The sequence below is a fragment of the Rattus norvegicus genome, chromosome 14 (genome assembly GCF_021556685.1).
Source record: "Rattus norvegicus strain SHRSP/BbbUtx chromosome 14, alternate assembly SHRSP_T2T, whole genome shotgun sequence".
Classification (NCBI taxonomy): Eukaryota; Metazoa; Chordata; class Mammalia; order Rodentia; family Muridae; genus Rattus; species Rattus norvegicus.
The window spans coordinates 83925988-83997209 of record NC_141547.1 but is presented as its reverse complement, the minus strand read 5'-3'; the positions used below and the strand labels follow the sequence as shown (position 1 = coordinate 83997209).

At 47.8% G+C, this 71222-nt stretch overlaps 1 protein-coding gene and 1 non-coding gene across 3 annotated transcripts; one reads left to right on the top strand and one right to left on the bottom strand.

The window, feature by feature from the left end:
• Positions 1 to 11244: 11244 nt before the first annotated feature.
• Trnat-agu19 (transfer RNA threonine (anticodon AGU) 19) lies at positions 11245 to 11317 on the top strand. Its single transcript has one exon. It is a non-coding gene; the product is annotated as a tRNA-Thr (tRNA).
• Positions 11318 to 15690: 4373 nt separating this feature from the next.
• On the bottom strand, positions 15691 to 59970 carry Ascc2 (activating signal cointegrator 1 complex subunit 2). Of its 2 annotated transcripts, NM_001109091.1 has the most exons (20): positions 59910 to 59962; positions 56612 to 56709; positions 50592 to 50750; positions 50058 to 50228; positions 47118 to 47247; positions 42108 to 42175; positions 39721 to 39831; positions 38565 to 38677; positions 33577 to 33651; positions 32217 to 32324; positions 31829 to 31897; positions 31542 to 31616; positions 30048 to 30234; positions 28522 to 28736; positions 27468 to 27587; positions 21714 to 21807; positions 21507 to 21628; positions 20937 to 21036; positions 19674 to 19753; positions 17998 to 18475 (listed from the first exon to the last, which is right to left on the bottom strand). In NM_001109091.1, the coding sequence occupies exons 2-20, from the start codon at positions 56690 to 56692 to the stop codon at positions 18304 to 18306; spliced, it is 2250 nt and encodes a 749-aa protein (NP_001102561.1). In that variant the 5' UTR covers positions 56693 to 56709; positions 59910 to 59962; the 3' UTR covers positions 17998 to 18303. The 2 variants fall into 2 exon arrangements, with proteins under 2 accessions (XP_087440228.1, NP_001102561.1); XM_087584102.1 differs by lacking the exon at positions 56612 to 56709 and having other exon boundaries at positions 15691 to 18475; positions 59910 to 59970.
• Positions 59971 to 71222: the final 11252 nt, after the last annotated feature.

Here is a 71222-nt window from a genome sequence, read left to right as displayed (position 1 = left end):
CAACAAAAAAAAAACAAAACAAAAACAAAACAAAAAAAAGAGCCACCCTCAATGCACCCCTTTGCAATCAAGCTCTTCCTCTTAAACCCATATAAGGAAGCCTCAGTCTGGGCTCTTACGTACTTGTTCACGTAGCCTCTGTCATTCCGTAGCTCCCCCTGTTCGTTCTATGGCCTTACTTTTGCATTGTCTCCTGGCTACTTTGCAACATCTGTGAACCCTTATTTCAATTTCTAGAACAAAAGAACCTGGAGCCCCTGGCCCAGTCCTTACAGATCTTACAGATGAGTAATAGCCACTACAACTACCACCACTACCACCACACCACACACACACACACACACACACACACACACACACACACACGCACATCATTGGAACATTGAGATTAAAAGAAGAAAAAGTAGATCACTCAATGACTAACTGTACTCACCTCGCTTTTCCTTTCGCTTGTTTCCCTACAATTCGGAGGCCTTGGACCTGCTAGAAGGACTCTACCACTGAACGACATCACTGGCCCTCAAGAATGGTTAATTAAGGGGTTGGGGATTTAGCTCAGTGGTAGAGCGCTTGCCTAGGAAGTGCAAGGCCCTGGGTTCGGTCCCCAGCTCCGAAAAAAAAAAATTATATAAAGAATGGTTAATTAAAGAAAATTCAGGGATGGGATACAGCTGGGCCTTAGAACGAATGCTTAGCAGTTCATGTGCAAGGCCCTATGTGCCATTCTTAAGCACTGAATAAAAGAGGAGAAATCAGTGTAGACCTGTAGACATTACAAAGATTGGGGTGTGTTTTAGTTACTCTTCTGTTGCTGTGTTAAAACGTTCTTGGAGTTTAGAGAGTTGACCCAACTGTTAAGAGGTTTGGCTGCCCTTCCAGGGGAACCCTGGTTCAATTTCCATCATCCATATTGTTACTGTGTAATTCCAGTTCTACTGGATCTGAGCCCTCCTGTGCCCTGTGTGGGTACTGCACACACATAGTGCACAGACACACACGTGGGAACACCACCAGTACACATATAATAAAAATCAATAAAGCTAAAAAAAAGTAAACATTGACCAAAAGCAGCCTGGAGAGGAACAGATGTATTTGGCTTATACTTCTAAGTCACAGCCCATGACTGCAAGAAGTAAGGCAGGAGCGCAAGCAGAAACTATAGAAGAACACGGCTAGCGTTCAGACTTATGCTCAGCTAACTTTCTTTTTCTTGAGACAGGATCTCTCTCTGTAGCCTTAGCAGGCCTGGAGCTCTCTCTGAACACCTGGCTAGTCTTGAATTCACAGAGCTCCACCTGCCTTTGCCTCCCATGTGCCACCACTGCCTGGCACAGCGAGTTTTCTTATACAGCCTTCGTAGGGATGATATTACCCACGGTGGGCAATACAGCCTGCATAGGGATGATACTACCCAAGGTGGGCAATACGGCCTGCATAGGGATGATACTACCCAAAGTGGGCAGTACAGCCTACATAGGGATGATACTGCCTACAGTGGGCATACAGCCTGCATAAGGATGATACTACCCACGGTGGGCAATACAGCCTGCATAGGGATGATACTGCCTACAGTGGGCATACAGCCTACATAAGGATGATACTACCCACGGTGGGCAATACAGCCTGCATAGGGATGATACTACCCATGGTGGACAATTAATTCCTCATAGACTTGGCTGCAGGCCAAGATAATTGAGACAATTCTTAAATTGTTCCTTCTTCCCTGGTGACTCAAGGTTGTGACACGTTAAAAATGAAGACTAACCAGCAAATGGTGTGTGCCGATGAAGGAAGGTTAAATGGGGGAGGGGAAGTAGGCTACAATAGTTCAGTTTGACTCCTATATCTTAAAGCTATACATCAATGCAAGCAGATATGGCACAGTGGGATATTCAAACAAGCGGTAAGCTCTGAGTGGGACTTTTGGGTCACATCACAGATTCCTTTACCACTACAAGGGGACAAAAGACAAACCCTGTGTTCTTTACCACTTACCTGTTCAAAAGCAAACTCTCAACAGCTGTGTCATCAAGCATCAGAGGCTGGAATGTTCCCAGACCTGGAGCCCCTTAGGAACACACCAGGTAAAATTAGTGGGGTTTGAGATGGCTACGTTTACGGCAAGGACAGGAGGAGCTGTTGCCAAACAAAAGCCTTATGCAATAGGACTCCCCCGCAGAATCCCAGATGCCAGGCAATCTGCCAGAGCAAAGCCCAGCATTCATTCTTAGTTGACTTCAAAATCATTAATTTTGGAGGTCACCCAGCGAGCAAGCAGGACACTATTAGCTGTCCAGGGACTTCCCTGCAGATCACACCTCTGATGTTTGGGTTATACAGTTGCCTGCATTACACCACAGAAGCTTGTAGGCTGCCCCTGCTAAAAAGTCGACACTCCACTGGAGCCTACAGACATCTGATGCATGGCTGGAGCAGGATAAGAGGCTGGGCAGCTTGGCCTTCAGATGTCGTTATCCTTTGCCGTCTCGATCTTTGGTCAGATTCTGCTTCGAGTTATGTGGAGACAGGCTTGGTGTAGCGGCATACATCTGTGATCCCAACTCTGAGAAGACTGACTGGAGGATCCCTGGAGCTTGCTGGTCCCCAAGGCCAGCCAAATCAGTGACTGCTGGGTACAGTGTCAGACTCTGTCTCAAAATGAAAAGTGGAGAATGACTGAAGAAAGACACCCATCTACATGGGACCTACACACACACACACACACACACACACACACACACACACACACACAATACACACACACAATACACACACACAATACACACACACAATACACACACAATACACACACATGCACAATACACACACACAATACACACATGCACAATACACACACACAATACACACACACAATACACACACTCACACACAATACACACACACAATACACACACACTCACACACACACAATACACACACTCACACACAATACACACACACAATACACACACACTCACACACAATACACACAATACACACACAACACACACACAACACACACACAATATACACACACACAATACACACACACAATACACACACCATATATGCACACATACCACACACATACTGTACACAAACACATATACTACACATACACCACACATACTGCACACACACCACACATGCACAACACATTATACACACATGCACCACACACATCATATACACATACCACAGACACTACACACTTACAATACACACACACCATATATGCACACATACCACACACGTACTGTACACAAACACATATACTACACATACACCACACACACACCACACATGCACAACACATTATACACACACACCACACACACACCACACACATCATATACACATACCACAGACACTACACACCAGACTGCACACAAACTACACACATGTACCACACTACACTATACACATACACACACCACACACACATACTACAAACACACTACAAACATACTATGCAGACATTACATACACTATACCACATATCATACATAACACACATACATACACACACACACACACACACAGCAGGGGGAATATGGGAATAGTGCATACTTGTAATTTTAGTTCTTAGGAGGCTGAGGCAGTAACATTCCAATCAAACTTACCTGCATACTAAGACCCTGGACATAGTAGAGAAAGAGAGAGAGAGAGAGAGAGAGAGAGAGAGAGAGAGAGAGAGAGAGAGAGAGCGCACTATGCTATCTGGGAAGCTGAGGCAGGAGGATTGCTGGAACCCAGCTAGGTATCAGAAAGCTACATACATGAAATTCTAGAAGGTCTCTGTGAAAAAACAGCTTCGGGCAAGCAGACACTCCTCCCTGGTTCCCAGTGTCCTATGCAGACACACCTCCTACCTGGGGCTTGTGGTGCACCTAAAGTCTTAGCTACTAGGGAGTCTGTGGCAGGAGAATCGGTTGAGTCCGGAAGTTCAAGGGCAGCCTAGGCAGCTAGAGATCCCATCTCAAAAAACAAACATAGAGATCCCATCTCAAAAAACAAACACAAAGCAAAAAAAAAAAAAGTCCATTAAATAACCAATAAGCCAGACACACACACACACACACACACACACACACACACACACACACACAAATCCTGATGGGCTGAAAATGTAGCACACTTGTGTAACACACATGAGACTTTGGGTTTCATCTTCAGCACAACAGACTAACAGACTTAATGAGCATCCATTCAACCATCTTTTCAGTTAGGACATACTGCTGTGTGTGTGTGTGTGTGTGTGTGTGTGTGTGTGTGTGTACATGCACCTGTGTGTATGTGTACACATGCACATATGTATGAGTGGGTGTACACATGCACATGTTTTCTGTGTGCATGGAGGTCAGAGGTCACCTCAAGTGTCTTTAATTACTCTTCGCTTATTTTTTTTTTCTTTTTTTCGGAGCTGGGGACTGAACCCAGGGTCTTGCGCTCGCTAGGCACGTGCTCTACCACTGAGCTAAATCCCCACACCCCCCCTTTTTTTTTTAATTCTTAAAGTTTTTGTTTGTTTTCTTTTGACACGTCTTTCTGTGTAGCCTTGGGTGGCTGGAACTGATTATGTAGACCAGGCTGGCCTCAAACTTATAAAGGTCTGCCTCCTCGATGCTGGGATTAAAGTGCAGGCATACATTTTTTGCAACCTTTTTGTAAGGCTTCAACCTCTCCTCTAGCCCACCACCCAGCAGAGGTATCGGAAGAGAAACGTTAGTAGGATAAGGGGGAGTGGTCTGTTCAGTAATAGTTCTTAGGGGGCGAGCTCGATCTTCCTGGGCAGCAGTTCAGTCCCGTAGCAAACACCAAACAGCAAACTCAGCAGCCGCAGCCCAGTCCTCTAGGCAGGCAGACCCCAGGCACGAACCTGCAGCTGTGGTTCAATCCTGAAGGAACTGTTAGGCTCGCTGCCAACCACCTGAAGCGAGGCCTCAGAAGAGGCAAGCGGCTGCAGGAACCTCACAGGCAGCTCTTGGTCGAGTTTCTTCTCTCAGTGGTGGCATCATCACAACGTGAGCTCAACAACGTAAGCTCAACGTAAGAATGTAAGGCGAACCGATACATTCGCGTCTCAGTGAAGAAGAGCGAGGTGGAGCAAACCAAACCAGTGCTCAGTGCTCGTCTCCCACTGTCTGTGGGGTCACATTGTACTCCTTCATCAAGGGTCCTCTCCTGTGTTTGCTCTATCAAACCATCCTTTCACCTGTGTGCCCCAGCGAAGCATCATTTGACATAACCAACTTTCCAAAGAAACCAGAAGTCCCCACTTCATTAAAGGGGTTCTTGCTTTTTACAGAGTAGTGGGGATCTAAACTCAGGTCCTCGTCATGCACAGCAAACACTACTGACCATCTTCCAAGGCCTGCGCGTCTTCCCGAATGAATGCCCTTTTCTGTCTGCCACCATCCTAGATCCTCAGCACACAGTAGGGACAAGACACGCCCCTGCTCTCTTGAAGTAGGGAGGAATTTAGGTAAGAGGTTTTATTTTATTTTTTAATGCTTTGTTTGTGGGGATTTATTTATTTATTTATTTATTTATTTATTTATTTATTTATTTATTTAGAGAAAGGGCCTCGTTACATGGCCCTGGCTCTCCTGAAATTCATTATATAGAGCAGGCCGGCCTGGAACTCACAGAGCTCCACCTGCTTCTGCCTCCTGAGCGCTGGGATTAAAGGCGTGTGCCACCATGGCCAGCATTAGGTATGAAGAAAATACAGTTGAGCCACAGTGTTTTCACATTGTCTTCAAGAGGCAAGGTGGATCTCTGAGAGCTTGAGGCCAACATAGCCTCCATAGTAAGACCCTGTTTCAACAAATGGTTAACTAGACAAATAAACGCAATAAAACAGGTCCTGTCAGGGTGATGGGGGTTTGAAAACCGCACTGTGATCAGGGAAGGTCATAGGAATGATGTCATAGCTGAGATATGGGGGAAATCTTGGCCAAGAAAAGATAGAAAACACCAGAACTTCAGGAATAAGGAGGGCACTTGCAAGGCCCCGTGGTGGGCACAAGCTTGGCCCAGTGTCCAAGTCAAAGAAAGGAGTTTAGAACTCATTTTTAAAAGAAAAGGAGGGGCTGGGGATTTAGCTCAGTGGTAGAGCACTTACCTAGGAAGCGCAAGGCCCTGGGTTCGGTCCCCAGCTCCGAAAAAAAAGAACCAAAAAAAAAAAAAGAAAAGAAAAAAAAGGAAGGGCTGGAGAGATGGCTCAGCGGTTAAGAGCACCGACTGCTCTTCCAGAGGTCCTGAGTTCAATTCCCAGCAACCACATGGTGGCTCACAACCATCTGTAATGAGATCTGATGCCCTCTTCTGGTGTGTCTGAAGACTGCAGTGTACTCATATATAATAAATAAATAAATCTTTAAAAAAAAAAAAGAAGCCTGAAGGGTTTTGCCTCCTTCTTTCCCTCCCTCCCTTCTTCCTTCTTCCCTCCCTCTTCCTTCCCACTCTCTCTTCCTTCCTCCCTCCTTTCTTCCTTCCTATCCCTTTTCCTTTTTGAAACAAGGTGTTACTGTGTACCAGCCCAGACTGGCTTGGACCTCACTATGTTACCCTGAGTTGCTTTACTTGTGGCAATCCTTCTGTCTCAGCCTACCAAACACTGGATTACAGGTGTGAGCCATTGCCTTGTCAGTGAGGCTCCAGGAAGGGACCTGATTAGGGCAGTGAGGGACTGAAGAAAAGAAGAGAAAGTTAGGATGGGGGTCTGAGCTCTCAGCAGGAGTGCAGGGCACAAGAGTGCAGCCCGTTTATTATATAGTTATATATATATGTATATATGTATATATGTGTGTATATATAAATGCATATATGCATATATATGTGTGTGTATATATAACTGTATATATGCATACATGTGTGTATATATGTATATATATTATATATGTGTGTGTATATATATGTATGTATTTTTTTTCTTTTCTATTTTTCGGAGCTGGGGACCGAACCCAGGGCCTTGCGCTTGCTAGGCAAGCGCTCTACCACTGAGCTAAATCCCCAACCTGTATGTATGTTTATATTCGACAGAGAGGCGGGGTTACAGCTGAACAAGGAGGGAGTTATCACATGTAGATAAACAAAGAGGCAGGGTTTATGGTGTACAGCTGACCAAGGAGACAGGTTCAGCTGACCTTGGTAGGTGCAGTCTCTGTAGGGGAGTGGTCTTCAGGCTACTGGCGATGTTTCTGCGTGCACTGTCAACATTCACACTTGGACCTGAGGAAGACTCTGCCCTCTCCTAAGCCAAGCCTGGGAAGACCTCCATGGCTTCCTCCATGGCTGAGACTCTGGGGTCGTTGACATGGCTGCACGCATGTCAACAACACGCTCACCCGGGGCTTCACATATTCAGGGCTGTCTCTGTTCTACACAAGCCACCTCACCTGGCCCTGAGGGTTCCTGTTTAGGAATTCTTTATGGACCATTTCCTCTGAGCCAGATATTCACATGAGAGCTTTACAATGTCACTGGCATTTAATGTGTTCCAGTGCCCTGAGCAGCTCTAAAGCATAACGAATACGGATGGTTCTGAGTTAACCTTCTAACTGACTTCCTGCTGGCTGTGTGGCCATCAGCCAGTTGCTTACCTTCTCTGAGCGGCTTTCCATATCTGTGAAACGGCACAATGATACGGTTCCATGGACTATGATCCCGGCTATGTGGGCAAGATAGCTGTATACAGCTCAGCTTCCTCAGCAGACTGATGCAGTCAGGCAGGTGGGGGCTGCCCAGGAGCAGGCCAGTTGTCAGCATCTTAGGCCTGCAGACCTAGTGCATCTTGAATTCACTACTGGGAGACAAGCACAGGGTGCTCCCTACTCATTGTCTGAGTCCAGGAGGGTCCAGGAAACGGGATCTGTGCTGGGGCCTTGGTGCAGTTTTATTAAGCAGTGTCCCTGGGAAGGGAGCCCAGCAGTGGAAAGGAAGAATTACAGGCAGAAGTCAGGCCAAAACATGGATGGAGAACTGGGCCTACAGGCACATGCTTTTGATCTCAGCTACTCCAGGGGTTAAAGCAAATAGTTCAAATTAGAGGCCAGCCTAAGGTATACAGAAGTTCAAGGCTGGTCTGGGCAATTTAAGAAGAGCATCTCAAGGTTAAAAGCTAGAAGTCACGGTAGGATGTAGCAATGTACGCCTTAGATCCCAGCACTTGGGTGTCAGAGGCAGGCAGAGTTCAGGTCCAGGCTGCTCTACATAGTGAATTCCAGAACAACCAGAGCTACATAGTGAAACCCTGTCTAAAAAACAAAATACAAAAAGGAAAAAGAAAACAACAACAACCAAAAAAACAAAACAAAGATGCCAGGGGTGCAGCTCTGTGCTTGCCTAACATATGACGCCCCTGGGTTTGATCACCTGAACCACATAAAACCCTTTGAGCACGAAGTTGGATGACACTCGACCCTGTCTTGGAAAATAAAAAAGCAAAGGCTGGGGGTTGGGGATTTAGCTCAGCGGTAGAGCGCTTGCCTAGCGAGCGCAAGGCCCTGGGTTCGGTCCCCAGCTCCGAAAAAAAAATAAAAAATAAAAAAAAAAATAAAAAAAAAAAAGCAAAAGCTGGAGCCGGCAGGACAGAGTGGTGCACACCCATGAGTTAACATGGGAGGCAGAGGCAGGCAGATCTCTGTGTTTTCAGACAGCCTGGTCTACAGAGTGAGTTCCGGGACAGCCAGGTCTACACAGAGAAACCCTGTCTTAATAAACAAACTTACAAATGCTAGAGAACACGCTACTCTTGCAAAAGACTGGATTTCCTTCCCAGGACTACATCAGGTGGCTCATAATTTACTTCCAGCGCTAGAGAATCCAACACCCGTGACACCTACACTCATGCTCACACACACCCTCACTATACACATAAGCTAAAAAAAAATAAGTCTTTTTAAGAGGCTTAGGGGGCTGGAGAAATGGCTCAGTGGTTTAGAATTCTGACTCCTCTTCCAGAGGTCCTGAGTTCAATTCCCAGCAACCACATGGTGACTCACAACCATCTGTAATGGGATCTGATGCCCTCTTCCGGTGTGTCTGAAGACAGCGACAGTGTATTCGCATATATAAAATAAATAAATAAATCTATAAAAAAATTAGGACTAACCCAAGTGTACATTGTAGCAGGCAGCCAGACTGAGGCAGCCTGCGGTGGGGTGAGCGGCCACTGCACTCCAAGTGAGAAGGGAAAGTGTTCGCAGACAGAAGAGACGGTTTTAACTGTGTGTTCACTGTGATCCTATTTTTGTAGAACACCAAGGCATATATTCCTCATTTTAAACTAAAAACTGCTCCAAGAACTCCAGAGCCAACGGCTATTCTTTCCACATGGGAGGATTCTCTCTGCTGAGTTGTGGGAATCATACTGAGCATGTCATTGCCATTGTAGTAAGCGTGGGAAGCCATAGAAGTCATTTAAAAGAAATAGAGTCCATCCCTGGCATGAAGCCAGCCCTTCCCAAAACAAGGAACAAGGGTTGCCCTACAAATGAGCTTCCAGTCTTCTGAGGACGGTCGGAAATCAATGCGTGGTAAGTGTCTGAGTGATGGGCAAAGTTGGGTTGGAATACAAATTCCACGGATGAGTTGCAGTCGGAGGAAGCTGCTTGACTGATGAACATGCTGTATGGGGGGCAACTACTAGGATAATTTCACACACACACACAGACAGACACACACTCAGATACACACACAGACACACACAGACAGACACAGACAGACACACATGAAGACACACACACACACAGAAACACACAGACACACACACAGACACACAGACACACAGACACACAGACATGTGTGCGCACACATGCACAGAAACGCTGGCTTCTTTGGTCTCACCATGGCCAGGCTTTGGGCAGCTATTGGAAATCACGTTTGGAGAAAGACAGCGCTAAGTCAGTGAAGCTCAGAGAGGCTCTCTGTCAGAGTGACATGGTTAGCAGAGGTGAGAGGCAGGCAGTTGGCTGCAGAGGGGAAGTTCATGTTTATCATTCTTTCTTCCCTTCCTTCGTTCCTTCCTCCCTTCCTCTCTCCCTTCATTCCTTCCTTCCTTTTCTTCCTGACAGGGTTTCTGGCTGTCCTGGAACTTGCTCTGTAGACTCAGAGATCTGCCTGCCTTTGCTTCTCCAGTGTTGTGACTAAAGGCATGCGCCGCCACTGCCCAGCTTCATAGCTACTATTCTAAGCCCTGGAAAACTCATTTTTCTCTTTTCATTGGGGCCTTGGCCTGCTACGGTTGAATTTATATACGGATTGAATGCCAAGGGCAGATGCCAGCTGGCTCCAAGGGCAAAGCAATGATGGTGAGTAGACAGTGCTGGCTAGGAGCCGCTCAGTTGGTAGCCCGCGCTGTCAGCCTTCCTGCTGTTTCCTGTCCTCGAGTTGTTTCCAGACTCTTGCAAAGAATCTTCTCAGACTGTTCTGGACCCTTACATCCTTGTGATTGATATTCCCTGGTCAACTCTTGAGCTCAAATACTTTCCAAGGCTGCCCACTGCCTGCAAGATTTTAGCGTGTGTAGATCCAGGCTTCCTCGAACCTGTCTTGGGAACCTGTAAACCCTTGCTGAGCTGTGCAGCCTGGGCCTGGTCATAGGTTATGGGAACAGGGAGTGGCTGAATTAAGATCCCTGAAGACCAGAGAATTGGCTCAGCAGGTAAGAGCGCTGGCCACACAAACCTGTGATTCAAATTCAATCTCAGAAGTCACGTAAAAAGCTAGACGTAGGGGACTAGAGGAGATATAGCTCAGCCATTGGAAGCACTGGCTATTCTTCTCCAGAAGACCCAAGTTCAAGTCCCAGCATCCAGATGGCAGCTCATAACCATCTATCACTCCAATACCAGGGGACTCGATGCTCTCTTCTGGTCTCTTTGGGGACCAGGCATGTATGATGTGGTGCATGGACATACATACAGCCAAAAATTCACATACATAAAAGTAAAGAAAAAAGACGGATGTGGTGAACCCCGAGTGTGGTAACAGCACTCGTACAGGAAGATGGAAGAAGGGACAGGAGAGGCAGCCTGAAGCCAGCCAGCCTGGAGAACTCTCCAGGCAGAGGCAAGAAGAAAGACCCCACCTCAGAAGGGAAGAAAACCAACCTGTAGGCATAATGTGCGTTCATTGTAAGGTTATCCTTGTGCTATTCAAATGCTGACTTCTGTACCCTCAAATCTTGTTTCAATCCAGACACAGCACTGTAATACGTATATCAAGAATCTCCAGGGGTTGGGGATTTAGCTCAGTGGTAGAGCGTTTGCCTAGTAAGCGCAAGGCCCTGGGTTCGGTCCCCAGCTCCAAAAAAAAGAAAAGAAAAAAAAAAACCCAGAATCTCCAGTCTCAGGTTTATGTAAACAATTCTTATCATTTATTCTCTGCCTTGACGGTAAATGCTGATCACCCAATGGCTGGGCAGAAGAGAGAATAGGGTGGGATATCTGCCGGCCAGGGAGAGAGGGGAGAGAGAGAGAGAGGGGGGGGGGGGGGGGGGGGAGGGGAGGTGAGGGAGGGAGGTTCGGATGTGATGAATCTGAGGGTGAGAGGGTCCAGGAAGACACCATGAGAATAAACACCTGAAGGCCGGAGAGTCTGATCAATAATACCAAGTCTCATGATTCACGGCTGGGAGGCAGCCAGATTAGCAAAGGGTGGTTTCAGATCATTTAGCTGCTCAGCTATTGAGGTGTTAGCTTGAAAGAAATCTTGGTTTCTCTGTGTGGTTATTGGGGACTAGCATGAGAAATATAGCTGCTGAATTAATTCACTGCTTACACTTATATTAAAAATAATTCATTTTATACCTACTCTTGAAAGTTGTCCTCTGATCTTCACATAAGCATGTTCGTATGTGTATACAAGTGCGCGCACACACACACACACACACACACACACACACACACACACACACACATTCCAAAAAACAAAAACCAAACCCTAGCCTTTCTAGTCTCCATCTGGGAGACCTGGCAGACGGCTTCCCTTTTGAGGCCTGTTTCCTCTCACGTGGGAGGTAGAACCTTAAGGACTGCATTGCCCCTCCCACAGTGGTAGGGCAGCGATGCCACAGTGTTTATGGTGTGCCTAGCCCAGGCCTACCAGGTTGGCCTCTTCGCTATATTGTAGTAGCCAAGAAATTAACAGACACAGGATGGAGAGACGGCTTAGCCATTAAGAACTCTTACTGCTCTTGCCGAGGACGCAGCCACACGGTGCGTCACAAACATCTGTAACTCCAGTTCCAAGGGATGCAACGTCCTCTCTTGGCCTCTGTGGGTACCAGGTATATGTGGGGTGGACAGACACACATGCAAGCAGAAATACTTATAAAAAAGTCTAAACAGATTTTAAAAAAATTAAACGGGGGCTCCTTGCCAAGTCTCCAGGGAGCAGCATGAATTAGCATATTCGATCCACTGGGTGAGGGCTGAGAGCTGTGAGGACTATGCAGCTGAATCCTCTAAGTGTCTCCTGTGTGCTGTGACCTCGGAGGCCTGATCATGGTCTCTTGATTGTCACCTGTGTTCCCTGGCAATCTTGCATCTCCAACACTAGTTAAATCTCAGGCATTCCTGGGCAGGCCTCATCTTACCCTGAGCAACTGAATCCCCTTCACTTCCCTGTCCTTGGTGTCTGCACAGATCCGGATCCTTCTTGGGCAGGCCTCCAGCGGCAGTGGCCGAGACCAGCCAGCCTCTGACAGCGATTCCATGTGATGTCTGATTGCTTAATGAAACCTTCCTTTCCAACTGGGCCTTCCTAGGAGACCCCCTCCCTCCAGGCTGTGGTAAAGTGGAAACTGTAAAACTGTATCCTGCCCAGCTTCCCGTTTTCCCCTTCCTCTGGCTCTCTGTTCACAGAATGATTTTGATTATAAATTGAATCAGCATTAGAACAGTGTTTAGAATCAAGGAGGTAACGAACCCCCCTAACCCATGTTAAGCAAATACTTTTGATTTCCCATCTCAGGTGCCAACTAGAGAGAAACAGGAAGCTCAGGGGTTGCGGGTATAGACTTTGGAGGTTGGCTCACCCCTCTGAATTCTGCCTTGGCCACTTTGCATCCTTAAGGAGAGGATTGGGCTGCTGCTGTGGCTACTTGAATTTGCTGTGTAAATGAGGCTGGCCTCGAACTCACAGAGATCTAACAGTCTGTCTCCTAAGTGCTGGGACTAAGGGTGTGTGCCATCACCCCTGGCCTATTGCTTTTACTTGGACGGTGGGGACCAGAACTCAGGTTTTATGTTTAGGCGGCATCCACTTTACCAGCCAGTCCACCTCTCCACCTCTTGGCTCCTGGCCTTCAGTCCACTGCTCTTTTGACACCCCCCCCCCCATCCTCCTTTGTAGACGCATTAGCATCTACAGGTATGAGCAGGCCTGAGAATCCGAGTGAAAGAACCAGAAGCAAGTGAACCAGAATGTGAGAGGGGAACAGGACTGAGTCTGTGTGTAAACGTTAAAAAGACCATACTGGAGTCGTCAGGAATCAGGGTTCAGCAACCAGGAGGCTACTTTTGTGTTTGGCTCTTGTTATGGAGTAGTGGGGGTGGGGAGCCATAATTACCTCCTTGGAATGGCAGAACACTTTAACGGACGTGTCACAGTGATGGGTGATGAATGTCTTGCAGTTGGGAAAAATTGGTGTCAAAACGTCCTTTTTTGGAAAACCAGAACTTAGTGCCTGTCACTTTAGTCATTCTGACCACAGCAAGTAAACGGATGGAAACTGTCTGGGAGAGCCCCACAGAAATTCAACTCAAATCCTCACAACTTGTGAGGGGTACAGGGGAAGACACGGGGTCTGCCGGGGGTTTAATAAGCTGAGGGCTTACCTGGGTAAAACCCTCTCACTCGGTGGTGGTAGAGAATTTTTTCTGTGTGATACGAAGGCAAAACTCTCCTGGCTGTTTTGGGGACTTATCGCTCCCTCACATCCTGCTCATAACACAGGTAAGCAGAAGGTCCTGTCACCTGCACCAATCTTTTTTTTTCTTTTTTTTTTTTCGGAGCTGGGGACCGAACCCAGGGCCTTTCGCTTGCTAGGCAAGCGCCCTACCACTGAACTAAATCCCCAACCCCTGCACCAATCTTTAAAAAAAACACCGTGTAGGTATTTTGCCTGCATGTATGTCTGTGCACATGCACCCCACATACGCAGTGCACATCAGAGGTCAGAGAGGGCTTCTGAGCCTCGAGACTGGAGTTGCAGAGCCCCACCTCAGGGGTGTCAGAGATTGAACCAGGGTCCTTTAGAACAGCCAGCGCTTTTGACTGTCGAGCTATTGCTCCGGTCCCAGAATCAACTTTTCAACCTTGGTCAGGGCTGCAGAGCTGCAGCAACCACCATTGGCTTCTGCCAGGACCCTCTTGTTGCTATATATCCAAGAGTCTTGGTAAGAGGGGAGGCCAGGGCTGGCTTAGCAGCTGGTTACGGATCCCAGCCCACCCTTCCTCCCATGGGTCCCTGGAATCCTGGCTCCTTCTAGAAAGTTAAAGGTGGGGTTGTTCCAGCCTACCTTGTTTACCTGAGCCTCTTCTTCCTCTTCAGTGCTCTCCTGCAGCCTGACTCCTCTCTGTATCCCCCACTACTGTGAGCCAAGCTATGCTGAACCCCATGGTCTCAGGTGACCTCCTGCTGCTGCGCAAGACATAGCCTTGGCTTCTCCAGTCCTTCTGCTCTTAGCTCTTTCTGCTTCTCCAACATATTTCACTTAATGTCCAATGTGCCCTTTGTACTGTGACGTCCAGGAGGGCAGAGGTGGGCCTTATGCACACATGCTGACACTAAGAGGGGCATGCTCTAATAGAGGTGCTTGTCTCCACTCTTGGCTTCTCCGTAGTGGATGGATGTTGGCTATTTGGGGCTGGTCCCTGGGACAGGCTGAGCTTGTGGTCAGAGCTCTCCCAGGCTTCAGTGCCATTCAGACTCTGATCAGGACACAACAACCTTTTCTCCTTCTCTCTAAGGAGAGGTTTCATGCCTACAATCCTAGAATGCAGGAGGCTGAGGCAGGAGGATCTTAAATTTGATCCTGTCTCCCAAGACAACATAAGGACCTGGAGAGATGGTCGGAGGTTAGGAATGCGCACTGCTCTTGCAGATGACCCAGGTCCATCTGCCAGCACCCACGTCAGGGAGCTCATAATGGCATTTAATTCCAGTCCAGGGGATCCAGCTTCCTCGGGTCTGCACAGGCACCTGCACACATGTGGTACATATAAACTCACACACACACACAACTAAAGAAAGGTTTTAAAAAGTTCTTGAAAGCATTTTCAGTAGGCTGAACAGTAGACTAGACAAACGTCTTGGAAGTGGAGACAGAGCAGAGAGGGAGGGGGAAGGGATGAGGAGAGGGGGAAGGGGAAAGGAAGAGGGTAACCCAGTTCTAGCTCTGTGGGACCGTATCCCATGTTCTTGGGAATTCCAGCAGCCTAGTGTGTCCAAGCACCCTGTGATGTAAGTACTAGCCTGTCTTCCTTGATTGCAGTGGGGAGAGATAGTATGGCACGTGGCTTCAAGAGTCAGGCTTCAGGAGCCATCCCTGGGACTGATCCTAATTGTGGTCCCGCACTATATGACCTTGGGCCTCTCTACCTCAGTCTTCTCACCTGGTTTGACACTGCAAGATTACAGCAAGGACTGCAGGGAAACACACAGGAAACTGGCGCGAGTGAGACTCCAGAAACCTGTTTATTGCCAACAGCAGGGATCATGGTCCTCCCACTACCATCACGCATACAGTTCCTGCCACACTTGGTCTGTGTGCAAAAAGGAGCCTTAACGTTCTCACAAACAAGGCCTTACACTACGTTCACGCATTCTGCCTCTAGGTTTGTTCTTCAGAGAGATTTGGTTTCTCTTTATTTACAGACAGGGTCTCATACAGCTTGGGCTATCCTTGAAATGTCTTTACCTCCCAAGAAATAAGTGTGTGCCACCACGTCTAACTCTGATTTTATTTCTCGGCACTGTTACTGAATCTGACCTCCTGGTAGGGCAGTGACATGCAGGCTTGGGCCAACTGTTTCCTCCTGCAGCCTCAGCTGGGGCAGCATGACAAGGACATGCATCCACTACTAAGACACCATGGGCAGACTGCCTGCTCTGCCCTTCTCCACAGGCTCTTAGGTCTCTTATAATCCATTTCTGGTTCTGTCTCACTGGAGCACAAAAGCTCTGGTGGCTGACCATTCATAGACGTGGTATGATGACACTTGGGTCTGGTATCCTTTTAGAGGTACAAGATTTTAAAAGTTTCCTCAGGGCCAAGAGTGGTGGTGCATGCCTTTAATCCCAGCAGAGGCAGGTGGATCTCTGTGAGTTGGAGGCTAAGTTAGTCTACAAAGTCCAGGACAGCCAGGGCTATGACACAGAGAAACCCTTCTCAAAAAAATAAATAAATAAAAAAGTTTCTCCAGAAACATCTATGATGGTTACATTTTCTGTAGGGCACAGAAAAGGCACTTGGAAAATACCCGCATAGGCCGGCAGGGGTGTGGGTCTAGGGACCAAATGGTTCACCCATCCAAAACTCTTGGGCTGCTAATCTTAAATTTGGAATCCCCTGGGGACTTCCTTTATGTAAATAGTCCGGGGACAAACCTAAGCCTTGTGCATATCAGGCAAGTGTTCTCCTACTGAGCAACAGCCTCAGAATTCATCCTTCAGGACTTCACCAACGCTGAGGCTAAAGGAACGGGGTAACGGGAATGCTCGAACTGGTTCGCCTGAAAGGGTGTCCTGGAGGGATGAAAGACACAGCAACGGCTCCTCAGGGGCAGTATGTTTGCTCTGGCCCAGTGTGCAAGGAAACAGGAGACAGCGATGTCCTTTCAGCCAGACTGCTCCTGGGAAACATGGGTGGTCCTCTGGGTGGCTGAAGGAACAGACAGCCCAGAGCAGATGTGGCTGCTCCAAGGAAGAGCAGCAGGCAAGGCGGACGCAGGCCAGGAGCTCCCAAGCCCACTTGCCTTGCATCAGACACTGCAGCTTGGTCTGAGTTTAGTCAGGGAGAAGAGACAGGACTGTGCCACTGGTAAGTGCGTCTAGGAGGAAACAGTTTTCCTGCTGTCTGTCAGTATGGCTAACTGCCAGATCTCAGCTAATTCAGCAGCCCTAGGGCAGGATCCATCCCACCCTGTACCTGCTCTGTATCTCAAATGCTCCCAGAGGCCAGCCAGGCACAGAGGGATGGCATTTGGTTCCACTTGCGCAGGCTGGCCTAATAGAACAATCCATCAAGTACCTGTCTGCCTGCTGGCCCTAACTACAAGCAAATCAATGATCCTGGCATCTAAAAGATCTGTTGGTAAGATTCCAGGCCCTGCTGGATCAGGATCAGCCCAGCAAGGACCCCACTGTCAATCCCCTGCACAGCAGTTAAACCCAGGAGACCTGTTAGCTGATTCCCACTGCAGAGTGGGCCACACGAGGAAAGGGCTCTGGAAGCCAGCCTAGTCCTCGCTCAACAGGGTTTGGCAGCAAACCTTCACTTCTTTCTAGCGGCTTGCAGTCTCTACATTGGGAGGGTAGTGGCTAATAGTACATTTATAACTATGACACTCTGAAACTGGCCAAGTGTCCTTGTGCCAGTTGCGACACAGGGGTTGACATAATCTACATGGATCTAGAGCCTATACTGCCAGGGGTTGACAGCTTCTAAGACCTGCTCTGTCACTTCCTTCCTGTGGCCTAAAAACACTCTCAGCTCCCACATCCCACTCCCCTCCTGTGTCCTGTAACTGACAAGACCCCCTGAGGAGGAGGCACAGGAGGTAACAACAGAAGGGACGTTAGGCCTCACAATGGCCACTTCCTTCCACAGCCACAGAGGTCACACACACAGCAAGGCAGAACAGCATTAGGAGGTGACCCAAGCGGGCCAGCATAGAAAGTCAACAGAGCACGGGACACTGGCTTCTTGTCTTTCAGGTGTTGGTGTCCCGGAAGAAGGACAGAGGGAGAAGGCTGGAGCATGTCAGGGAGCACTGTTGGAAGGTCAGAAACTTTATTCATGGGCCTTTCGTTGCTTCTGAATATACAGGTCTCCTGCCATCCAGGACTTCTGGAGGTGGTGCCTTGCTGCCCGAGATGAGAGACACTTTGGTTCTGCAGCCCCATCCTTCCCACCAGCACAGCTGGGAGAGAGCCTGCTCGATGGCACTGGGTTCCCGCACCAAGGGATAAGGCACTGTGTGTTTGACAAGAAGGCGCTCACGGCTGGCTGGTAGGTGAGGTGTGATGGTGGTCTTGAGGGGCCTCCCTGGTCCAGGCAGCTTGTGGCCTCAGGATGGGATCATGCCTTTGTTTCTCTTTCGGTCAGCCATGGTTCTACGGCTGTGGTTGGCTCTGGCTGCCTTGTTGGCCTCTTTCTTCCTGCGCTCCTGGGTTGTTTCTCGGCTTTGCCCATGGCCCCGGGGTCCACCTGTCACTGCAGTGGAGTTCTCAGGTCGATACCTAAGGGAGTAACGTCCATGATGGAGAGAGATCTGCTGGAAGAGGCTCTGACTGGAAGACCCCCATAGCCCATCCCCACGGCTTCCACTGAGGACACACCCTGGCCAGGTCTAGATAGGAAGGGAAACAGAACCCAGTCCCAAGCCTGATTTTCTCCTGAGCCTCACCTCCAGATGGGCCCACCACCATCTGTGGGTAAGAACTGTTAGTGGGCTGAATGGTAGGTTCCTTCCCTCTGTCACACAGACACCCCCCACCCTGCGCCCCAAATAGGCAGTGCTCATATTTTATATGTCAGGTCCTAACTTAGTGGTCCCCAATAGCCATATCTGCTTACAGAGCTGACCGAGGGTCAGTCTCTGGGGTCTGCTCAGTGCATTACTGTCAAGGGGATGAATGGAAGAAGTCAGAATAGCTTTGCTCTTTGACCAACAACCTGTGACTCCCTGTGACCTTCAGAATGAAATCAAACGTCTCTTGGGGCGATCTCACCTATACCCAGAGCCTAGGTTGCATTTACCCTTGGCCCATTTGGCCAGTTTCTCCATTAAGAAAAAGAGGGAGCCTGAAAGTCATGTCAGGGGTCCCTGATAAAGACCCTCTCCAACAGACTTGTGCTTCCTGGGGCTTAGCTCAAGTGCCCAGTGTCCCTACCATGACGCTATGGCACTAAGGTGTGTTATGTGCCTGCTCCTATGAGATAGCTGTGCATGCACTCCAATGCCGAGTGACAGACAGACTCACACTGTCTGTCAGCACTGATCATGAGTGGTAAAGGGCTCAGCCCTTTATTTCCTTGTTTTTGGCCAGGCGCTCACCACGTGCCCTCTGACCCAGAGACACACTTGCCTTTGCCATGTGCATACTGGGATGGATCACAGCTCACATTGTGATCTGGGCTGTATTCATGTGCTACATTACCCACACTGGTTTTGAAATCCTGGTATCAAATGATTCTCTCGTTTCAGCCCACGTGGCTGAGACTACAGGCACATACTTCATCTTTAGGTCCACTTAATGCTGTGTGACCTTTGCTAAGTTATTTATTGTCTCCGGGACAGCAGGGAGGATGATACTGTATTAATAGTTACTTCCTAGAACAGATGGTAGCTAAGGAACTACCCCAAATGGCCCATGGTTTCCCGCATGGCTCTCCTGATGGGTCTCCTCCAGGTGAATTAGCCCCTCCAATGCTCACCCTTTCCTGGCGAGGAAGGCTATGCGCCTAGCTTCAGCCTTTTCCCTCAGCACTGCAGGATCCTGAATGAAATGGTCTGGCTGTGGAAGGAAGAGAAGACAGCATTTCAGTCATGAGCTTCCCTTCCCCTAGGCTGTGTGGGGCCATGCCGGAAGGGATCCTGATGTGCCCACAGAGAGTATGGACTGCAACAGCAGGCAGGGTGGGCACTTGGGATGGAGCTGGTCACCATCTGAAGCTTCCTTTAAGGAAGGAGCTGGAGGGATGTGGGGTAGGCTGTTGGGGTGAAAGGCCCTCAGGGGGTACAACATGGGAGTATGGTATTGGCTGAGAGGCTAACGGGAAAGGACACAAAGGGCCAGGAAGCCAAGTGAGGCCCTTGGAGGCATGCTTGTCCCGAGACTCTGGGAGGTCAGGCCTCACTCTGTGCCACAGCAGGGGCTGTGAGAGAGCTGCTCTTGAGCTCTCTATGCCCAGAGTCCACGTTGAGGGCCTGTACAGGGGAAAGCTGGGACCTCAGGAAACTAGCAGGCTCTGACAGAGAATGTATCTTAAAAACAGACAACAACAAAAACTTGTAAAGGACTAGAATTAGTGACATGGAAAGATGGTGGCGTCATATTAACTGTGGATTAAGCCCAGGGTGGCCAAAGAGGAGGTGTGGCAGTAGAGGGCTCCCGGTGGCAGGGCGTGCTCTTCTCAACACTCAGGCCACTTCCCGCCAGGCCCTCTACACAGCCAGGTAAACATCCCAGTTTGTTCCCTGTTGGGCTGCTAAGGACTGCAGAGTGCTTGGCTACTGCCTCAGTTGGAGCAAGATCACTTCATCTGTTTTCTATGTTGAGTTTCAAGTTAAGATTGCAGCAGCAAAAAAGTTTAGCTGCTAAAACTGATTTTTCAGACCTACAGGATCTAGCTGGTTCCAGAGCCTCAGACCTCTAAACCAAGTCTTTTCTGATTTTTAAGAACTGCCATCTGGGTCCCACAGCCAATAGCTGCCTTCCTTTTCCTAGACTGTATAACACCTAATGAGCTCAGCTGCTCACAGACCCAGGCTCTAATTTGTCCCCTGAGAGACCCCTGGGCAGTGGAGGTGAGATCAAAGCCAGCAGCTCTCCAAATGGTCTGTACTTAAAAGGACCCTCCCCAAACCAGCAGTTGTGTTAGGGCTCCAGGGTCAGAAGCAGAGAGAAGGGAGGCCCAGAGCTTCTAATTTGCCCTTCAGACTGCCCTTCTTTTATCTGCCATCTGCCTAGGACATACCTTGGGGGCCTCCTCTTCAACCTCATCCTCTTCATCACACTCCTCCTCCTGCCCTTCCACAGGCATTTTGGTTCTCAGCACCTGAGGGATGGTGAAGGGCCTGAGGGTTGGAAAAGAGAGAAAGATCAAAGACTGAGTCTACTTGGAGAGTGGCCTCCTGCCTCAGGGAGAAGGCTGGGGAGGCCCTGCTTGGGAAGCTAGGGACCCCACAGGGCTTTTCGAGCAGGCGTCTCTTTAGTTCCCAGATTCTTCAAAGAGAGGTCCCATAGCCTGCTGTGGAGAGGACAGGGGGGCTGAGCCTGAGCCCTAGGGATCTCCAGTCTGCGTTCATCAGGAAGTCCTGCTTTGATCTGCAAAAGGGGAATCTCTACAAGATTCTGCCGAGGAAAATGTTCTGTGCTTCCTAAAAAACTTGCAAAATGACTTGCCAAGACCAAATAAACGTTTCCTGATTCACTGTGGGCTGAGTTGAAGGAGCGGGAGCTGGGGGTGGCGGTGGGGTTGGGCAGCCCACTGGGCTCGGGTCCTGGCCATCTTTGCCCTTCCCAGGTAGTCCGCCTTACAGCTCACCTGCGGCTGATGAGCTCGTCATCAGAGTCAGCATCATTGGCGCCCACCTGGTTGCCATCGTATGTGTCATCATACTCGTCCTCATAGTCATCAGCCTGGTATTCTCCTGGCTGCAGTGGGACCTACAATAGCACACTTGTGGGTCAGAGAAGCAGGGTGGACGGCTGGATTTCCCACACCCAGCAGAGGCCCAGGCTGGGAGCCTACCTCCTCCACTATCACACTGTACTTCTGGTAGCGCTGCCACTGTGCCACCACAGCCTGCTTGTCATTCACCAGGCTCCTCACGGTCTCCTCCTTCCTGGAGCCAAGGACAGCAGGGAGAGAGGGAGGACACCATCAGGTCAGGAAGACTGTGGCAGGCAAAAGGCCCAGAGAGAGGCTGGGTTCTCTTTGTTATACCTTGGGTCACGCTGAGGCTACAGCAGTTTTGTACTAGGCCCAGGAAAGACCCAAGCTGTCTTGGGCAAGGCAAGAGGGGTCTGCCTTCTTCCTCTCACCCCCTTCACTATGGCAGCTTCTAAATCTTGTTCTACAGTGCAGCTTCTGAGAGCACCGTGGGAGGAGGAAAGTCTGGTAGTCCAACCGCCATAAGTGAGGACAGATGGGTGCAGTGGAGGGGGAGGGACACACCCGGCTCACACTGAACTGTACATCAGTGTCAGCAGGGTCTCGGATCTCTTGACCATGGCTTTGCAAACCTGTAGAGAAACTTGGCTTGTCAGCCACATACACGGGCCTGTGGAATGTGGTTTTAGCCCTGCAGGGGAAAATCAATTAGAGATGCCAAGCAAGAAATTCTGCTTAGCAATGAAATCTGGTTTCTGGAATGTATCAAGAGGAGAGGGTCCAACAAAACAAGAAGACACACACAGCCATGCAGATTCTGCATAGCCCTTCTAATAACTGGGTGGGTAGCAGGCATCTGAGTCTGTAGGGCTGTCTGGGAGCCTGGGACAGGTTGGGACTGTAGCCTCAGTGTGGTCAGTAGGGTTTTGCTGCCCCATGGCAATCTTTATTAAGGGCCTACTATGTGCTAGGTAGCATTCTGAGGCTTGAAGGGAAGAAATTCAGAAATGGGTAAGATATGTATCAGCTCTCATAGTGGAGCTGTGGGTAAAAGGCACAAATACGCCGAATGGAGGTGGGCCTACGTCTGAGAGAGACTGAAGTGAGCCCTGACTCTGGTGCTCAGCATGGGTCTGGAGGCAGAAATGAGGAAACTCCATGGCAAGAGAGTATTTATTGTACCAGGAGCCCCACAATGGGACAGAAAGGATGTTGTATTTGATTTAGATCTGAAAAAAACCTTAGGTAAACAGGAATCTTAGCTGGCAATAGTGACTCATGCCTACAATCCTAGCAGGAGAACTGCTAAGCATTAAAGGCAGCCTAGGCTACAGAGATCCCTATCTCAAATACACACAGTCATAGTTGGGCATGGTGGCACATGCCTATGACCCTAGAATGAAGGAAGAGGGTCAGGAGTTCAAGGTTCTCCACAGCTACAGGGCAGCTTTGGTTACAAGAGCCCTTGTCTTAAAACAACTACAAACAAGCAAACACACCACTCCAGGATTGGGACTGTGGATCTGTGACAGTGGCCTTGGCACTGCACTGGCTCTCTTTGCCAGGTTGGGATGGGGTAAAAAGTGAAAGGGGTCTAAGCTTATCCAGGAAGCTGGTGCATGGCTCAGTTGGGCCAAGGGCTAAGAACCACAAGTGTCCTCCATCAACTGGCAGCCGCCCGAGGCGTCTGATTTCTCTCACTCCAGTGAGGCAGTTCTTGTGTGTCGGGTAGTCTCTAGTTAAACAGCTCTTTGCAGAGCCTGATGTAGAAGTCACCCTCTATGGACCGGACCTAGGCCGTGGGACACAACAGGCAGCAGAGCCAGGAACCCAGGCAGTCTGTCTAGGGCACTGCACTTTGATCTTGACTAGATCTGCAGCCAAGGAGAGAAAAGAAGTACAAGCAGCTAGGAAAGACCGGTCTGTGGCCAGGCCTCACCCGATTCTAGAAACAGGCAGCAGGGGCTTCAGAGACTGCCTTTGGAATCTTACAAAGCGGCAGTAAGCCCAGGAACACGTCAGCCCTTTTCTCTCCTCATCTACTCACCCCTATTCTGTAAAGCCCAGTGCAAACAGGTCCTTATGGCCTACAGAGACAGCACCCCTCCCCCCCACCTTTTTCTAGGTGAGGAAGCAACAGCACTCAGAAAGGCAGAGAGCTGGTCCAGAGTCGTAAGCTTCTAAAGGAAGGGCCAGGTCCCCTGACTCTACATTTACTAAGCTGTGTGATCATAGCAAGTCTCTGGCCATTAAACCATAGTTCTGTGCTTGCTGTGGTGGTGCACACCTGCTAGCACTGGCGGGGCCGGGGATGGTTGAGAGCACTGGTTGCTCTTGTAGAAGGCCAGGGTTCAATTCCCACCACTCTAATAGTGGCTCACAACCATCTATAATAAAAAACACAAGATGGGGCTAGGTGGAGGGTGAGCCCAGCATTAAGGCAGCAGAGTCAGGGGGATTTCTGAGTTTCAGGTCCGCCTGATCTACACAGTGAGCTCCAGGCCAGCCAGGGCTACACAGTGAGACCTTGTCTTAAACCATCGACCCCTGACTCCAAACTGAACCCCTTAGCTCCTGCTTTCAGCACTCATCTCGGGTGGGCTGGGAATGAAGAGAGATGATGCAGGAGCTGCGCGCAATGGCGCACTAACCTCACATGCCACCATCGCAGTGCATGGGACACAGGAGGGAGGGGACAAGGTCAGGGCAGCTTTGGCTACTGAGTGAGTTCAAAGGTACCTGAGTTACACGATCTGTAACTCAGAAAAAAAAAAAGCACAAAAACAAAGAAGACACACAAGACAGACAGGGCCTGCGTTTGCTGCACTCAGCACACTGAGTCGGTTTCCTGTGTTTCCGTTCTGCACACTAGCGTACTCTCCGACTCTCCAAGAGGCAGACCGTCTGCCATAGAACCTTTGTTGAGGGGGACTCTCGTTATCGTCCAGGTTTCTACAGAGCAGTTCTAAGGCATTAGAGAAGCACATGGTATATGCACGGCTCCCTTCACTAGCTGTGACATACGGGTGGCAAGGTGCTTGACAGTCAATCCAAGTACCCTCTAGTCTGGACTTCTTCTAACAAACTCCATCTTCTTTTTATTATCATTGTTGTTGTTGTTATTATTATTTTTATTTGCTTATTTTGAAACAAAACCTCACGATGTAGCCCAGGCTGGCCTCACGCCCTAAAGCCCACGTGTCCCATGTGCTGGGGTTGTGAGCCAGGCCCAGCTGCTGAGACTCAGGTTGGATCATCCACTTTTACACTCCGTATCAGAGCGCCAAAGGCTGGCCCAGCTCTGCGATGACGCATGAGCAAAGTGTGGAAGCTTCTGGGCAAGTTTTGCTGTTCTCTAAAAGAGAGATAAGGGCTGGAGCGTGTGCCATCAGTAAAGCACTCGCCAGGCATGTGCAAGGCCCTGGATTTGACAAGCGTCACTAAAAACAAATACAGATAAACAAGAATGCAGGTCTGGACTCCCTCTTGGCATTATGGTTTCTAGTAGCCAGAGTCCAAATAGCTGAATCTCCCCCATATTCCCCTAAGAACCCCTAAGCCAGAGTCCCAGGAGACAGAAAAGATCCACCTTGTGCTTGTTACCAAATAAAAACCACAGGGTAAGCAAGCCTCACCTCTGCCCCTCCTTAGCTGTAAGAACAGTGCAGACCCCACTTGTTACCCACGCTGTCAAGCACATTCAACAGAGTCACTGCATATGTGTGTACACAGGTGTGAGGTGTTGTGTGCCGATTAGTTCTCCCCCTGCCACCTGAACGCAGGGCCCTCGCCCTTCTACCTCGCCCTGACCTGGACAGGTTGAACTCCAAGTGCACCTGCTTGTTTGATGATCTGTCTTTCCCATGGTCTCTGCCCTTTGTTGGCAAAGCCAGGGTACCCTGCTCACCTTGTTTTCCTGGTGCCTCACACAGGATCTCGTGCTAGTAAAGCACTTAATAAATATTTGCTAAGTGGATAAATACTGAACACATGAACGAAGGTTTTGCCTCTTTACAATCCTTGCCCCTGGGCTGCCCAGCAGAGTGGGACTGGTAAACACCCATCATCCAGTCTCTGCTGGCAGCCAGAGTGCTACAGAATTAGGACATAACCTTCAGGACCCCTGGCTGCTTCAGCCCTTCTGATGACCCTGAGGGCTGAGAGCAACCCACTGGCAAATGCTCACAGGTGACCTACGACTGGGTGGGTGGGGATGAGGAGTGACTCAGGCGAATCTACAGATGAACATCAAAGGGAAAACCTACGTCTAGAGATGCTAAGTAATGTGGAGGACCCGGCCAGTTAGGCTCCCTGTGCTTTCTGCTGGTCTTGGAGACCATTTGACCCTTCCACACCAGCTACCAGGAGGGAGCTGCTGGAGGAGGGGAAGGATCCAGGGAAGCCACAATCTGAGTCACTGAGCAATGTGCCAGGCTTCCTGTCTAGCCAGCCAGATGGCTTCAGAGTGCCCCTGGGCCTTAGGCACAGCTTCTTCAGGCAGCACACAGCCCCAGGGCACAAGACTGACTGCCCGCTTCCCTTCTTGCACTCTGCTGCCTCTAACACTATGTTGGGGACAGCACAGGCTGCACTTGAGCAGAACCCCCGAATTTCTGGGTTCTAAGAGTCAATGTGGCTAGGGAACTTTGAAGCAGAATGATTAACTCTTCCTGCCCCCATTCTTTACCTGGTAGACATTCTTTCTGCCGTCACCATTGATTTCAGTTTCTTCCCAGGAAAAACAGTTCCAAAGCCCAGTACTTTATTCCTTCATTTTTGAGACAGGGTCTCACTTAGATTGAGATGGAACTCACTAGGAAGCCATGAAGCCCTCTCCTCAGTGTCTGAATCAGAGGCAAGAGTGACCAAGCCCAGCTTGGGCAACCTTTATCAAATGTCACACTCAAGAGCTCACGGCACCTTTAGCATGCTCACACTGGCCCTGAAGCCACTGTTCCGGGAAGTTTCCCTCCTGGTGTGCAGAGCCACTGCGACACATCCTTCAGCTCTGTCATTTCCTCAGAGGAGCCTTCCTTTCTGAGCTGACACCTCTAGCAGGAGCCCAGGAGGCTGCCCACTACAATGCTTGTTTGATGAGCTGAACAATACAAATTTCACATGGACGTAGGCAGTGTCTGTACTCCCTACTACATACGGCTACAGTTCTAAATTAATCCAGGGCCATAAGCACCGGGCAAATATTTGGTGAATTAATGAATAGGTCATGAATGGACTTTGCAATGCTGAGAAAGCAGGAAGAAGCCAAGCTACAAGTAAAAGAAAGCCTTAAAACAGATTTTGTTCAACTTTAGAAAAAACTTATGACTTTTCTTGTTTTGTCACAGCCTGGAGACACTTAGATCAAAAAGTGGGTTCTAGGAAGCACTGTCGAGCTCTACACCCACAGAGCTAACAGTCCACATATCAAAGGATAAGAGGGACAAGGGACAGATTTGGCTCTGGCCTTTACCATTACAAGGAGGTGTCTAACAGTCGCCCCGCACACAGCTGCACCTGGAGAACGTTGTTAAAGTACCTGCTCTTGTAGGCTGGCAGTGCAAGGGGCCACGTTCAAAGGGACCTGAGGTGCTGAAGAGCTGGCTCGGCAGTTAAGAGCTTGCTGCTCTTGCAGAGGACCCAGGTTCGGTTCCCAGCACCCACATGGCAGCTCACAACTGCCTGTAGTTCCAGTCCTAGGCACTTTTCTGGGTGCATCTATGGGCACATCCATGTAGGGAAAGCATTCATACAAATAAATTTTAAAAACATTAGGAGGAAGAGTGGTGGTATTCTCCTAGTGAAAGACCCACAGGTAGTTCCATCGAGAAGGGCTTGCTTTCTCCCCCACACCTCCAGAACTGGAACGCAGAGCCCATAAACCGCCACACTTACCTCCTGCCCTTGTGCACTCGGCTCAGGTCTACTGAGTCCCTGCTGAACACATCGAACTCATCGTTCTGGAAGACGTTGTGACGCGATGACAACAGGGGTGTGGGGTCCGGCTTTACTTGTCTGGGGACCACAGCACAGAAATCAACTGAAAAGCCCTGCTGGCTAAGATCTGCCTGTGTCCCCTGCCCACTGTGCCTTCCTATCATACTGTTCACTCCATGTTAAAAGCTGCACCTAGGACAGGAGTTAAGTCCTTTAACGGGGAGCCTTTAATTAGGTTCTCCTTAACCTGGCCCCTGTCGAGGACCTGCAGCCACACCTCGCCCTCAATACCCTGCAGACCATGTATACCAGTTTCCATTTCACAAAAGCCCTCTTCCTCACTGACTGCCCACGATAGTCCTATGAGACAGGAGTTATAGGTCATTCAGCCTCTTAATTTTGGGGGTAGTGGCACTTGCTTTTGGTACCAGGGATGCAATGTACAACCTCACATAAACTAAGCCTGTACTCTACCACTGAGCTATACCCTCAGCTCCTAATCTGTCTCCTTCTGTCTCAGCACTGTCATTTGTAAAATGGAACACATACATTGTGTTCCATTGGAGGAATATGTCCAAAGGCACAAAGCAACTTCATTCATTTGGCAAACATCATTAGAAACATCTACCTGCGTCCTTGTTCTTGCTGTCTCCTGAAGCTTTTGGGATAGCAGTGGACTCAAACCAAGAGGTTCATTGCTGAGAAAGTGAGTGGCTTGGCTGTTCTAATTCAGAATCTGGGAATGTGCTAAGGATGGCGCAGGTCTAGAGCTGGGGTGTGTCACTGTCCTCTGCCACACTGCTAGGGTAGTACATCCTCCTATAGGATCTGGCAGGGACAGCCAGCTGTGTGCTGAGAACCTTGAGGGCCCCAGGTTTGCTTTCTTTAAAGAAGGCACTGGTTCACACTGTTGGAAACTGCTGTGAAAAAGATGCAAACAGCCCCAGACTAGGCAGGAGCAAGAGGCAGGGGACCTCTGCCTTGAGGACTTCTTCCCATTTGTCTCTCCCACCTTTCTAGGCTTCGGTCCAGCTGACTGAGCTCAGGGGCCAGCCGATCCTCCAGGATGTTGTTGATAACCCGCTCTGAATCATAGCTGTAGTGCTCCAGGCAGGCCAGAATAAAGCCCTCCCCGAGGTCTGGCAGCAGGTCCTTCACTTGGGAGATGAGTGAGTCCAGTTCCACACCGCTCACGGCGGGGCCCACGGCAGCTGCTGCACCCATGCACTGCAACAGAGAGCCAGAGTGATACAGGACTGAGCTGGGCGGGAATAGGGTAAGAGTCTCCAAACAGCGTTGAATTTGGCAGCACGGGCCCTGGCCTTGCCTCTCCCTAGTTGTCGGACTTTTGCCAAGTGACTGAAATCGAGCCCCTGTTCTTCTCATCTGTGGAGGAAGGGCTCTATGCTTTCCTAGCTGAGTTACCTCTGTTAATCTGTTTTGGGGCACTGCACATTCTCTCTCTGAACTGCTTCCTCCTTATGGAATGGACAAAGTGTCACTAACTCATAGGTTATTTTAACGGTTCAGTGAAGAGATGCACATTACCCACAGGGAAGAGTGCCTGGCATGCAGAAAGGGCCTCCGTAGATAATCATGTGTTAGTGTCAAGGTCTAGCCCAGCTCTGCCAAGATGACTGTCTAGAAGGACAACAGCAGCTACCAGTGAGGCTGTGTGGGACACTCCCTTAGGGAACATTCTTCTCAGGAAGGACACGTCATCTCAGATACCACCCAAGGTGCCTTCATTTTATAATGCTTTTTAAGGAGACTGGAAAGTAAAAACAATAAAGGGCTGGAGATAGACCTAGTGGTAGAAGCATTAGCAAGCACAGCATTAGCAAGACCCTGGGCTCAACCCAGCACTAGGAAAGTCACGGTGATCAGGATGATGATAAAGACCTATACTGAGGCCCCAAACAGGGAAGAAAGGGGTCTAATGGGAACTAGCGTCTGCTAACGGAGGTACTAAGGACCAGCTCACAAGTGTTCCCTATAGCTAGCATCCCCAGGAATCCCAATAACCTACGGAAGCAGGCACTATCTGTACGTCCAGAAGATCAACTCTGTACAAAGAGTTGTACCACAAGAGATATGCGACATGCAATTGGCAAGCAGATGGGTTTAGCACCGAGCAGCCTGCCCTGAGACTGTGGTCCCCAAGCCTGTACCACACAGGGAGACGCCCTTCCATACAGGCGTGGCTGACCTTGAAAAGGCTGGAGAGGCAGCAGCAGATCCAAGGCTTCCCACCATGTTCAGTGGAGCCCTGTGACTCCTAGGAGGTGGGCCAAGCATCCCTCAGCCCCCGCCACCGAAGGAGCTCTGCCTTACCCAGGGTGGAGCTAGAGCAGCACAAGCAAAAGCTTCCCTCTCCCTCTTCATTTTACAGAGGTAGAACAAACAGCCCCAGCCCTGAAAGCTGCCAATCCCGAAGGACTCTCTTCCCTAAAGGCAGAGCAGGTAAGGGAGCCTGGCTACGCGCCTATCAAGAGGTGGCTAGGAGGTCTAAAGGATCAGGCTCCCCCAGATACATACCTCCTCATCGTCTTCCGAATTCTCCAGCTGTGATGGCATTTCACTGACTGGCTCTGCTGTCATTGTGACTCCGTTATTAGAATCCTTGGCTCTTGATGGGTCTTTAATGTCCTTGATTTTCTGTCTGTCCACCCCTTCCCATGCACCTTCCACAGCCTGTAGGATGTAGGTAGTCCGGGTTTCATCCCTAAGAGGTAGTAGTGTTAAGGGTTCTTGTGCTCAGGACCCGCTTTCACAGCTCTGGGGTAGTATGACTTCTCGTTCCCTGTCCAGGGTCTGATCACTGGTTTTTCCCAAGCGTCTTCTGGTCTGCCCAGTACAACAGCCAAAATACTGCCATGCAGGTCTCGAACCCTAGCACCTGCTGCCCAGCAGAGCAGCTCTGGGCAGAGAGGGCTAGGGATTACCATTGGTGTCCTGGACTTTTAGATGATATAACAGCTACTCTTTTCCTCTGATAGTCAAGAGTACTGTCACTGGACTGCCTGTCTTCCACTTTGAGGCTATTTTTAAAGGGCTGAGGGCCTACAGGGGGTCCCTGAGGCAGGACTGAACCTGACCCAGCAACAGAAATTGCCCAAAGGCCAGCTCCTCCCTAGCCTCCTTTCTCTCTGCCACTCTGGACACTGGGCCAGAAATCCTAGGTGACCCCCTTTCTCTCTGCTTTTATTCTAAGCCCACAAGATCCATGCAGGGAGGCCTGTAGTAGCCATCTCAGCCTCTGGTGGTCCCACGATAGTCACTGTCCTCCCAGAGCCAAATGGAGCCTTTTCCAAGTGTAATCAGCTACGTTGCTATGCCACTGTGCCTCTCAGCCTCCCATGCTCCCCAGCACCTGTAGCTTGTAGCCCAAACTTCTTCATATGTGTCACACAAGGGCCCTGAATGTTGGTCACACCCAGATCACTTGCCACATCCTCACCCGACACTCCCCTCCCACTGCCCCCCCCCCCCCCCCAGTCACACATGACACTGAAGGACTCTTCAAAGAGGCAGTTCTCTTTGTCCTCCAACTCCTGGGAATGCCCCTGTCCTCAACCTGAGCTTGGCCAGCTGTTTCCCTCTGATCCCACCCTGAGCTCTGCTATGTGATCTGCAGTCCAGCGTCTTCCCGTGTGACATTTCCTAACTGCCTATTTACCTGTCCTCATCTCCCTCAATGGGGCTCAAGGTTTCTAGAGTATGACATGATCACATGGGCCCAGACCCTCAGAACACACTTGGAGAGGAGGCTTCCCCTTGTTCCTCTATCAGAGCAAGTGCCACTTCCAGGAAGAGGAATTGGGGCCTTGTTAGATTTTTTTCTTTTTTCTTTTTTTCGGAGCTGGGGACCGAACCCAGGGCCTTGCGCTTGCTACCACTGAGTTAAATCCCCAACCCCCCTTGTTAGATTTCTTGATGTGACTATTTGAGGGTTACCTTCTACCCCTCTGGGTCCCAGCATGTCATGTCTGACCTAGTCAGGCCTTGGCCCAGTAGGCTACAGTAGGATACAATGCTGATGAAGCCTGCTGCAGCAAGCTGATGTCTTCAGCTACAGGGAAGAATGAGTCATAGTCTCGGAGGAATCTGTAGAGCAGAGCACAGAAAGGAGGGCCAGGGATGGGACTGTCAGGACAATGTCCTCTGGCAGGTCACCCCATACTGCTACCCAACTACAGGCTCCAGAGCCTCTGTGTCACGGTAAGTATATATTAGTGGCTCCAGTGAGCAAGACCTCATGGGACAGGAGGGAAAGACATAGGGCTGTCCCAGAGCTGGTCCCAGCTCAGCCCACTCACCTCTTCTCCTGCAGCAAAGAGCTAAAGATTTGAAGGAATTCTTCAATGAAGCCTTGAATGTTGTCACAGCTAGAAGAGGACATGAGGGATGATGAGTTCATGCAATTTAACGTGAGCTTCGAGTTCCGTGGATGCTCACCCTACCCTCTGCAGTCTCTTGCTAGTTGGAGAAAAACATTTCTGGGTTTCCCATTACGTTTGGCAGAGAGTAAGGAAGGAGCGAGGAGTGATGCGAAGGCCCACTATAGGGGTTGGGGATTTAGCTCAGTGGTAGAGCGCTTGCCTAGGAAGTACAAGGCCCTGGGTTCGGTCCCCAGCTCCGAAGAAAAGAAAAAAAAAAAAAAAAGGTGAGAAGGCCCACTATATGTAGAGGCTCCTTGGAGCTTACCTGCTCTCTAGAATGGGAAGGAGGCAGATCTGGTTCAGGATGGTGTGAAACACCTCCATTAGCTTCTTCTTGGAATGGGAGAGCCTCTGCCACATGTCACCCAGGAGCCTTTGATGGACAGATAGGAGAAGTAGACTAAGAGATGAAAGGTATCATGGGAACTTCTCCCCAGCAGTTACAGGTGCTTCCTCAGAGCTGAGGTAGTCCTAAAGGGCACTGATGGGAGCAGCTGACAGAAGCCTGCAGTATGGAGTAGCCAGCTGGGCTAGATCACGTCTCAGTTAAACGGAGGGTCAGGAACAGCTCGGTCAGTTACCAGGAACAGCTGAGCTTGCATTTAGGGACCAGCCATTATCTGCTAGGATTTGGGGTGGGGGTTGGTGGCCACTGAATTAATGGACTTGGGAGCCAAGAAGGACTCTCAGAAAATTCTCACAGGATGGTTTATGGCAAGACAGTGCATCATTAATATTTAAGTCCCTACTTGTGTGGTAGATGGTGATGAACACAGACGACTGGTCGGTGGGCAGAGACTGACATATTAGGCTGTAACTGGTACATCTATGGCAAACCCTCTTCCAAGAGTCAGGGGACACTGCAGAAGAAGGGGGTGACATACTGCGAGAGCCAGAGGCTGTGGGGGATTACAAGGACACAACAGGGCAGCTGCACATATGAACTCCCAGAGATTGTGACAAAAACGCACAAGACATGCACAAACTCAAGCTCGGTCAAATCCTAGTTGAAGGAGAGGTGGGCAGAGCCCAGCCCAGCTGAGGAGCTGTTGGGACAGGGAGAGTTGGCTTTCTTTAAAGCTATGGCCCTGTAAAGCTGATCTCACTTCAGTGGAGAGCACACATCTAAGAGTATGTAGGCAGCAGAGATTTGACTTCATAGGTTAAAAAAAAGAAGAAAAAAAGAAAAGAAAAAGGAGGACAGGGTAAGTCAGGAGGGAGAGTAGATCAGGGAGGAGTTAGGGAAGAGGTGAATACGGTCAAAATACATTGTAAGAAATTCTCAAAGAGTTAAATAAAAGTTAAAAAAATAAAGCAAGCAAACAAAAAAATCTCTGCTTGCCAAAGTGTTTCTTTTTAGGTTTCACACAAGTCCTCACAAAGCCGGCATTTTAAAAAAAAATCTCTTAAGGGCTGAGGGTGTATGTAGCTCTGTGGCAGAACATATGCTTAGCATGCACAAAGTCCTTAGCACACAACATGAAAATAAACCTCAGGAATTGTAAACCAAACAAACAAACAAACTGGGGCTAGAAGGCCACTAAGTACAGGACTGGGAGCCCAGTACTGGCCTGCCCTCAGGCTTCCCTCCCCACGCAGCACTCCAAGTGTTGTCCCTGCCTCACTTGCTGTCTTCAAGCCTCCTCTTCTTAATTGCAGACTCTATTTCCGGAATCGCCATCTCATAAAAGGAAGCTAGTCTGTAGAAGCAAACACAGTAAAAGGAGATTGGTTCATAAATACCACATTTTGGTGGAAAATGAAGCCAATCCAAAGGAGCAGAAAGGTTCGTTTAGTCCTCCACAAACCCACAGCGTGTGAATACCAAAGGAGCAGAAAGGTTCGTTTAGTCCTCCACAAACCCACAGCGTGTGAATACCAAAGGAGCAGAAAGGTTCGTTTAGTCCTCGCAAACCCACAGCGTGTGTCCCTGTGTGTGAACACCACGGGGTAACTGCAGGGGCTGTGCTCAGGAAAGCAGCTCACCCCCCACCCCCACCCCGAGACAGGGTCTTCCATTGTCCTGATGCTCAACAACTAAGTCAGGCTGACTGGCCAGAGAGCTCCAGGATCTTGTCTCCCAGCACTGGTATTAGGGGAAGAGTCACACCACACCACACCACACCCTACACTTTGATATGGTTCTGAAGAGATCAAACTCAGATCCTCACTTTACTGAAGTTAATCCACCCCTCCCAGCCCAGCCTAGCCCAGAACCATTTTCTGGGGCTACTCAGGAGCTTTTCTGAGCCTACCCAGGAACAATGTACTGTGCTACTCCAACAGTCTCATGGGAAGTGACCGTAACTTTGCCTATTTTAACAAAGTGACAAGAGGGTCTACGCAGCCCCAGGCTTGTGAGACAATGCAATGTATTTACTGAGAATAGGTTAAATATGCTCAGGACTTACATGTATTACACACTGTATTTGTTTTATGAACTAAGCCATATATAACTTTTTGCATCTTTTTTTTTTTTTTTTTTTTTTTTTTTTGGTTCTTTTTTTTTTCGGAGCTGGGGACCGAACCCAGGGCCTTGCGCTTCCTAGGTAAGCGCTCTACCACTGAGCTAAATCCCCAGCATATATAACTTTTTAAAACGATTTATTTTAGTTATATGTGTGTGTCTGTCAGCTGGTATGCAGAAATAAGTACAGATGTTAGGCTTTCTACAACTTTTTGTCTGTTTTGGGTTTTGAGACAGGGTCTTACTATGTAGCTCTGGCTGCCCTAGAACTCTCTCTGTAGACCAGGCTGGCCTTGAACTCACAAAGATCGGCCTGCCTCTGCCTCCTGAGTGTTGGGATTAAAGGCTTTGCCACCACCACCACCCAGCTGCACTGTAAGTCTTGGTAAAAAGTTACAAGCTAGATGTGGTGGTTGATGCTTGTGAATCTAGCACTTGGGAATTTGAAGCAGGAGGATCATAAGTTGGAAGCCAGCCTGGACTATACAGCAAGACGCTGTCTCAATAGCAAAACAATTAAAAATTATACACACACAGCAGGTCTGGAGAGGTGGCTCGGAAGTTAGAGTACTTGTTGCTCTTCAGAGGACCTGGGTTTGGTTACTAGGACCCACATAGTGATTCACAATGTTTGTAACTCGTTCCAGGAGATCTGAGGCCTTCTTCTCTACTCTACAGGCACTAGGCATGCACACGATGTACATACATGCATACATGCAAAACACACTCATGAACAAAACAAATCTATAATTTCTTCAAAAATCATACACACACATTCTGCGTCCGGCTCAGTTACAAGTGACTACACTTCCAGTCACTTGGGGAGCTGAGGCAGGAAGATGGCTGGAGTCCGAGGCTAGCATGGGTGGGCGGCACAGTGAAGCAGCTGTCCTTTTCCTGCAGCACTCCAGGCCTACCCTCTCACTGTGTACTTAGCCACAAGAGTCTTCCTTCCAGGGGCCAGATTTGCTGCTGCACACAGGACATGCTGCCCTGATAAATGACAGAACAGTTCTTTTCTATGGTCTAATTCTTCCTCCAAACACCTTAAGTTTTCCAGAGTCAGGGGTGCACTAAGTGCCTAGTGCTGTGCTGAGCTCATGCAGGTGCTCTGCAAGCGTGTGCTGTCCTCTGGCAGGCTTCCCGCAACGTCTATGTCACTGCAGCCCTGCACATGGCAGGGAATAGTTAAGCCAGAAGGAACAAGCCCCACTAGACACTGCATCAGCAGAGACTGGAGAGGGCTGTGGGGCCCAAGCTGGTTCAACTCTTGCCAGGTTATGCTGTTGGTGGGAGGGTAAAACTAGAACCACCCCCTGTGGAGGGTGATCTGGCAAGATGTGTGAGAATTAAAGACGCACATGCCATCTGTCCCTGCATTTCTACTTCTAGGAATTAATCCTCAAATATGCTTGCAAAGGTATGAAGTGGTGTGTGTACAATGTTATGTATTTTGAAACAGCAAACAACTGAAAAAAGGAACAAAAAATAAAAAATCTGTTGCTTGTGTCTAGTGCGCCAGATGCATAGGGCGGCTCAGTCACCCTGAAGACACTGAGTCGTCTCCCCCAGACACAGCTTTCAATCTTTACAAAGTGGGAGCGGGTTGGGAGGGCAGTTCAGTGGTAGAATTCCTGCTACGCACTTATAAAGACCTGGTTTCATTCCCATCACTGCAAAAGGAGTAATAAAAAGCACACCTTCCTGTTCTGCACATTTCTGGAAGATCCCATCCAAACTAATGACCGTGCTGACCTGGGAGGAAAGAACTAGAAAGGGGGAGGAAGACAGTTCCCCAGATATTTTACACTGTTGTCTCTGTGTTTGTGTGTGTGTGTGTGTGTGTGTGTGTGTGTGTGTGTGTGTGTGGGTGTGTGTGTGTGTGTGACACGTGTAAGGGTGCCCTCAGAAGCCAGGAGACCTGGAGCTGGTGTTACAGGCGGTTAGTTGTGAGCCTGAGACATGGGTGCAGGGCAGACAGACCCTGCTCTTTACTGCCGAGTCATCGCTTTTTGGAGTCTGTCAAAGTGACAGCGACACTGACTCCTGACCAAGAGCAGACACTGCACACTTGGACGAGGGCATGGCAGAGGAGAGTGGAGCAAGCTCTTTGGATCGTGTGACCACTAACCCAGTGTGTGGGAACTGGGATTGTGTGGATGTAGCTAGCAAAAGGTTTTCACGTCTGCAGCACAGGCTGGAACAGGTTGGGCCAGCTGCAGGCTATAGATGAGTCAAAGGCAGTCACTTCTAAAGTACATCCTTCCTTCCCCATACTCCAAGATGGGTGGGGAATCTTCTGCTTTCACCATCTCTTGCAGGAAAAAATCTGCTCTTCCAGAGCTTCCTCCCTCAGAGGCCATCTGTGCTCATTGGGGAAGATGCTTGGACAAAATGAGAAAACTGCTTAAAGTAAATGAAAATAGGCAGAGTATAAAATGCTGAGAACAATGTAATTCCTGAGGTGATTTCAATTTCTGGTTTTCTATCTTTTTTACATTTCCACATGCTCTCTTATTATTAAAAATACATTTTCTCCCCGAAGTGGACAGCTACAGTCCTATCCCAAGCTCGCTCTGATCTGGAGAATGCTGGTCAGCACTTTATTCTAATGAGCCCAGGGAAGCTGATCGACTTGAATGTCTGATTCCCACAAGCAGAGGCAACCACAGAGGAGTCAGTCAGAGGACCAGCTGCCATCGCTGGCACGTGTCAGAGCTAGATACATGCTTTGTTGAATGGGGAGGGTAAATGGCAGAAGGGATGGATACATGGAGGGTAAATGGGAGTTGGACTGTTCCCAGAAGCCGCTGCAAATGGCTGGGAGTTGCCTGGCAAGAGTGACAGGTACAGGCCACTGGATATAGGCCAGCACTCTTGTTAGCAGGCAATGAGCAGGCTGCTGGTGCTTTCGTCCAGGCCTGGGAAAGCCCAAGCCCACGCCTTCCACCTTCTCATGATGCTAAGAGGGCAAAAGGGTCCCTTGCCATAGATTCTTCTGAGCTCTTGTCCATATCAGCACGCTGGCTCTTCACTAGGACTCTCTGGACTGATGCCTCCTATGGTGTCCATACGAGTAAATGCCCTACTCTCGCCAGCATTCCACAACTCTCCACAACCTGTCACTAAATAGTAAAACCCAACTCCTTTTTCTGGAGTCCTGAACCAATTTATCAGGCTACATTCCACTCCCTGGTTCTCTCTGAAACAGTCTGGGTGTTTTGGTTTTGTTGTTGATTGTTTATTTTGAGACAGGATCTTTTTATATAGCCTTGGAGATCTTTGAACTCTCTTTGTAGACTATGGCCTCAAACTTATTGAGATCTGCCTGCCTCTCCCTCCCAAGTGCTGGGACTAAAGGCATGTGCGACCACACCTGGCAGTTAGTTAGTCTGGGCTTTTTGTACATTTCATATCTGCTTCAACACCCTTCCTGTTACCAGACTCTTTTTTGTCTTGAACATTTGGGTCTTTCTTCTTTACCTTAGCGTTTAACTAGTTATGCTGACTGGGACTCAGGTGACTCTGGCCTTAGCTTCCTGAGGAGCTGGGATGGAGAACCAGCCAGTGCACCAAGCTTCCTGCTCATTGTTTAAGGCTGGTTTTAGAAGTCATTCTCCTTTTGCACACCCCTGCACCAAAGAAACACTTCTGTGGTTTCATTATGCTGGTTCTTACTGGCTGTCAACTGTGTCCCCCGATAAGACACACAAAACAAACAAGGCAGACTTGAAACTGTCGTCTTGCCGTGGGTTTTTCCTCCCTTATCCCATTCTTAGCTACAATTGGGAGGGCTCTTCTCAGCAGAAGTTTTACTTAAGTTTCCCATTGTGTCCCCAGGCTGGAGGATGGGCAGGTATATTCTTACAATGATTTATTCATTTTAACTGTATGTGTATTGGTGTTTTGCCTGCATATGTGTCTGACTCAGGGTGTCAGGTCCTCTGGAACTGAGGTTATAGACAGCTGTGAGCTGCCATGTGGGTGCTGGGAATTGAACCTGGGTCCTTTGCAAGAGCAGCAAGTACTCTTAACTACTGGGCTGTCTCTCCAGCCCTGGTCTGGTATATTCTAAGGGCCACATCAATATGTATTTGAGTGATGTATGGATCAGAGCCCTTACTTTAACCTTTAGTCCCACTGTACCTGTAACAAAAGTCATGTTTCTGGAAGGTTTGGCAGGCCAAAGGGAAGATGTCCAGAAAGGCCCAGAGTGTGGTGGAGGTGTCACACAGGTAGAGAACAATGTCCTTTAATTCCTGTTATCAAAAGAAGACATAGTATTACTCTTTCTAGCCCCACAGACAGTTCTGCAGAGGGTCTGAATCATAAGTGACAAAGCCAGCGTTCCCAGCAGGCAGGAAGTTGCTTGAGAGGAACAGGGCAGTGGAGGCAGCCAAACAGTCCATCTCTGGGAGGGTAATCTGGGCCACCTACTCATTCTAAGTCTCAGAGTTTGCTATTGTAGCTTAGTGGCCTATATTCAATGACAGCTAAGGTCACCTGATATAGTCTCTTCTACCTGTAGGAAAATGAACCCTGAGTCTGAACACTGGGCTCAGGGAGAGATCACCCAGCCACACAAGCTCACTACTCCTTGCTCCCATTTTAAAGAGGGTTCACAGAACATAAAGTGTTTGCTTATCCACTTTGCTGATTTTCATACCAACTTGAAGGAGCAGGTTGGATGGCTCCTGGGCTCTCCATGTTACAGGTTACAGAGGGCTAAGATGATTTGCTCCCTCAGCTGCTGGCATGTATGCTTCTGAAACACTTGCTCAGTGGATATTTTCCAAGACGGTAACTCGCACTTGCCTCATTCCAGCTGTCTGCAGTGATTAACACAGCACCCAGGCCCCTTAAATGTCCATTTCCTGTATGTCATTCTCAGTGGAGTTCTAAGTGCCATCAGATGAGTACCATGTCTGCTTCTGCTTGCTGCTTTATACCCCAGCTCAGCACAGGGCCTGGCATACATTGGAGATCCCTCAGTATAGATTCACAGAACCAATGATTGGTCCAAGGAATGAGCCTGCTGAGCAGAACTGAGGACTTGACCCAGTTCTCAAATCCTCATGCCTTGCTCTTTTTGGTGCTCCATAAAGGTTTCCCAGGGAGGAACAAAACCTACCAAAAAGTCTCTTAGCCCACAGGACAGGAAGAAACACAGATTAAATCCAAGGCAGAGGTCAGGGGAGGGGAGGAAATGCTGTTCTTATAGGACTGACAATCTTCTCAGCCCAGGACAGCCAGGCTTTGGCTGAAGGTCCCAGCAAGAAGTCGGGTTCAGGGGCAACCTTACCAAGAGAGGCATGTCACTGGGCGTCAACCGAGGCCTCTCCCCGAGTTTCTGGGGTATGGTGTTTATTCCATCCCCTTGCAAACCACAGTGCTGGAGGATATTGCTGAAGACCTAAGAAAAGCAAAAAGGGCTTTCATCCACATTCTACTGGACAAGCACCGAGGATCCCACCCCACAACTAGAGACATGTGACCCAAGATCCGCCTTAGAACCTAGAGACAGAGCATCCAATGGGATAGTGGGCAGGATTAAATGTAAACCATGTAGGGCTGAGGGTGTGGCTCAGTGACAGACTGCAGGCCAAGCACATGTAAGGTCCTGGTCCCAGGTTGGGTGTGGTTCTGCATACCTTTAATCCTAGTACTCAGAAGGTAGAGGTAGGTGAATCTCTGAGTTCAAAGTCAGCCTGGTCTACACAGCCTGTTTCTAGGCCACAGTGAGAGCCTGTCTCAAAAAACAAAACCCTGAGTTCCATTTTTAGTAACCATACATACATATAAAATCTAAACTCTCAAGAATCCTCCATCTATGATTTGACTGGATAGACTCAACAAATATATAATATCTGAGAAACACCTTCAACAATATTTAAGAGTTTTTTTTAGATTCCTTTATAGGTGATTATAGGATAATTTTTATATATGTGTGGATATCTGTGTATACATATACACTCTATCTATCTATCTATCTATCTATCTATCTATCTATCTATCTATCTATCTATCTATCTATAGTTTGTTTTGTTTTGAGTAGGGTCTCATGTAAGTCAGGATGCCTTGGATCTCACAAAAAAGACAAGGATGACCAATTTGAACTCCTAATCTTCCTGTCTCTACTTCCCAAATTTAGAAACTATAGACAAGAGCTATCACACTCAGTGATTATGGGAATTTTGTTAAAACAAAAGACAAACTAACAGACTCAAGGGTTGGAGAGATGGCTTAGTAGTTAAGAGCTCTGACTGCTCTTCCAGAGGTCTTGAGTTCAATTCCCAGCAACCACATGGTGGCTCACAACCATCTGAATGGGATCTGATGCCCTCTTCTGGTGTGTGTGAAGACAGCTACAGTGTACTCATATACACTGAAAAAAACAGGGGTTGGGGATTTAGCTCAGTGGTAGAGCTCTTGCCTAGCAAGCTCAAGGCCCTGGGTTCGGTCCCCAGCTCCGAAAAAAACAAAAACAAACAAAAAAAAACCCAAAAAACAAACAAACAAACAAACAAAAAAAAAACAGGGGTTGGGGATTTAGCTCAGCGGTAGAGCACTTGCCTAGCAAGCGCAAGGCCCTGGGCTCAGTCCCCAGCTCTGAAAAAAAGAAAAAAGAAAAAAAAAAAAAAGACTCAAAAATAGAATCTGTCATAAAATCAAGCAAGACTGAATTGGCAGTACTGTCTGTCTGTCTGTCTTCCTCCCCTTCTTTTTACTTATTTGCATGTGCGTGTACAGGCATGTGTGTGAAAGTCAGGGGACAACTTGTGGGAGCCCATTGTCTCTTTCCACTATGTGGGTTCTGGGGATCAACCAGGTACTAGGCTTGGTGGCAGGCATTTTGACATATTAAGTCATCTTGCTAGGGCATATGATTTTGATTTTTGTAATTAAAATCTTAATTTTGAAGCTGGGCATGGTGGCATATACCTTTAATACTAGCACTTGGGAGGTAGAGGCAGGCAAGTCTTTGTGAGTTTGAGGCCAGCCTGGTCACAGAGTGAGTTCCAGTTCAGCCAGGATTACACTGAAAAAACCTATCTCAAAAACAAACAAACAAGGCGGGACAAAACAAACAAACAAACAAACAAAAAACAAACCAAAAATTTATTTTTGTCTTTTTGAGATCAGGTCTCACTCTGTAGCCTTGGCTGGCCTGGGAACTCAGGACAATCTCCTGCCTTAGCCCCCAGAGCTGGGACTACAGTATGAGCCTCCACGCCCAGCTCCTTTTAGCTTTTGAACATTTCTCTTATTTTCTACAATACACATTAATCTTTCACAAAATGGCTTTATAAACCCTCACAGCTCCAATGTGAGAAATGCAGGTCTTTGAAAGGAGTAACTGTGGCCGCTGGAAAAGGAGACAAAATACAAACCGAATCCTTTTGTATGAGGCCAGATAATCTTCAGATGTCAGTCTTGTTCAAGAATGGTGCCGGGTGAATTGAAAGGCAGCCAAGGGTAGGACAAAGACCGTCTGGGAGATGAGCTCTTCCTGCCCCCACCTCTCCTGTTCCCTCCCCGTCTTCCCGCACACATCAGTAGGGAATGCCCTACACTGTGCTACACTTCAAGGTGAGACTGAGAGAGGAATGGAAAGCAAACATTTCTCCCAGGTTCCTCGAGAAAGATCCAGAGACTCTGCTCTCCCCAGGGCAGGGTAAGAGAAGATACCTGAAGTATGGTGGGAATGGTTTCGTCCAGGTCATTATAGTAACTTGGCTGCTGGGTAAATATGTTTCCTAAAAAGAGCAGAGAAAGAGAAGAAGTGGGAGAAGTCAAGAGGTCAAGGATGGAGAGGACATATTAAAATTGGTTATCAGTATGACCTTTCTCCCCTCCTAAGCCTGCCTGTGGGGAGGAGCTAGGATGAGTCTTGGTCTCAGGCCCAGCTGGTACTGAGCTTTGTCCTCAGTGAGAAACTTCCCAGGACTGAGAAAGGAGGTTACTCAGTACCATTTAACTTTTTAAGTACCTTTGAATTACGTAAAACAATCAGCAGCCCTGTCAAACCAGCTACTCCTGATGTCCTCAGGGAGTGACCAAACTTGGGCACCATGCCTCTCCCATGATAGCACTAGTTGTGGAATTAGGACTTGCATTATGCAGGAAATTTAGGAACTATGATTCCCTTATTCAATAAACCTACAATAACTCATGATTCTTGCCAAGCCACACCTCAAAGAACGTGAGGAGACACGGGGGGAAATGTCTCTGGGAATCCCGATCCACCCTCCTGCCGACCAGAGGCAGGAACGAGGCATGGAGATGGACGTGGCACGTTGGTAGCTGTTGGGTTCCGATGAAGCCCATCTCTGACGTTCACTACTCTCTACCTGCTGCTGCATGTGCCTCCTTACATCACATGGTAACAAGGCAGAACCCAGTGTTTCACTGTCCTAATGGCAAGGGAGGAAGACCAGGGGAAGAATCATAGCTGAAGGTCACGAAGATGAGAAATGCCAGGAGCTTAAGGCCTGAGATACCTCATCTCACCATAATCTGTGCCTCTCAGGCTGGTGGCCAGCTTTGAGCCCCCATCTTTAAAGTGGTCTGGTTTCTATGTAAGTACCAGACAAAGTTTACATTTCAGTCCTGTTTGAGAAGGGCAAAGAGTATGTATAGCCAAGAGTAAGACAAAGTAACCCTCTAGGAGAGAGGAGTCTTTCTCTCTGCCTTTGTCTGCTTCTCTCCTGTAGTGTATATGAGGGGCAGAACATACAATACTGACAACACTGCAGCCCTAGTCCAGTTCCAGGGAAGGGAAACATGAAGGGATAAAATGCCAGGTGAGGCTGATGAGTTAGCAAGTAGATGAGCTTTTCATCAGCACAGTCCCAGAGGCCATTTACTCCTTGATTTCAAAAAGCCGAGTTTTTCTAGCCCTGCCTCCTTAGCTCAATGCCCTACCTCCCTGTAATCGATGAAGGTGTGCCTGGACCACCTACCCCATCCTCCTCCACAGAGGCAAGGCATGTTCTGACCCTACAGGGCCAGCCTGAACAGACTTTGATACAAAAAGCCCTAAGAAGTCTAGCCCTACTGGTACCCAAGACCACCACACATCACCAACCTACGAAGGATCCAGGGCCTCATTCTCTCCTGAGTGAAAAAAGCTTGAGAGAGACTGACTGAGGAGCCTGGCTGACTGCTGACATCCAATGCCAACCTGCCACTTTATTAAATTGGAGAGAGAAAGGGCCATGCTTGTCCCCACAGGGCAGCTCTCCCTCTCCCATCTTTTCTTCCTCATCATTCTTACAAGTAATTGCTTTGCCACAGTGTCTTTGTGGTACTGGAAGTGGAAGCTGCCCTTGTGCCTTCCATTCAAGGACTGACAAGAGATGCTCTGAGAGAAAAAGAAAGAGAAGCGCCTCTGTGGGCTACTTTACATCTGCCGCCACACACAGGCTCCAGGTGCCTGGTCTGTATCTTGTTTTGGATCAACCACCTTCTAGGAGCCAAAACTGAGAATCTCTTAGTAAGTCAGTTTAGAATCCTTGACCTGGTGATCCGAGAATAGTTTTAAAAGTACGTGGAGCTAGGCACAGTGGTGTACACCTAATGCCCCAGCATTTGGGAGGCAGAGGCAGAAGGAGCCTGTGTTCAAGTCTAAGCCCAGCTAGGACTTTGTAGCAACTTCTAGGCTGATCTTGGCTACACAGTAAGACCAGTCCCAAAACAAAACAAGTCCCCCAAAACATAAGAAAAGCCAGGCTCGACGGCCCACATCTGTGATGTCAGCCTGTGAGGCAGAGGCAGAAAGCTCCAGCCTGGACTTCACATCATTAATAAGGGAAAGTCATGGTGTGCTGTGCTGCTGCAAGCTAGAGGAACTTGAGAAGAGGGCTCTCAACTGAGAAAACGCCCACCAGAACGGCCTGTATGTAGGCAGCTCACAGGACACTAATTCTTGATTGATGCAGGAGGATCCAGGCAATTGTAGGTGGTATAACCCCTAAGCGGGGGGTCTTGGATGGTGTAAGAAAGCAGGCTGAGCAAGCCATGGAGAGCAAGCCAGCAACTCCTCACAGCAATTCTGTACCAACACAGCATCAAAGGTGTCCTTGCTTCTGACTCACAACGTACACTACCAAGTTCTGAAGGCCATTTTTCCTGCCCTATCTCTCTCTCTCTCTCTCTCTCTCTCTCTCTCTCTCTCTCTCTCTCTCTCTCTCTCTCTCTCACACACACACACACACACACACACACACACACACACCCATCTCTTCATTTTCTCCAAAAGTGTTGTTTCCTCTACAATCTGCTGCATCATCCTTTTCTGCTCCAGGTCCCCCAGGTCCTTGCCTTACTCCCACTATGTGTCTAGTTCCCATTGCTGCCTTAGTAGATTAGCCTTGTCACCTGATGGCTCCTCACCCTGCTCCAAGCTCCTAGAGGCTCTGCAGCCTCATCACGGTAAGGCCTTGCACTTGCCAAGTGCCTGTGTCCTGCCAGGCCGTGTTAAGTGTGTTGTGTTGCTCACTTTTCCCTATTCAACCGCACACCCCCTCAAAGAAGGTGGACCATCAGCCTTTTCTTTCTCTAAAATTGAGGCTTTGAAAGGCTCACTGACGTGGTGAAGCTGTGATACCCTAACAGAGAGCTGCGTGTGAGACAGGGAGTCAAGTCATCTTCACACTGGGCAATGCCACGCCTCAGAAAGCTGAATGGAGCCTTTCCAGCCTCTCCCTGGCTCCTGACGCTGCTCTCTTGTAACCTTCCACTCTACCCAGACTGGCCTGGTAACTGTTTCCCTGACTTCCTATGCCTTCTGCTGCTGACTCACCTCACCCTCTAAGTCCATAGTGAGTTTACACTGTTCCTCTGGGAAAATAAACAAGATTTCCCCACACGGGCAATAGTCAGACTCAAACAAGAAATTGAGATAATTGATGAAACTGACACGTGAAAATTTCACATGTATTATGACCTCATATATTAAAACATATACAAGGAAATGACCTGAAGTGAATAATAAATCAATAATAGACTCAAAGCATCTACTAATGGTCTTCCTGCTTCTTCACTCTTTCCTGTGGGTTGCGGATGCAGCTCTTAAGAGTGCTTGCCTAGCTGGATCTGATTTGAAGCCAGCCTGGTCTACAGAGTGAGTTCCAGGGTAGACAGGCATACACAGAGAAACTCTGCTCAAAAAACAAAAACAAAACAAACCTCTCAAAAACCAGTTATAGATTTCTACAGTTACATATAAAATTTAGATTGTTATAAGTGGCTTTATATATACAAATACCTATTTGTAATGGTTTTATATTCTTATAAAGTCATATACAAACTTTATATACAACTATATACATATGTATATAAATTCAGTTAGGAGAAAAGAGAAGGATGGGAGAGAGAGAGAGAGGGAGGGGACTATCCTGTTTGGGTTTTGTTTTTTTTTTTTTCTTTTCTATTTTTCGGAGCCGGGGACTGAACCCAGGGCCTTGCACTTGCTAGGCAAGCGCTCTACCACTGAGCTAAATCCCCAACCCCGGGTTTTGTTTTTAAAGCCAAGATCTACTATGTAGAGTAGGCTAGACTTAAATTCATGAGCCTCTCTTACTTTAGACTCCCCAAGGGCTAGGCCGTATAGTCTGGGGATGGGGAAGGCAGCAGGAATGCTCACATGAACACCGCCCGGCTGTAGACCCAATACTGTGAACTAAATTCAAGAAGGAATCAGCTGAGGCATTCGCCCTGAAGCAACCCCACCACTTTCCCTTCTGAGCAAGCCTTCCAGCCCACTTTTGCCTTAGGAAATCCAACTTAATGTCTCCTCTTTCCACAGCTACAGAGCCTCCAAAGTAAGACCCCACCCACTCTCAGCAATGCTGACTGTGTGCTATACTGGAGGGGGCCCTGAGGCAGGGAGCAGAAAGAGCAAGAGTTCCAGGGTCAATTCTTCATAGCTGTTAAGTTCCAGATTGGCTACCTGACTAGTACAGGCTTGCAGTCAAGTCCCTTAAAATTCAACCTGCTTTTTATCTGTAAATGGGGACAATGACAGCACTGACCCCAGCAGCCCCTGTGCACATCCTGTGGAGATAACAAATAGGATGTGCGAGTCATGACAAGAACCAGGCCACATTCCAATGAAGCCCTGCAATCTGCAACCTGACTTACACTGCCAAAGCAATTTCCCATTCCTGCCACTGACTGACACCTGTCCTAACACTAACACATCCAGATATTTTGTTGTTTTGGTCCCTATTGCCCAGCATGGCATAGACTCACTAGGTTAAGCCCAAGCTGGCCTCAAACTCACAACCCTCTTACCTCAACCTCCTGAGTGCTGAGATGATAGGTAGGCCCCATCCTGCAAGACTCACAGATTCTTGAGGCACTGCCTGCCACACTGTTTTGGTTTTGACTCCCCAGTCATTTATCTCAGAGTTGGCACATCTTTGTGCATATTATATATGTATGCATGTATTACGTGTGTGTATGCATGTATTACATCTGTGTGTGTGTGTGTATTACATCTGTGTGTGTGTGTGTATTACATCTGTGTGTGTGTGTATTACATCTGTGTGTGTGTGTGTGTGTATTACATCTGTGAAGTAGTTTCCCACCACCACCTGCCCCTAATACTCTCGTGCTATCTAAGACCAGCATCTATAGCCTCTGGTTTGGCCTGTGGGGCCATCCCGTGACACCCAGGTCCTCCATCCGACTTACCTATCATTTTCTGGAGCAGTGGTGAGTTGCCTTTCCCAAAGAGCACACAGAGGTCCAGGATCTTTGGGATGTCAAAGAGGAAGTTATTGTAGAGGATTTCTCCAAATGCGGATGGAGAAATGAAGTGGTCCTAAGGGCAGAATGCAGAGAAAGGGCAGAGACTGAGTGTGCAGTCCTGTAACAGCAAACACCTGCATGCTCATCAGCTGGGCACAGGCTAATCCCTGGCAGCACGCCCATACGGGATATATGCCTGAGCTTTATGAAAAGACCCAAAATTATAGTGGTTCTGCATTTCCAAGTAAATAGAAACACACTAGGAAAGAGTCAGCTGGGGCCTGCTTTTCAGTATTTATAGGTAAATCAGCAATGTCTGAGATTATATAAAAACACTTCAATAAAAAAAGAAAACTTGGGCTGGAGAGCACCGACTGCTCTTCCAGAGGTCCTGAGTTCAAATCCCAGCAACCACATGGTGGTTCACAACCACCTATAATGAGATCTGGTGCCCTCTTCTGGTGTGTCTGAAATCAGCTACAATGTACTCATATATATTAAATAAATAAATATTAAAAAAAAAAAAAACCTCAGACTCAACAAGAGTGAAAAAACCTTGGTAAGTACAAGGGGACATGGGAATCATTGTTCTATATACATGAAACTTTCTCAAGTATATGTATATATTTGAAACTTAATTATAATGAAAATGTAGTTTAAAAATCCATTAAACTGTAAAACTCAGTACTCAGAGGGGCTGGAAGGATGGCTTAGCAGACAGCGCTTCCTGCTCTTGTAGAGACCCCATGTTCACTTTTCAGCATCCACATGGTAGTTCACAAGCACCTGCAACTCCAGTCCTAAGAGATCTGATGCCCTCTTTTGACATCTGAGGGCTCATACATACGCATGAGTGTGTGTGTGTGTGTGTGTGTGTGTGTGTGTGTGTGTGTGTGTGTGTACACAGTTGGAGGTCAGTCTAGCCTACACTGGGAGATCCTGTCTCTATAAGGAACAAATAAAACAAGATCCCCTTTCACTGTGGTGTCAGGGACCAGACCCTGGGCCTTGTGCATACTAGGCAAATGCTGTACATAAACTATATCTCAACCCTAAGATCCAGTCTTTTTTTTTTTTTTTTTTTTTTTTTTGGTTCTTTTTTTCGGAGCTGGGGACCGAACCCAGGGCCTTGCGCTTCCTAGGTAAGCGCTCTACCACTGAGCTAAATCCCCAGCCCCAAGATCCAGTCTTTAAAATTCTCTGTTCCCCGCCACAAAAAAACTTCTCTGAAGAAGGGATCAGAGAAATGGCTCAGTATAGTTAGGAGTTCTTGCTGCTCTTACAGAGGACAGAAATTTGGTTCTCAGCATCCACATTGGGCAGCTCACAACTTCCTGTAACTCCAGCTCCAAGGATCAAACACCCTCTTTAGGCCTCTGTGAATACTGGCACACATAAGCATGTACACATACAGTCATATGCATACGTAAGTAAAAACTGAACTAATCTTACAAATAGGCACCTGCACATACCAACACAGACACACACAATTATAAATAATTATAGATATTATTAACAATTTTTTTGAGACTGAGTCTCACTAAGTCGACCAGGCTGGACTTGAACTTACAGAAATCCACCTGCCTCTACTTCCTGAGTTACTGGGATTAAAGGCATGTGTCATTATGCCTTTAATTTGTGCCTCACAAAACAAATCTTTAAAAAAAAAGTTAGCTCTCATGGAGGAACATGAAATTAGCATTAAAATCTTAACAGTAGTGACTTTGAAAGCTGAGGAGATGGCTCAGTGTGTGAAGGTACTTGCTGATAAGTCTGCTGACCTGAGTTCAATCCCCAGGACCTACAGGGTAGAAATAAGGCCAATCTCACAAGCTGTCATACATGTGTTGTAGCACACACATGCACACACACTCAAAGGATAAGAGGTCCATGAAGGAACATATACATTAACAGCAGTGATACGAGGCTGACAAGGTGGCTCAGTAGGCAAGGGTACTCGCAGGCAAGTCTGCTGACCTGAGTTCCATCTCCAGGACTTACACGGTAGAGAACCACCTCCTGCAAGCTGTCTTCTGACATATGTGTGCACACATAAAGAAATACAATTTTTAAAAATGGCAGTGACGGGGTTGGGGATTTAGCTCAGTGGTAGAGCGCTTGCCTAGGAAGCGCAAGGCCCTGGGTTTGGTCCCCAGCTCCAAAAAAAAAAAAAAAAAGGCAGTGACTTTAGGCCAGGGGATTTCTGTTAGTAGCACTCCTTATCTTTCTACTATTTCTATAACAATGAGTATTTAAGAGCAGCACTAATGATCTCTTTTTAGTATTGGAGATGAATCTTCCTTCATGTTGGGCTCTATCGCAGCCAAGCTCCTAGCTCAATGATGACATTTTTAAGTGCACATACGAGGAGCTAGACAGATGATTTAGTGGTTAGGACTGAGTTCCCCGCACCTCTTTGGTTTGCTCATGACTACCTACAACTACAGCTCCTGGAGATCTGACTCCCTCTTTTGGCTTCTATGACGTATGTATGACACACATGCATATACGTATATGGAGACATATATGCATATATAAATTAATTGATAAAACGATGTTTTTAAGGTACACAATATTTGAGTTCTTCCAAAAGTCGGAATCAGTGTCCTAACTCATGCGTCACATGAGTAAAGTCACAGTCACATGTCAAATGCAACAAGGAGCCTGGAGTTCCCACTGATGAAAACACTGGGTGTACTGTGGACAGGCTAGTGGACAGAGGACAAGGGAAGTAAGTGACACAGATTTTTCCCCAAAAGGCAGGAATAAAGAGGGGAGACAAAGAGGACATCTGAACCTCCAGAGCCTTCTTTCCCAGGGGTAGAGTCTGGCACAGAGGTGTTGGGTGTCAAGTGGACACTGGTCACAGGATCGCAGGCTTACTTTGGATTCCTTGTGAGTGGACATTCGAAGGAAGGTGAGGAAAACACTTCGGTGCAGGTGCTTCTGCATGTCAGCAACCTCAGGGGTTGGGGCCACCCACTCATCAAATTTTCGGGGCACATAGTGCAGGTAGGAGTCCAGGCACTTCTGCAGGCTCTCATCAAAGATGACCTAAGCCAGGTGAGAGAGGAGAACAAGGACTGACTCCTGAGGCTCAAAGGCTTGTGGGTAGACTACACAGTACTTATGGCCTGTCAGCCTGAGTCACTGCAAACACCCCAGACCCAAGGGACCCAGGATGTATGAATGAGCCCAGGGGTAAATCTAAGTTTCTTGAAATGACCCGGGACGGACAGGGGGTAAACATCAGGAAAGCTGCAGTGTGAGACAGCAATCCAAACCACAATTTGCTGTTAGGGATCCAAGGAAAGTAGACAAAAAAGCAATTCCCAGGGAAGAGAAAAACAACAGCAACCAACCAAGGATACGATACCCATGTGCTCTGCCTTAGTGTGACTTTTGATAGAATATTACCTGGCACCAGAATTTATCGTGAGGCAAGGCCAGGAGCCAGTCGAGGTCATTGGCTACGAAGTTGGCACGCTCCAGGTACTCCTCCACCAGGGCAGGAATGTTGTCTTTAGGGGGTGGTTTGTACAACACAAAATACCGGTCTGCCTTCTGCTCAGGGTGCTACGGATCCAAAAACCACGTGTTAACACGGCAGAGGTTAGTCAGAGAGAGGAGGGCCCATTTGCCAACCCACAGCGATGACGACAGTACTTGGCTGTTCCACCAGAGACCCTCCAGGAGCTTGTAAGTATAAAGAACCCAGTGTATCTAACAAAGGAGCCATGGTTGTACCCAGGGAATACAAGATGGTTGTTAAAAAAAACATGTTTTTAGAGCATTTTAGTGATGAGGGGACAGGTTAAGGGGAGAGAAAATATAACCAGGTTTGTACATTTTTTAAAAAAGTCAACGTATTCATACACTGGTTTCTAAAAAGAAGGGAACAATTCCCAAAACTCATACTGGCTAGGGAATTACAGCTTCATTATAGTTTTCTGTATTTTCTTTTGAGACAAAGGCTCACTCTGTACACCAGGCTGGCATCAAATTCAGAGATCTGCCTGCCTCTACCTCCCGAATGCTGGGACTAAAGGCATGAGCCACATTGTTTGACCTTATTTTTCCATATTTGAACAATGACCATGTACTTTTGAGATTAATACTTAATTATCCAAGTAACACATAAGCATCTTTTCAAACACTACGTGGACTAAGGGTATAGCTCAGTGGCAGTGTGTGCTCGGTGTTGGGAGGCCCCGGTTCAATCCTCAGCATGGTGGGGAGAGTGGAAGGGGAGAGCGGAGGAAAAGGAGAGCAAGAGGGAGGGGAAGCGGAGTCTTCCCGACCTCCCTGGAAGCCACTGAGCACGTGCTGTCCTAGTGACCTTTCTAGGTATTAACATTAGAATATAGTCATATGCATACCAAGTACTTGTGGGCTGGAGATGGCTCAGTGGCTTACAACACTGACTGCTCTCCCAGAAGTCCTGAGTTCAATTCCCAGCAACCACATGGTGGCTCACAACCATCTGTGATGGGATCCGATGCCCTCTTCTGGTGTGTCTGAAGACAGTGACAGTATACTTATATATAGAATAAAAAGTTTTAAAAATACTTGTTTAAGCCTGTTTTTCCATTCTGATACAAACAGCATCATATTCTATATATCATTATTTTCTTTTTTATAACCAGAAAAAAAAAACTATCCAATTTTAAGATTCTAATCAAGTGGCTGCAGCTCTCAGCTTAGAGTCACAAGTTCTCTCTCCCAGCCCTAACCACACCATGAACAAACCCCACTTTGTTCACCATGATGAAGAGATGGGCTCGGTTTTCACCCCAGTCTACATGGGAGTAGGTTTCTCAGGGAGAAGTTGTAATAAGAGGAGGGCCAGGCACTGCCTCAGGTGTTATCAACCACAGCCTTCCCTATCAGAGCCGACTCTAGAACAATCGAGACCGACGGACGGACGGATCAGTCTTCTTAAGGACCTTGTGGGCCTTTGCAGGAGTATGCAGGTTCCAGAGGACTCAGTGCGGTCATTTAACAAGTGGCTCTGTGACCCTCTCCCATTTAGATCCCATTATACAAAGAGCTCGTCTCCTTGCCTTCCAAGCTTCCTTCCTTCCTCTGACCTGTGACTCTCTACAGGGTTCCTAGTGCAGGGATTGGAAGCACAGAAGCATCTGTGATGCAGGTCTCAGCTTAGAGGCTCAAGTTCTCTCCAGGTCACAAGGTTTATGTTCCACTGGGGAACCACTAAGCCACCAAGGGAGCCCTAAACTGATGAAGTGACAACTCAGGCCTAAAGGGTCACAGAAGCACAGGAGAGAATTAACAGCCTGTGGAAAAGGGATACCTGTCAGGCAAGGCAGTACCTAAATTGAGCCTAGCAGGAGAAAAAGGATTTGTGGATGAAAAAAAAATGAACTTGCATGTCCTCCCTCCCTCCTTTTCCCTTCTTCCTTCTCTTCCCTTCCTCCCTCCCTCCCCCTCACACATTCTGACTGTATAGCCCTGGCTGACCTAGAACTTGCTATGTAGACTAGGCTGGCCTCAGATTTAATAGAGATCTGCTGGCCCCTGGGACCAAAGGCGGTGCTTCAATTGATGGGAGAAGTCACCCCACCACACTCAAGGCAGGGTTTCTCTGTGTAGCCCTGGCTGTCCTGGTACTCACTCTGCAGAGACAGGCTGGCCTGGAACTCATAGAGATCCACGTGGCTCTGCCTCTCAAGTGCCAGGACTAAAGGTGTGCGCCAGCACTGCCCAGCTGAAGGAGTCGTCGTTATGGAGGCATAAAAACAGGCATCTACGTGCAGATGGAACTGGGCACGGAGACACAGGTGTAAAGGGTGGCAGAATGATGACCACAAACCCACCTAGGACCTGCCCTACACCAGCCCCGGAGCAGGCAGGCCAAACTCCCCATTGCTTTTTCTCACCCGTGATTAGCTGAAAGGGAGACAGCTTGTCCGGCAGAGGAGAAAAGGAAGACTCAGAAGGGCCCAGAACTCTCCTAAAGGCCTTGAGGTTAAGCAGGCAGCTGAGGCAGGATTAAAGCAAAACTTACACAGTGCAGACCACCTATGAGCTACAGCACACGCCTGCACTGCCCTACCTCACTGCTCTTCCTTCTGACCTCACGGTCCCCTAGAGACCTCTCTAACCCCTCTTAGACTGGCCGAAGGGCTTCCCTTGGCTCTCCCAGCACCTGCACTGTCTTCACATGACTATGGCTCCTGCTAAACTGCGTCAGTCACTCTTGGATCAGTGGCTGTAGGTTGGGCTCAGTGAGGGAGGAAGGAATGGCTCATAGAAGGATACAGGGGGAGGGAAGGTGAAAATGTTCACTCTTGATCAAAGGCCATGGTTTCATTAGTATATTACCAATGTTGAAAACAATCAAATTGTTGACTTTAACTATGTGGTTTACTATCTTTCAGTGAGACTTCTACAGTGCTTGGCATTGAGAGGACTCTCCACATGCTCATTAGCTGGACAAAAGTATGAATGGCCTGCCAGACCCTGCCTCTTGGGACTTTAAATGGCAAGCGTTGTAAAGGGACTCTATGAGTAGCCACAGATAGTTTCAGAGTAGGAGTAGCAGGCTGCAATAGTGTCTCTCCTACGAGGTTTAATCCCACCTGGCTTAGGGCCTACCTGCTCTGGCAAACTAGGAAAATACTGCCCATCAAGCCTTTATGGATCTTGATAGGAACCATTTTCTTAGTGTCCTTCAAGGAATGGCAGAAGGGTCCGACACTACTTCTGACAGGTTTTGCAGAGCATGTCCTTGAAATAGTAACCACTTAATGAACACCGATAAGCTCTACAGAGGCACTGCTCCTTGGGCAGGGACCTTTTTGTCCTAAACAGATTCAAAACACAAAATCCTACACATATCTCAGGACAATGGTTCAGGAGCTTCCTATAGCCTATAGGTTAATGTTCCTCAGTGTGACTAACAAGACCTGTCTCCAACCAGGCCAGTGTCTTTCAGCCGACCCGTCCTTCCGCTCTAGACAATGCCACAGTGGCTGCTTGTTATCATCAGCACAACTGCAGGCTACTGAGTACTGAGTACTGCTCTGCTCAGGCACAGTCGTAACCCAGAGATGTTTCACTTAATCCCCACCATGCCTGGCCCACTATTATCCTTTTTGGCTCCTGAGGTCTAGTGGTTAAACAACTTACCAAATAGGTACAAAGCCTGTGTTCATCAGTTCTGCCACAACCAGTGCCACCCCACCAACCAGTGCCACCCCACCAACCAGGATCTGTTCTTGACCTAAGAGTCAGACTCACTCAAGCATGCCTGAGTTTTCTTTTTTTTTTTTTTTTTTTTTTTTGGTTCTTTTTTTTCGGAGCCGGGGATCGAACCCAGGGCCTTGCGTTTCCTAGGCAAGCGCTCTATCACTGAGCTAAATCCCCAACCCCATGCCTGAGTTTTCTAACCAGGGCCTTGTTGTCCTGCTCTGTCTAGATAGAGCTAATGCACCTTTCACAACCCAGGGCAGGACCTCTCTCCTCCTGGGAGCCATCCTTAGCTACCTGCCCTCCTACCGGCCCAAGATCTTCCTTCTATGCACTCCAAACTCTGATCTGAACCAGCTCTGCATGTGTGTCAGAACCTGGCCTTCCTCCTCTCCTACTGTCATCAGACTGCTGGAAACTCCTGGTGGCAGGCTGTAGATCCCACACACAGGACTGGATATTTTCTCTCTGAAGCTCTAGCATCAGGCCCAAGGTCTAACTGTGGTTTCTGACTTAAAGAGAGCTCACTGTGCTTGTCACTAAGAAGACAGTCGTGAAGGAAAGGGACCAGACCTCTGTTCTCCCAGTCCCACAACTAACAATCCAGGAGTTCATTCAGCACATGGGGAAGGACTGAGGTTTAAAACCAGGCTTAACCATTCATGATCCCACCTGCACTATCCAACAGAACATTCTGTGACAGTGGAACTGCTTCATCTGCCTGAACAACACAGTAGGCACTCATCACATGAGGATAATTCACTTAGTCCACACGTCAAGTACTAGACACTACAATCGTTACGTGTAGCGCATGTTACCTATTGGATGGCTACTGAATTAATAGTACAGTTCAGCTTTTCTGACAAACATCCTCAATATGTAAAATTATGAATAGGAAGCAAGCAGCTTTATAGAAGGCTGAGTACAGGGCATTCTGGGACTGGACTGGCTGACACACCATCCTAGCTCTCCTGGTTTCCTGGCTTGTGCCCCTGAAGTCTGAAAAACAGTGACAATCAAAACATCCACTGGCAGGGCTATGATGCAGCTTAAATAAGATAACCTGGGGAGATGGGCAGGAAGTCCCACCCAGAGCTGTGGAACTATTGGAGATGGACAGCTGACCGAAGGGAAAGGGTCACTTTTCTCTAAGGGGACAGTCGCTGGTTGGCTGGCCACCTTTCAAGTAAGGCCACACATCCAAGAGCATATGGGCAGCAGCAACTGGACTCCATGGGGTTAAAAAAAAGGACACAAGGCTGGGTGGGTAGGTGGGAAGGGGAGGTTGATCTATACAAAATTCTCAAAGAACTGACTTAAAATGGGGGGGGGGGGACAATTAATCTGGGTGAACTGTTCAGAATAGGTTGACACACATGGGGCACTACGTATGTTAACTTCTATATTTAGAGATTGAATAGGAAATAATAAAAGTTAATCAAAATGCAGGAAATAAAATACTTAGGTCCCATTTCCCACAACTTTACTCAAGCCTCTAGAAACTACTTCTTCCCACCTTGTGCAAGTAAGCTCATATTCTTGGGAAATCTACAAGTGGGTTCAAGGACTCACATCCCCACTTCTGTGCCTTTCTTTAGCAGCCTGGCACCTCTCCATCACTCTAATCTCTCTCTGGTGCTGGGAACTGGCAGGTTCACAGCCTCCTTAGTTTTCAGTCTCACAGGCCCTGTCAGAGGCTCTGTATGTCTCACTTCTTGTACTAGAGTAAAGAGAAGATCAGCCCACCCTCAGAAGCCAGTGATCCTACAGAAGTCTGGGGAACAGCTTAGATCTAAACACACACACACACACACACACACACACACACTGGGGAACAGCTTAGATCTAAACACACACACACACACACACACACACACACACACACACCACACACACCACACACAGACAAACACACACACACACACACACACACACACACACACACACCCCTACAAGAAACCTTAAGTCCCCGACAAGGGAAATCACTAAACTAGGATGTGGAACCATTTCCAGCCCAACCTAGCTAAGTCAGAATCGCCTTCAGAATGATTGAAAATAAATACTGGGGAGGGGGAGTGTGTGTTTGGAATGGCCTAGTAGTGTCTCAACTACTGATCAGTGCTACAGCCCTTGGGTCATTCTTAGAAAAGGAAGGAGTTTCTTTATTGCTTTGAAATCAAAAGGCTGACCCTGCTGGGCTGAACAGCATCAAGGCATTGGCTCACCAGCGCTGCTGAAGTCCTCAGCTTGCCTGTCTTCGGGTCTTTGTGGGTGATCTGGAGTTGGTCCAGGGGCAGAGCTGGCATTGTGCTGCGTGACCCTCCTGAAAGGAATATGATTGGGAAGAAGAGAACAGATACACAGATTCCTAGGGGTAGGGCCTACTATGGGAGTGATCCCAGCACCAGCATCAACTCCTGGCCACGGTGGGCTCCTAATGTGGGCTTTCAAGACCTTGTATGAATTTGTTATCCTAAAATGATAATTTTTGCCTAGAACTGTTCTCAGTTCTGAAGGAAAATACCTTCCAGACAACTCCTACCCACTATAAGAAAGAAGCCCTGCTAGACATGGTGGCACACACCTTTAATCCCAGCACAATTGGGGTGGAGCCAAGTGGATCTCTGTGAGTTTGAGGCCAGCCTGATCTACAGAGCAAGTCTAGGACGGCCAGGGCTACATAGAGAAACCCTGTCTCAAAAAACAAGAGTCCTGGCTAAAAGAACCTAGATAGTTTTTCGTTTTCTGTTTTTAAAGTGCTGAAATCCAGGGCCTCAAACCCTGTGGGCACTGACAACACTGCCCACAGTTCTCTTTCTCGCTATCTTCCCTACAACCAGTACCAGCCTAGCAGATGCAGACTCATCAAATGCTTGATAAATGACTGTGAGGAGAAATGTTCTTTGTTGCAATGGGGACGGAACTCACCACAAGTGCTAGGCTAGCTCTACCTCTGAGCTACATTCCTCAGAACAAGAACACTCTCCTCATAACTCTCACTAGATCTTGGGTCTTTTAAGAGCTGGAACAATGGACTTTCCCTCATATGTAGACTGTAGTAAGAGTTTACCATTTCTCCAGGCTTCAAAGAAGGGCATGACTAACAGAAGGAAGAGAAAATCCTTAGAAACTTGCCAACGTAGGATCCCTTCCACAGAGGGGCCAAACTGGTTTCAAAGCCAGGAGTTGGTCAGCTGGGTACAGCTCAGTGATAAAATTTGTGCTCACCACATGCAAGTCCCTGGGTTCAATCTTGAATGAATGAATGAATGAATGAATGAGTGAATGAATAGGAAAGGTAGTCACAGCGTGGACTGGGAGACAGCTCAGTCAGCACAGCTCAGGCTGTACAAGCATGAGACTCTGAGTTCAATTTCCAAAAGCACATTAAAAAGCGGGATGTGATGATACAGGCTTTGAATTTCAGCATTGGGAAAGCAGAAGGCAAAAGCTTCCTTGGCCAGTCGGGATAGTCCACTGGGCAAGCTCCAGGCCATTGGGAGACCCTGTCTCAAAAGAATCAAGAAAAGCGGATGACTTCTGAGGGACAGCTCCACACATATGCATTTCTACCCACATATACGTGAACATGGGCTACAAAACCAAACTAGCAGAGCAGCTCTTCTGTGTTCCCATCCTGTGACCTTCTTTTTTTTTATAATGCCACTTGGCCTCATCCACAGAAAGGACATGTGTATTGGGTGGAACATGCAATGACCGTCAATTAACCCTTTCAAAAGGCATGCCAGCAAAAGAGTATATGACATGCAACGTGCAAGCATCAAGACTGGGAAGAGGAAATCGCTGTCCTCACAGGCAAGCTGAGGACATAATCAGCTCTCTCTTACCCGGGGCCCCACGTGTCAGATGTCTGGCCCCGCCGTAGTGAGAACACATACTGACAAGACAGCAGCAGCATGCTTGTTAGCCACCCAGTGCTCTTCTAAGTGCTTTTCTTGCCTTTAACATAATTTAGCTTTTAAAATATCTAGGAAACAAGGTCTTGTGATATAAGCTGGCTCTCAACTCCAGCAATCTCCTGCCTCAGTCTCCAGAGTGCTGGTATACACTACTATATGCAACATCATACCCACTCTCTTTTTTCTCTCATATATATTAATTATCAATTAATATATATTAATTAATTAATTTCCGTACATCATAGACAGGGTCTCACGTAGCCTAAGCTATTTTTGAATCAATTCTGACTCAACCCCGAGTGCTGGGGTATGTGTCACCGCACTTGACTCTAGATGCTTCAGTCCCAATGCAGCAGGCAACGAAGTCCAGAAAACACCAACATGGACAAAAGTCCTCATCTGATGGTGCCATTTACAAAGCTTAATCTTCATGAGGATGAAGATACAAATCCAATCGCCGTACAAACGACAACTGATAATAACCAGTGCCATGATGTTTGCCTCACACGCAAAGCCCGTGAAGCATTTAACAAAGACGTGCAGAAGTTACAGAAGGGAGGCGTCAAAGAGGATTTAGATTTTCACTTAACATATGGATAAAAAATAAAGCAAAGACTAGACTCTGAGTTGTAAAAGGACCAGGACAGGTGTGTGTCACTATACTTCCTCCTATGTTGGGCAAGGCAGCAGAGGCCAATAGTTAAGATAAGTGTTTGGGGGTGCTGAGAGATGGCTCAGTCAGTGGTTAAGAGGGCTGGCTGCTCTTCCAGAGGACCTGAGTTCAAATCCCGACCATCACATGAAATCCGATTTCCTTTTCTGTTGTACACGAAAACTGAGCACTCATATACATAAAACAAATAAATAAATAAATCTTTAAAAAGAGATAAGTGGGGGTTGGGGATTTAGCTCAGTGGTAGAGCACTTGCCTAGCAAGCTCAAGGCCCTGGGTTCGGCCCCCAGCTCCGAAAAAAAAAAAAAAAAAAAGAGAGAGAGAAAAAAGAGATAAGTGTTTTCAGGTGGAGGGTCGTGATATAATCAACAACTGTAATATGCCAGAGAGCATCTGGCGGCTCAATTTCTCTGACTGTCGTCCATCACTTTGCTGGTTTCGGTTCAATATCACTCTACTTAGAAACCTCAGTTCTTCTCCCTGAAGTAGTCTCTCTCCTTGTTACTCACTGTCATATCTTTAACTGCTTTATGCATATATTTGTTAACTGTCTCCTTCCTCTAGACTGTAAGCTCGACGAGAGAAAGAGCCTTGTCTGTCCTGCTGTTTGTACCCTCGGCGCCTAGGTCTACCAGGCACGTGGACAGTCGGTCAACAAATACGTGCTGAGCGAATGAATGAACACGGAGGAAACCGACGCTTGGGAGAATGTGGTGGGGACCGGGGTTCGTCCCAGGTCACTCTAAGACCAAGCCTTAAAATTAACCGGAACTCCAGACTCTCTGGTTCTGATGAGGGTGACTCACAGCTCCTGGGGCAGTGTAAGCCTGGCTCCGCCGCGAAGCCCGTGGACTGAAGGGTGCCGAGGCGCCCGAAGCACTGTCCTGGCTTCTCCCGGGGACCACCGGTGGGGCCCGGGCACGTACTTACCTCCCCGGCTCCACACCCGTGATGTTCAGCCGCAATTCACCGCGACAGCTTCCACAGATCCAGCACTTCCGGGGTCAAACTGCGATTCCGTAGGCGCAGAAAGGAAACCCCGCCCTGCACTGCCTGGCCCCGCCCCCGGCGATAACTGTGCAGGAGGGGAATGCCTTGGGAGGGCCACGCCCCCACAAAGACGACCCCGCCCCCTAGAGGTATGGGGATGTGACCCTGACCCCTTCTGTCTTGCTGGCAGCCCTTCTGGGTTAAGGCAATCCAGTTTAGGAAGCTCTCAGAAGTCCAGGCTTCCATTTTCTCAGTTGTCATTTTTCAAATTCAATCCAGAGAAGTTTTAACGCGTCAAAATCACAAATGTGACGTTGAGAGAGTGAGCGCTTACTGAATGCTCGAAAACAATTAAAAATGTACAGTGATGGCTTTTGATGGCGATTACTTCTTAGGTTGGTAAAGTGGAAAGTCCCATATGCAGTGGCCACATACACAGATGGATTTACTTAGGAGGACTTAGCAAATTGTATGCTTAAAATTTGTCCACGTTTCCATATGTATACAACACAAAATTATTTGGACGGGTACATTGTAGGAAGGCTGACACAAACCTCACTATGTAACTCAGTGTAGCTTGGAATTGATGACTATTCTCCTGCTTCAGCCTCCCAGGTGCTGGAAGTGTCTACCACAAGCACCACATGTTGTTTAAATCAGAAAGGCTGAGTACAGCTATTTTAAGAGCAGGATGCATTTTTTCCAAAGAAATGTCTCAGATGGCGAAGAGCAAGTGGCTCCCAAGCCTGCATAAGAATCATCACAGAACACTCGTGGATAATACCCATCTGCTGCTGCTGCCGGTGCAGCCTGTAATTCAAGCCCTTGGGAGGCTGAGGAAGGAGTGAGGATTCCAGGCCAGCCAGGGCTATACTCTGGAAGAGCTCACACTGTAGGGAAAACAAGAAAATAGTTGTGAAGTAGTGTGATCGATGTTAGTGGCTGAAGAAGTGGGTAGATGGGCTCTAAACCAGAAATGGGTGGAGTGTGCTAATTGGTTATATTTCACTATGAAACAAATTCCCATAGACTTTGCAACTTATTACAACACAGCCCACATTTTCTAAACCTGGCTGGGTGGTGGTGGCACAGGCCTTTAATTCCAGCATTTGGGAGGCAGAGGCAGGCTGATCTCTGTGAGCTCCAGGACAGCCAGGGCTGTTACACCGAAACTCTGTTTTGAGAAACAATAAACAAACAGCGGATCTAGGCATGGCTTAGCAAGTCCTGTTACTTCTGAGTGTCCTACAAGACTTTAATCAAGGTATCATCCAGGGTTGGAGTCCCAGACGAAGGCTCGAAAAGAACTCACTTCCAAGTTCACAAGGCTCAGGCTGGGGTCATCATTTTTTTTCTTTTTTTGGATCTTTTTTTCAGAGCTGGGGACCGAACCCAGGGCCTTGCGCTTCCTAGGTAAGCGCTCTACCACTGAGCTAAATCCCCAGCCCCCTGGGGTCATCGTTCTTTTGTGGAGTACCCACCAGTGGAGAGTACTCAGATGTGGGTTTAAGTCCATAGAAAATTTTTATTATCTGGCCAGCGACTACATTGCGTGTTCTACATCTCAGTGTAGCACTGAGTCTTTCTCAGGGTGAGCTTTTACATAGGAAAACCATGTTCTGGGTTGACACACTCCAGCTAACAAGAACAATTAGCCAGAAGCAGAACTACAGAAGCTAAAAAGCAATCAGTCTTTGGTTTGGTTTTGGCGGGTGGTGCTGTCTGCTCCTTGAGTTTTACAGCCTGAATGGCACTTCTATCATGGAGTCAGTTGTGCTAAGGTCTGGGACCCTGTTACAGTTCAACAATAACACACCTGTTTGGCACATGCAAGGTCACACACACACACACACACACACACACACACACTCATACACCCCAAATTCCAAGTTCGCATGGCTCCAAATTCTATTACTGGCAGGGAGTTAGCCTAAGGCAGCACCCTATCCCCACTCATCTAAAATTTTCTTTGGAGCCTGCTTCAAAGAACGAAAACTGAGAAGGCAGTAGGGAGCCTCTAGGAAGGCAGAAGCAATCTCACCATGTCACAAAAGTGATGTCCCTTTTGCTGTGCTCTGTTGGTTAGAAGCAAATCACAATTCCTGCCTGAGGCACGAGAACCAGGGTATGAGGATCGGGAAGAGCCATCTTAGAATTGGCCAGCCAACTCTGTGTCCTATCACAGAGACACTCACCCATCCGTGCTGTTCTAGCCACGATAGCTAGGATGTGGAATCAGCCAGATGTCTGTCAATTGATGAATGGGAAATAAAAATATGATACATATATATATATAAAAAAAAGAATTGGCCAGCCAAGTAGCAATTACCCATCTGCCCTGAGTCTGAGGATGAAGAAGAGATAGTTGTGGTTTAATGAACATGTTTGCATTAGCCCAGATAATGGGTCATGAGTTTCACACATACTATTTTCTTGACTATAAAAATAGTCAAGGCAGTAGCAGAAGCCAGTCGTAGTGATACATAGCTATAATCCCAGTTCTTGTGTGCCTGAGACAAGAGGATAACGAGCTCAAGGCTAGCCTGGCTTACTATATAGGAGTATCAGGTCATTTAGTAGAGAAGTTTAGAGACCAAATCAGGGTCCTAGAACCAGTAAGAGAGTAGGATGGGGAATAGACTACCCTCTTCTGCCATCCCTGCCTCTGAGAAGGCCCATCTTCATGGCCTTCTAGCAATGGCCTTCCCAAGGCTGAAGAGTCAAGCTTAGAGGAATCTTAGTCTAGTAAAAAAAAAAAACCTCTGTGTCGAAATGCCACAGAGTGTGCCAGGACAGTGACACTCCCTTACTGCTATTCTAGTTTACTCTTCTATTGACGGGGAAAGGACTGTCTTGTTCTGATTTGTCAACACGAATATTGGGCTCCGAGGAAACACCGCCTGTACCTTGGTGAGGAAATCACGTTGGGAATAAATCGTTTATAGCAGCCTTCGGTACAAAGAACATTTAAGTTAGAACTTGTGGGGGGATCAATGTGCTACTTCCACCGCACCACAAAGGTACTCACGTCACTGAGGTCTTAGAGCTACATACCGGAGTAATAGACAAAATACATCCAGCGGAGCACCCAGCTTGGGACTGTGCATATGGCTCAGAGGTAGAGAGCATGGTCTAGGTTCAGTTCTCAGCACAACAGCAGCAGCAACAAGGAAAGGAGGGGGGAGTCACCTAACTTCTCCAAACATAGTTTTGCTCTCTCTGTGTGTCTGGTTCTCTCTCTCTCTCTCTCTCTCTCTCTCTCTCTCTCTCTCTGTGTGTGTGTGTGTGTGTGTGTGTGTGTGTGTGTGTGCATTTCTGTGTGCGGGCTGGGGTGCCACAGTGTGCGTGCTAAGCTCAGAAGACAACTTTTAGAAATCAGATTTTGTTGAAGTAGGGTCTCTCTTAGCAAATATCTTGATCTTTAAAAAGGATCCCTATAAGACGTGTGAGGTAATTCAGGGGGTGATGTTACTTTCCATCAAGTCCACATGGTAGAAGGACATAGCCCTAGGACCCATATAGGTGGAACAAGACAACTGGCTCCTGTGAGTTGTGCACACCACATGTCATGGGACTGTGCACATATCCACACTAAATAAATGTAAAAAAAAGTTTTAAATAAAAATAAAAAGTCCCCCAATTCTCATCTCATCATTATAAGGCTTCAATAATATAGAAAATTCTCACCACATATAGGGTGCTATGGTTTGGATCAGTATGACCCAAAGGCCATGTGCTTGAATTATGGATGCCAGCTGATGACGCATTGGCAGGGCGGGCTGGGGGGTAGAAAACTTAGGGCATGAGGCATGAGGGGCATGTCCTGGACACAGCCCCTTTCCCCTTTGACCTCTCCTTCCCTCCTCCTGCTCTCTCCTCTTCTCCTGTTCTCTCCTCTCTCTTTCCCTCCTTCCTGGCTTTTTGCAAGCTGACATCTCTGGTCCACACGTGTGCCTCACTTTCATCTTTATCCTCGACACAGAGCCAGAAATAATGGAGACAAATAACCACCCCCTGCCCTCTGGTAAATCGATATTCTCAGACAGTTCGTCACAGTGACAGAGTGCGGGATGAACAGGTGCCCAAGAAATTCTAGTGGAGAGGAAGGAGAGGGAGGAAGAAAGAAAAGAAGAAAAGGAGGAGGGAGGGAAGAAGAAGAGAAAGGTATACGGAAGGTGCGAGAGAATGGGGGAGGAAGGGAGGAAGAAAAGCAAGGGGCAGGGGGACATTGTCAGAGAGCCTTTCCATACAGCCCTTTCATCTGTTCCCTTTCCCAAGTCAGGACAATAAGGAATGTGAGATACCGCAGGTGGCATCTTTGTCTGAGATAACACACGCCTGAGAAATAATCAAAAAGTCAATTTAACAGGTGAAGCCTCAAGCCAGGCACCAGCTACACACAAATACAGAGGAATTTCTTGGCCTGAGTTTTCTCCAAATGAGAACAGCAGTTAACTTAACTGAAAGGGCAAATATTTCAATTTGCAAAGGAGAGAGCACCCACGATGCTTTCCCCACCCCGGACCGAGTGTAAGAGTAATTGGCTGTCAAATCAGGGTGAGGAAGTTAGCATAGGACACAGTGTCAGGGCCTGAGCCCTGCCTGGCTTGGAAGATTGACTCACCACAGTGAATCAGTTTTTTTTTTTCCTTTGCTCTTCATTCCTCCAGCAAGTTCGTACAGAGCAACTGTACTGTTACTGAGGTTAACTCCTGCATGGCTATTTTTCATGTTTTTCCCACCAGTCCCAATTTGATTACTTTGTAATCAAAAATCATCACACCTAACTCCTTGCCCAGTGCTATTCCTTTGTATGTGAAAACTCCACCCCACCCCTGCCAAGGACCTATGGATTATAGACTTTGTGCCCAGCCAATGTCACTATTGAGAGGTGGTGAACCTCTAAGAGGTACACAGCCTACTAGGAGGCTTGGATGTCATTTAGAATGAGTCTTGAAGGGGATTATGGAAACCTGGTCTCTTCTTCCTCCTTTGATTCGTAGCCACGAGGACCTTTTTCTCTGTACATACTCCTGCCAAGATATGTTACCACAGGCTCAAAGCAAAAGGGTAAATTGGCTGTGACCAAAACTTTGGGTTGAAACAAATCCTTTCTCTTTATAAGTAGATTTGTACTTTGTATAGTAGTGGAAAGCCGACTAACACATTTACAGTTTAGGTATTTGAATAGCATTTATTAGTTATCTGTAATGGATACAAGTCATTATAAAACATAGAGGATTAAGCACTAATAGTAACTTGTTATCTTACATAGTGTCAATGGGTTCCAGTTAGATGGTTCTGGCTTAGGGTCTTTCTGATAGATGCAATTAGATGACAACTGGGAATATGGTCATCTGGAAGTGTTCTCATTTGATTTATGTTGCTGTGATAAAATACTTTGACCGAAAACAATTTGGAGAGGAAAGGGTAGATTCAGATTACACTTCCAGGACACAAGCCATCATTGAGTGAAGTCAGGTCAAGGAGTTCAAGCAGGAACTGAAGGAAAAAACCATGGAGGAATGCTACTTACTGGTTTACTCTTTGGCTCATGCTCCTCTGGCTTTCTCATAGCTCAGGTCTACCTGCCTAGGAATGATGCCGCCCACAGTGGGCTGGACCTTCCCACATCAATCATTAATAAAGACAATTTCTCATAGATGTGGCCATAGGTGAATCTGATTGAGTCTTCAGTTCACGTGATTTGCCACGTGATTCTAGATTGACAACAATGACTAGCCAGAACAGAAGGCTTGATCTTGTATAGTACGAAGAGATAACATTTTAAAAAATCGGGGAAAAAGGACATACACAGAGGGAAGGGAAAGGAAGTGTGTGTGTGTGTGTGTGTGTGTGTGTGTGTTGGGGGGTGTGCAGGGATGGTAGTGGCGAAGACCAAGGAGGGGTTGGAAAGAGCATAAGAATTTTAGAAACATGGTTTAGGTAACATCTGTATTCTTCATTTTCCTCATCACTGTGATAAAAAATATCTTACAGAACCTAAAGAAGACAATACTTATTTTGACTCATGGCTTGGCTCTGATTTCTTGACTCCATGCACTTGGGCAGATGTCATGAAAGACACAACCTGGTGACCTACACTCCCTTCAACTAGGTTCAACTTCCCCAGAGTTCTGGGCTCTTCCAAAAATAATGCCATCAGATGGAAACGAAGCACCAACACACGAGCTGGTGGGGCACAATTCATGGTGTCTTTCTCCTTCCCTTCCCCTCCCCTCTCCCCCTCCCTCCCTTCTCTCCCTCCTCTTTCTTTCTTTCTTTCTTTCTTTCTTTCTTTCTTTCTTTCTTTCCTTCTTTCTTTCTTTTTTTCTTTCTTTCAGACAGGGTCTCACTATGTTGGGACTAAAGGTACGTGTCATCGTACCCAGCAAGCCATTTCTTTTTTAATTTAAAAGACTTTTTAAACCTTGTATTATGTGCATGGATGTTTTGCCATCCATTTTCATTCCTAGTACCCACTGGGGCAAGAAGAGGCCATCAGATACCCTGAGACTGGAGTTACAGGCAATTGTGAACCATCATGTGGGTGCCAGAAATCAAAGTGAGGCCTTCAGGAAGGGCACCTTAAGCTTTTAACCTCTGAGCCATCTTCCCAGCCCCCAGCAAGGCACTTTGATTGTCTGGTGTACAGAGGTCGGGGATGCTGTTAAATAGCCTACATCATGCAGCCCCGCCTCCACCATGGAGCTATCTGGCAAATAAACGTTATAAATAAGTATTAAGAGTGAAGACCTTGGGGCTGGGGATTTAGCTCAGTGGTAGAGCGGCTTGCCTAGGAAGCGCAAGGCCCTGGGTTCAGTCCCCAGCTCCGGGGGTGGGGGGGTGGGGAGGGGGGGAGTGAAGACCTTTAGGACCATCTAAGTTTTAGATGGTGGCTTGGGTGTGTGGCAGTCAGTTTTAGCACCGTTACACCCTGGTAACTTGCCATTAGCAACTCAAAGGAGGGAAGAATTCATTTCATTCCCCCGATTTAGAGCTTTCAGGTCATAGTCTTGGCTTCCTGGATGAGGCTGACTGTCCTGGCAGCAGTAGTGTGTGCCCAGCAAGGCAGGAGTAAAGCAGAGCTGGGGACCAGATATAGCCCTCAAAACCATCCCCCTAATATCCTGCTTCCTCACACCAGACCATAGCTCCCTTCCCAAGGTTTCCACCACATCGCCAAATAGCCTTACCAGCTGGGGACAAAGCATCCAACACCTGAACCTATGGGGGACATTTTATATTCAAACCATGAGACCCCAAAAGGGTAAAAGTGGGGAGCTGCCAGACTTCTCAAGCTGTAGGCTCTGGAACTCATACGGAAACACTTCTTCCATGTTTGAGATTGAAGCAAGTTAAAGCAGGGCGTGGTGGCACGTGCCCGTAGTTCCAGAACCTGGGAGGCAGACACAGGAGGACTGACGTAAGTTCAAGACCAACCTGGTTCACATAGCAAGTTCCAGACCAACCAGGGCTAAACAGTATGACCTCTCAAAATGCATGCATGTGCGTGCGCACGCACGCACGCACGCGTTGAGTGTGGGCATTGTGCAGGTCAGAACATAAGTCTCCTTTTACCGTGTGAGTTTCAGGATTGAACACAGGCTTTCAGGTAATGGTAGCAGATAGCATTATCCTCTGAGCCATCTCCCTGACTCCACCTCCAGATTTCTACATGGGCACTAGGGATCGAACTCAGGTCTTCATGCTTGCCTAGAAAGCACATTACTGCCGAAGTGATTTCCCTAGCCACATAAGGCCAGTCATGATTCTAAGGAGAGAGGAATTAGCCTTCTTCCCCCACACAATCTCTCTTCTCTCTATATAGATGCTGGGCGGCTGTTTTTATTTGCAATCTAGCAAAGCCAGGGAGACTACTGAATGAGGGAGGTTCGTGTGAGAGGTGATAATGTGTAAAGAAGTCACCCTCAGGAGAAATAACTAATTGTAAAGTGTCACATAAATATAGGGTTTCATAATCCACTCAGTCCCGGGTCAGCAACTGTCGTCCCCAGCAGTTTTCCATTAAGCCAGGCTTTCTGTCAATAGGCCTCTGCAACATCTCCCCAACCCCCCTACCCTCTGCTGAGGCCATCAAAGCTTTTGCTGATTCTGGAAGAATCCAGAGAATGAGCACTGGGCCTCTAACAGCAAAGCAGCCACTCCACATTCTCCAACCCTCTCCCTACCCCTGGCTTTAGTGAGGAGACCGAGTTAAATGATTATGAAGGCCAGACTTTTTGGCTCTGAAGGTGGAAGGTTTGATTTGAAGGCAGCTGGTTAACCTCTCATTCTAATCCACAAAGAGCAGTTGTCTTGTTTCCTGTCACTGGTCTGTGAACAACAGAGAGGCTAAAACAGAGCAACAGAGCAATCCAAGTTACCACGCGGTAGGAATCAGAGGGCAGCAGCACGAGGCAACGAGGAATCTTAATAAACAGGAAATCCAAGCCTCTTGTTTATGAATGAAGAAACAGACCTGAAGGGAGGGGATGGGACCTCCTCAGGGTTACCTGGCTGCTGAGTGGGCATTGACACTGAAGTCTCCCTGCCAGGGGTCCCGGTCTGCTCCGTGCAGCCTGGAAGTGCTATTCAGACCACCCATCAAAGTGGTGCGTCCTATTCTCTCCATAATCATCAGTGTGGGACAACAGAAACAAGAAAGGGACACAGTTCCTCCAGGACTGGACACAGTTAAATCACAGAGGGCACAGGGGCGGGGAGAGCCACGTGAAGACAAGAGAAACAGTTAAGCTTTGGTTTTTAAATTCAGTATCATTGTGTACTTTTCACACAGGATGTGAGAGGAGGGACTTGCAAGACATCTCCAACAGACAGACAAGGATGATGGGAAACTCGATCGTTTGCACGTTCATGCTTTCTGTAGTGTGTGTGTGTGTGTGTGTGTGTGTGTGTGTGTGTGTGTGTGAGTGAGTGAAAGAGAGAGAGAGACAGAGACAGAGAGACAGAGAGGGACACAGAGACAGAGACAGAGACAGAGACAGAGAGACTTTGACTTATTTGGGACGTGATCTTTGTTGTTCTCCCATGTATAATCAGGCTAGCTGCCACTTAACTTCCTGGGACTCTCCTACCTCTTCCCCCACGTTCCCACAGGAGCGTTGGGATTGCATTCATACTTGGTAGTACACTTGGTATTTATGTGGGTTCCGAGGATCCAAACTTAGCTCCTCCCTAGTGTACAGCAAGTGCTTTACCTGCTGGGCCACGCATGCCATTGCTTCAGCCTTGGGGGCTTGTGTTTATTGCTTGTTTTGGAGACAGGGTCTCAGGCTGGCTTATCACTGTAGTCAGGCTAGCTGTAAATTCCTGATCCTCCGACCTCCACCTCTGAAGTGCTAGGATTAAAGTGTGTACCTCCAAGCCTAGCCACAGCAGATCACTATGAAGTTTCCATCTGGTGGAATCTTGCTAGATTATTAGATTTCTTGGGAGAAGAGAAGTTTCTAGAAGATACGCCATGACAATGAATAAAGAGAGGAGGCCTACATTCCCTTCTTTCTTGTATCTACGGTCAAGGTCCACTCAGTGCTCAAAGCACTCCAGGTCATAGCAACCTCAGTTCCTTAAGTATAGGTAGGGCACAAACTCAAGCTGCTCCCCTGAAACGGTCCCCAGCTGTCTTTGGTAAGGTCCAGCATTCTCATTTTATTTTCAGTTCTGGGGTTCAAACCCAGGGCTTCAAATACCTGAACCACAAACCCCCAGCTTCAACCCTCCCCTTTAGCCAGGCCTGGTACACACATTTCTATTTCTGCACTTTCCTAGCACCAGGCGGTTCTTCCTTTGTACCGATTATGTAATGACTTAGCCCGTGGCTCCCTTGTTAGGCTGTGTGTTCAGACACTCCAGGAAGTCATCTGTTTTAGTCACTGGCCTTTTCTTCATTTCTTATCTTGGTTCCCAGCACCTAAAACTTTACAAGAAATACTTGCTGAGGGAGTGTGGCTCGGCTGTAAACTGTTGCGCAGGACACACGAGGCCCCAGGTTTGTTCCCCTGACATGACAATTTGTTCGGCATGACAATTAATACATAAATACAATGCCTGATTTGGAAGTAGGGAGTTTTGAGTCCGGGTCTCACTTTGTAATCCAGACTGGTCTTGTAACATCCTGCCTCCCTCAGGCCTCTCAAGTGCTGGGATTATATTCGTGTGCTAACGATTCGACTGCCAGTCTGATCTTCTGATTTCCTTATGGTTTGTTTGTGCATGTTTTCTCAGAGTGGAGGCCCAAACCCAGGGACATTTGCTTGCTAGACAAGTGCTCTGTCACTCAGCTAAATCCCCAACCCCAGTATAATCTTTTTATCAAACCTCCCAATTCCAAATCAAGGAACTGTGACCTAGAGATGGGCAACTTGCCCAGGGCCGTGCAACTGCATTCAAGAGCTCCTTGCTGATTACTCCCTTCCTTTGTCTATGCCTGGTGAGACAAGACCGTGCGGAGGACGGTAAAAGGCTGAAAGATGACGCTGTCTTCAACCGTGTGCAGGGATAACAGAATTTCTGAGACTGGGCAATTTATAAAGAACAAGTACTCTATTTTTCACTCTTCCTTTGTGTATGGAAGGGGTGGGAAATGTATGCATCTGTGTGTATACATGTTCATGTGTGTGCACATATGCATACAGATGCCAATAGTTAGCATCCAATGGCCTCCTCACTTGCTCTCCATCTTGGTTTTTTCTTTTCTTTCTTTCTTTCTTTCTTTCTTTCTTTCTTTCTTTTTTTTTCTTTCTTTTTTTCGGAGCTGGGGACCGAACCCAGGGCCTTGCGCTTCCTAGGCAAGCGCTCTACCACTGAGCTAAATCCCCAACCCCTCAGTTTTGTTTTTTTGATGAGACATTAAATCTCTCTTGAGCTCACTCCTTTAGTTAGGCGAGTTGGCCGGTGAGCTCCAGGGATCCACTTGGTTCTATCCATCCCAGGGCTAGAATTAGTAATGCACACTGTTGGGTCTGGCTTTTATGTAGACGTTGGGGATTTGAACTCAGCTCCTGATGCTGCACTTTATTGACCGAGTCATCTCCCCAGCTCCTTTCAAGGTCATTAAGTATCCATAAAGTCTAAGTCCAAGGCATTCGCAGGTTTGGTTGTCTTATAAGGGCTTCTTCCTACTTCTAAGATGATACAATGGTGCTCCTCCTCCTCGAGAAGCCAAGAGCAGTGACCTTACTTGGCAAGAGGCCAAAATCCTTCATTAAGCCCTTTTATGAGGGCCTCAAG

Bases quoted from the DNA above. Each gene is read 5' to 3' on its own strand.
- Ascc2 (NM_001109091.1), bottom strand. From the start codon at position 56,692: ATGCCAGCTCTGCCCCTGGACCAACTCCAGATCACCCACAAAGACCCG. The intron at 30,235-31,541 runs GTATCCTACTGT...ACTACCTCTTAG, and splicing joins CAGCAGGCTTCATCAGCATT to GGATGAAACCCGGACTACCT. The intron at 19,754-20,936 runs GTATGTCCTAGG...TTCCTTCCACAG, and splicing joins TTGAAGAGGAGGCCCCCAAG to CCAGACCATTTCATTCAGGA.